This window comes from Gopherus flavomarginatus, chromosome 3, assembly GCF_025201925.1.
Source record: "Gopherus flavomarginatus isolate rGopFla2 chromosome 3, rGopFla2.mat.asm, whole genome shotgun sequence".
Classification (NCBI taxonomy): Eukaryota; Metazoa; Chordata; order Testudines; family Testudinidae; genus Gopherus; species Gopherus flavomarginatus.
In genome coordinates, this window is record NC_066619.1 from 98,286,269 (window position 1) to 98,358,357 (window position 72,089).

Sequence of the window (72,089 nt, forward strand, 5' to 3'; positions counted from 1 at the left end):
TCTGATCTTTTGTACTTACAACTGGGAAACAGAAGATTAGAAAGCAAGAGACAGAAATCCTCCCATAGCCGAGAGAGAGACAGGCAGAAGACCAAGAACAAAGGACTTACACACAAACTTCCCTCCACCCAGATCCGAAAAAGTCCCGTTTCCTGATTGGTCCTCTGGTCAGGTGTTTCAGATCACTTCTTTCCAGGTGAAAGAGACGTTAACCCTTAGCTATCTGTTTATGACAGAGTGTTCTGAAGCAACAAGCGCCACTGTTGTTCTCCACAGATACTGAAGGGAGTGGTGAGAGTAAAGGAATGCAGAGGTCTCATTTCCCCACCATTTTTAAAAACCAGGATTTCCACTGGTATGGTGAAATGAAATGTTTAAACAGGAGAAAGAAAAAAAAGCACCTCACTTCCACAGTGATGCCCAATGCCCAAACAAAATCCATTTGATACCAAGATGTAGTGGGGCAGATTCACTGTTGGGCAGCACAAAGGAAGCAGAGTCTGACGGCAACCTCCTGGCTGGGAACTCTCCTGCCATGCAGGAGTCCCCAGTGGCCTCAGAGCCAGCACCTGTGCCACTGTCCTTGCAGCCCTGAATGGAGGGGCGGCATGTTGAGGGTGTGGTTAGAGTGCAATGTGCTCCAGCAATCCCCAGTTGATAGACAGTCCTTTGGTGATCATTGACACTTGGTGTAAGTGAAAGTAGCCCCATGGCTGTTCTAATCTGTGCCCGGGGTCTGGAAGTGAATCAGAAAGCCATATTCAGATCCCTGACAGTACGCCCTTTGCCCCACAGCTGGACCCAGAAGATGCTGGATGCAGCAGAGACTCTGGCCCAACGTTTGGCCCTAGTGGTCAGAGCAGGCGTTGCCCATCCTGGTGCACTATATAGCATACATACACCTCTGGCTGCCCCTTTCCCAAGTGTTATCAGAGTGCATACGTGATACAGAAATCATTCTCCCTCCTGAGGTCCAGTCTCCATTCCATGCAGATGGCCAGATTATCCAGGAAATATGGGATCTCAAATACTGCCAGATTAGTTACCCTGATACTGCCATTCCCATTGGATAGTGAGGTGATGGGTGTGGTACAAAAGCCTAGATGGAGATAGACAGAGACACATAAGTAGTGGCACGGTACACTTCACCTGCACTTTCTTGCCACAGCTGCTCACTGCAGTCTTATCTTTTAAAGCTTCACTTCTTCTTCTGCTCCTAAATCTCCCTCCTTTCCTTTCTACTTTCTAATCAACAAAGTGTTTTTATAATGGGGAATTTCTGGTATAACATTTCTGGCAAAATCTAATTTGTATCAAAGTTTTCAAAACTTCTGTCATCTGTTAATGTTGTTATAAATGAATCAGTAGTCATACAAATAGTGGCAAAAAAATAAATAGGACCACCCCAGCAACAGTGAGCTGAACCCAAATGTTCTCACCTTTTTAAATAATTGTTTGCACTGCTCTAGCTGGGTGTGTGAAGGGAACAGCATAGACATGCCTTTTAGTCAGAGCACTGTAAGCCCCTTGAGCAGGGTGTGTTTTAGCTTAAAGCGGGAACCATTGATGACATCTCTAAATGTCATTATTCTAGTAAACTGAGAAGTATAGCTCCTCTAAAGGTGAAGTTCAGCATTCTTAGCAAGGTTTTAAGAGCATCAGAGCAAGACATTATATGAGCCATAACATCCCTAAATGCTGCAATGCCACTTTTCTGAAATATCAAACAACTTTGGAAGCAAACCTAAAGCAGAATCCAATACAATCTGCAGAAAAGCTGTAATATAAATAGATGCTAGACAAAAATAGAACCGAAATAACACATGAAAGAAAGCAGTTAGTTACCTCTCTAACTGAAAAACAAAGATGAAGAAAAAAACAACAAAGCAGTCACCACACAAGGAACCAGTGTCCTTGGTAGTACAGGACAATACTCAGCTGCAAAGACCACTGCTCCAATGCCACCAGTCTGACAGCCTCCTAGCTAACTATGCATTTGTAGTGCACCTGCCAAAATGGTGTCTGGGCACCTTCGCTGGTGGTGTTTCCAGCAAAGTAAACAGAGATACTTAGCCTCTGGCACTGACTTTGGAACCTGCCTTCCCCTTCAGTAACATCCATCAGCCTACTCTCCTGCAAGCTTCAACAGCAGCACCTACCATACATTAGTCTCACATGACTATCACTTTGAGCTCTACAGATAGAAAGCACTATATAAAAGTGCAAAGTATTATTGTTATTATTTTTATCTCAGCAAAGAATCCTGTGGCACCTTATAGACTAACAGATGTTTTGGAGCATGAGCTTTCGTGGGTGAATACCCACATCTGACGAAGTGGGTATTCACCCATGAAAACTCATGCTCCAAAACGTGTGTTAGTCTATAAGGTGCCACAGGATTCTTTGCTGCTTTTACAGATCCAGACTAACACAGCTACCCCTCTGATATTTTTATCTCAGTAGATAAGGAATGGCCTCCACGTACCTCAGAAATAGTTTAATAATCTACAGTGTGTTCCGACACCGCATAGATCTATGGTACCCAATGATGCTTCACAGGACTATCACTGCCTGAGCATCAACAAGCAAAATGAAAATAGCAACACTAGGAAAAACAAACAAATGACAAACAAGTTGCTAGTAACTAGAAATAAGAAAAAGGACACGGGAAAGACCTAGGTCCACCAGTGCCCACCCTTTTGCAATTACAAGAAATCCACCATGTTTTTGATATACCCTCATGATGCTGTCAGATGATGCATAACCAATATTCTAGATTAGCATTACTCAACCAGTGGGTTGCTTACCCGGGGAGGGGTGGGGAGTCAGGAAAAGCAATCAGGAAGGTCACGAGATATTAACAATCTAAAGTGAAAAATATGTGGTTCTCCCCTACTCTCCATGTATCTTTACCTTTACAGGTCAAGTTTGCCCTGTCAACCTCTCAAAACACACACACAAATTCTATAGTCTTATAATCAACACATTTTTTATTCTTACTTTTATAGCAAATGTTAGGGGGTCATGAAAATTTTTGAGTTTGAGTAAGGTGCTGCCAACCTGAAAAGGTTGAGAAACACTGCTCCAGATGAGAAAACAAGCCTGCTGCCAGTAAGGCATAGGAAAAATTCCTTCTTGTCTCCAGATCTGGTCATCAGTTCAACAATGTATATGACAATAAGATTCACTATAGCTAACTATTTGTTCCTGTTTATATATCCAGCAAAATATAATTAATTAATAGGCAAAAATCTGCTCTCTGTATTGCTTATACCGCATGTAAGTTTTATAAGTGCATGGGAAAATGTACCTTGCAGCCCCTGCTTGATCCTGGTCTTCTTCATCCACAACAAGCCTCTGTGACAAAGTCACACAACAACTGTTCTACACTACTGCTTCTAATGTGGGTAAAGGTGGGGGGTTAAATAAGGTCACTGATTCACCCGAGGTATCTGGCAGGATTGAAAAGTGTGTGTGCCAACGGCCTCAATGCTGAGGTCACACCCTCACCATTCTACTTGATGTACATGATATGCTTTACTCATCATCTGTGTAGTTGACACCAGCGAGCTTTGTGAGAAATTCTTTGGCACAGTCACTCAACCCATCAGTGAAGGCTCACTCAGGTCCACGATCAACTTATGAACCAGTAAACACTTTATTAACTAGAACCAGAGTGACGGGTCAATTCAGTAGCTCAACCGGAACAAAACTCTTTGTGCCTGACTCTGGACTCTTCTATCACCGGGATGCACTGAGGTCCTGGCCCCACACCCTTGATTTTAAAGTAGTAATGCATAACACCACATCTCTCTCTCATATTAAAACAAAACAGTTCCTTCCCTTACCCCATTTCCAATAAGTGACAGTATATCAACAATCAGCATCTCTGGCATCACACTTGATCCATGAAAGTCTTAATAGTTGTGGGTCAGAAGTTACTAGCACTTAATCAACTGGATTTCAGCCTTTACAGATGATGCAATATAAAGTATTTATAAGTGCACGATGGCTATAGCCAATACCCTCTTCAGGTGAATTTATGTCCGTGATATTTGATGTGGCTGACATGCCCTCTGGTGAGAGGGTTACAGTATGATAACAGGATGTTTTGTGATGCTTCATGACACTACTCAGGTGGCTATTCAGATACAGTTGGCAGCAGGGGCAGCTCAAGGCACCAGCGCTCCAAGTGCATGCCTGGGGCGGCAAGTCGCGGGGGGGGGAGGCTCTGCCGGTCACCGCTAGGGCATCAGGCAGGGTGCCTTCGGCGGCTTGCCTGTGGAGGGTCCACTGGTCCTGTGGCTTCGTGCCTGCTTGAGCTCCGCTGAAGCTGCGGGACCAACGGACCCTCCGTGCTTGGGGCAGCAAAACGTCTAGAGCCGCCCCTGGTTGGCAGGCTGTGTTTCTCTTACTGGTAATGTATGCCTCGCTCATAAGTGCCTTCTAATGTGTCTTTAACTTCCACTTGTAGATGTGTCAATATACTATGACCATGGCTGTAAACTCATGACTCTCTATGTTCCACACTGCCAGCTCTGTTCTGTAATTCACACTGGATCCCCATGACAGAAAACAGGCAGTAGCCTGGCCATTTGGTCATAGTCTCTTACACTTTTTTCCCCTGTCACAGTCTTAGTTTTGCGTGAACTCTTTGCAGTGTTCTGGATTGTAGCATCATATATCAGAAACTATTTCAGCATTTTGTCCATCAATACCTCTTGCTGGAAAGTGCTCCAAGACAGTCACATTTCTAATCTCTTCCTTGCCTGATATAATTATTTTGTGAAACACTGATTTAAATAATTCTCGGCCCTTACTTTAGATTGTGCTTACCCTGGGCTGGAATGGCTGAGCTGCATACCCCACATTACACATTTCTATGCTTGCAAAAGGAACGGTGGCACCTAATAGTTTTCCAGCTGTGGCATGCCTTTCAAACAAGGCCTTTCATTTTTAATCACAGTATTGGCTGATTTGTATGGTAAACAAAGGACTTCTGGATACTTGGAGAAATAATCTATTAGACATAGACACCGTTGAAATATTTACCATTATCCATGTCTCCATGTTTAGTTGGCTGCCAGTATGAAGCGGCGTGCCCCAAGGGTTGGTCCTGGGGCCGGTTTTGTTCATATCTTCATTAATGATCTGGAGGATGGCGTGGACTGCACCCTCAGCAGGCTTGCAGATGACACTGAACTGGGAGGAGTGGTAGATACGCTGGAGGGTAGGGACAGAATATAGAGGGACCTAGACAAATTAGAGGATTGGGCCAAAAGAAATCTGATGAGGTTCAACAAGGACAAGTGCAGAGTCCTGCACTTAGGATGGAAGAATCCTATGCACTACTACAGACTAGGGACCGGGTGGCTAAGCAGCAGTTCTGCAGAAAAGGACCTAGGGGTTACAGTGGACAAGAAGCTGGATATGAGTCAACAGTGTGCCCTTGTTGCCAAGAAGGCTAATGGCATTTTGGACTGAATAAGTAGGAGCATTGCCAGCAGATGGAAGGCAGTGATCATTCCCCTCTATTCGGCATTGGTGAGGCCCCGTCTGGAGCACTGTGTCCAATTTTGGCCCCCCCACTACAGAAAGGATGTGGACATATTGGAGAGAGTCCAGCGGAGGGCAACAAAAATGATTAGGGAGCTGGAGCACATGACTTATGAGGAGAGGCTGAGGGAACTCGGATTGTTTAGTCTGCAGAAGAGAAGAGTGAGGGAGGATTTGATCGCTGCTTTCAACTACCTGAAAGGGGGTTCCAAAGAGGATGGCTCTAGACTGTTCTCAGTGGTGGCAGATGAGAGAACAAAGCACAATGGTCTCAAGTTGCAGTGAGGGAGGTTTAGGTTGGATATTAGGAAAAACTATTTCACTAGGAGGGTGGTGAAGCACTGGAATGGGTTACCTAGGGAGGCAGTGGAATCTCCATCCTTAGAGGTTTTTAAGGTCTGGCTTGACAAAGCCCTGGCTGGGATGATTTAGTTGGGGATTGGTCCTACTTTGAGCAGGGGGGTGGACTAGATGACCTCCTGAGGTCTTTTCCAATCCTGGTATTCTACGATCCTGCGCAGAGCTGTCCCTTGGGTAGGGCGAGTTGGGGCGACCGCCCAGGCCCTGTGCTTTGGGCGGCCCGGCACTTTGATCAAATCGTGACTGTCCCAATATTTAGCCCTTTGTCCCGTGTCCCGACCGACATATGATCAGGACGCCATTTGTCCCAATATTCAGGTGAGAAGGCAGGCAGGAAAGTGAGGCGGGCAGACGGTGAAGAAGAGAGTGGCAGTCAGGCAGGGTGCAGGGGGACACACCAGACAGACAGTGAGGAGACTAGCGGGGAGGTGAGCGGTGGGCAGGTGGGTGAGGAGGCCAGTGGCAGGTGGGAGGGAGGTGAGCGGTGGGTAAGGAGGTAAGCAGCAGGCAGGTGCACCAGGTGAATGGCAAGGAAACTAGTGGGGAGGCTGATGTGTCCCAGACCCCTCACTCTCCTAGGGACAGCCCTGATCCTGTAACAAGGTAGCTTAGGTGCCAGTGAGGTCATAATGGATCTTTGTTCTTATTGTTGTGCAACCTTTGTTACTGACATATTTTGCATCTTTCTATCTATTGTTCTATGTTGAATCAATAAATGGTATGCGACTCATTTTTTTGTTCTCTGAATGCCCTAATAATATTTGTCATTTATTACTGCCTTCATCTTCCAAGCAGCACAAGAGCATTAGCTAGATCAATGACATTTTGTAACTTGCTAACTTTATTGGCCTAGCTGCATAATTATCAAAGCAAATCTTGTGTATGTTTTGTAACCACGCAAATACAAAAAGTTAACTTGTATAAAGGAATAATAATTAATAATTGTTCCTTGAAACCTGTACTCTGCAGAATTCCTTTGAACCTTCCATCCTCATTGAAGTGGTTGAGCAAATGCCATAGAACTTCTAGTACATTTTATCTAATTGGAGAAAAAGACTCCCCAACTTCTCAGCTTTTCCAAAGTAGGCTAGGACTTACTACTGCTTAGGTCATTGACCAGTTACTATTCCGATCTACAGAGCAGCTCTCAAACATAGAACGCAACTAATTAAATCCATGTGTTGTACAATAAAGGGAGCAAATTGCACTAAGTGAAATGAAAGATTGAAAAGTAGAAGCAATAGACGGGATCTATGGCATAGAACCCCAGATATCTATTTTTATTATTATTTATAAAAAGTCCAACTTGTTAGTTGATTTTGAAATCATATTTTAGACTTTTTATGTCTACTCTGGATTCTTGTTAGAGGGCAGAGTCTCCAGGGGTTCCTAGCAATCACAGCTGGGACAAGAAGAAGGAACCAGCGCAAACATCTGTTAATAGAGTATAATGGAATAAAATTCCCCTGAGCAATTATCCTTTCTACCTCTGTTGGATGTGTCTTTCCCTTTCCTTAAGGCCCTATTTCTCACCTTCTCCATGCCCCACATTCTTTTTCTCAAGGTGCTTTTCATCTTTCACACCCTATGACATTCTCCCTCACTTTTCTCTCTTCCCATAGACCCTCTCTACTTGGTCTAGACTCAACTGCTTTTTTCTTACAGTTCAGGCTGCCTGTTGGCATCTCTGTCTCTGGTCTTATATCCTGCACAATGAGGGATTCACACGCATGTACAGCATAGGAGAGGGGTGGGCAAACTACAGCCTGTGGGCTGGATCCGGCTTGTGAGACGTTTTAAGCCTGCCTGCCAGTCGCTTCATGGAGCTTGGCCCCGCTCTGGTGCGGGCGCTGGGTCAGGAGCTGCACCACATGGCTCAGCTCGTCCCTGGCACTCTGGCCGGTGTGCAGAGTTGGGGCCGCACCACGCAGCTTGGTCCCGCTCCGGCCAGGGTGCAGGGTTGGGGCCACACCACACGGCTCCCAGAAGCTGCGGCATGGCCTAATCCCCTGCCCCAGCCCTGATCCCCCTCCCGCCCTCTGAACCGCTCAGTTCCAGCCCACAGCACCCTCCTAGACCCCAAACTCCTCATCCTCATCCCCATCCCAGAGCCCTCACCCCCTCCCCCACTCCCACTCCTTCCCCTACCCCAAACCCCAATTTTGTGAGCATTCATGGACCCCATACAATTTGTATTCCCCAATGTGGCCCTCAGGCCAAAAAGTTTGCCCACGTCAAACAGATATATCTCTTGAAACTTTGCAACTCCTTTTTAAAAATTAAAGCAATTTATTAAGGACAAAAAACCACTGTGTAACCAAGTTAACAAGGCCTATGACTAGCTATCATCTTGTACTTTGTGAATAGTATGTTTTTAAAAACTGAATTCTCTGTGACATAATATAAATACAATGATGTGATCTTTTTCTATAGATCCAAAGCTAATTTTTAGTACATTGAAGGGAAAAGGAGGAAAAACAACACTTTTCAGAATTAAAATAGCCATGTGCTTTCTTTCTTATCTGCTGGTGTCAGGTCACCATCGTACACAAGCATATTGGAGAAGTGCCAAACCAGAAGTGGTTTGCCATGGTTTCATTTCAGCAACAGCTTGTGGGCTGAGTTTTCATGCTGATAAAGCAAAAGCGGGGTTGATTTACAAATTCAGAGCCTATTTTATTGGAACCCTTAAATCCATACTTTTGGGTTCCTGGTGGCTTAGAAACATCTTTGTCTCTCTCACCTCACCCTTGCCTGCACTCTGCCTTGAAGGTATCTTAGCCACCAAGGATCTAGCCCACAGCAGGAGGGATTCATGTGAAGTCCAGAAGTTGGGATCATTTCAAGTTTTTCTTTTTAAATTATGAAAAATTCACATTGTGTGGTACTTCAGAAAGAAACAAGTGTCTAGGAGGGGAGAGATTGTAGCCTGGCAAACTGGGGTAGCAGTAGGGTGAGCAAACATCCTGATATTATTGGGACCATCCCAATATTAGGGGTTCTGTCTTACATAGGGAACTATCCTTCCCCTCACCTCTCCCCAAGTGTCATGATTTTTCACACCTGGTATCTGGTCACCCTAGATAGGAGAGGGCAGTCCCATTTCATTTGCAGCCTAAGGATATCAGGCGTTGGGCTCCAGATCTATCCCCTCCCCTTTCTTTTTCGGTTGTTTTTGTTTTAAGACATGCAGCCAATGCAGTTTGCACAAGTGTTTTTCGCTGAGCGCTGACGGCTGACACCAGGGGGGCGTGTGTTTGGGGACGTGTTTGCAACCCAGCGGGTGGACCATTGCCAGGTCCCGCTCCTCCTCCTAATCGCAAAATATGCTGCTCCCAGCCCAGGGGCTCGGCAAGTAAGCAGGCTTTTTCTGCAGGCAGGAGCTCGGAAACCTGTAGCGTCTAAGGCTGCCGCGGCAGCAACGGGGAGGAGGAAGAGCCTTCTAGCGCCAGTAACCACTCCCCAAAGGGACAGTCATTAGGGGGTGGAGAGCCAGCGCTAGGTGCGGGGGAAGCTGCTGTTGGTACGCATGGAATGAGCAGCAGCCCCCCGAGTGCAGGAGGCAGCCAGGCAGAGCTAGCGGCGGCCCGGAGCAGCAGCATCCCGGTCCTGCCCGAACCACTTCCCTTCCCGCGGCAACTCTGAGCGCCTCCGGGCACCGCCATGGGCTCCCCACAGAAGCCGCCCCTCGCTCACCTCTTCAAAGGGACCTTCGTGCACGCCAGCCGCTCCTCGCCCATGGACGTGCTGCACGGCCACCTGCTGGGCGTGGGCGACGACGGGAGAGTGAGTGGGAGGCGCAGCGTGGGCGGGGGTGTGCAGGGCGTGGTGGTGGCGGCGTCCGGGGGCTGGAACACCGGGGCACGTGTGGAAAGGGGGGGCCTGGAATACTGGGGTGCGGGATAAGGGCGTTTGTGCGTTCTGTTGGGGTGTGGGGCGGGGGCAGAGGGGTTAGGTAATACCGAGGTGTGTAGCGAGGGGTATTGCACAGTGTAGGAGAGGAGGCATGTCATCCTGAGGCGCCTCGGTGGGGGTGTGCATAAGAGTGGGAGGAGGACACAGTGTTGGGGGTTTGCATGTGGTACCGTGTGGGGGTGAGATGGGTTTTCTGTAGCGTTGCATATGTGTGTTCTGGTGGGGCTACGTACATGCCTGCCGCATGCAAGGTTAACAGGTGTGTGGTTACTGTGGGCGCACGCATGCTGTGTTTTTGAGTGACTTTCTTTGCAACCTTACAGTGAGGTTTTTAGCGGAGGAGGGCATGAAGCAGGGTGGCCTGGCGGGCTGTCAAAAAAGCAGACAAATGAAGTGGAATAATTTTTGGCATATCTTTACTTTTCTTTAGGAAGATTTGAAATGCTGTAGTATATTCATTTCCAGCTATATAGACGTCTCCCAACGTATTCATTTGCTCTCACTTGTGGCTTGAAATTATAATTTGATTTCTTGAGTCACTGTTCTGCAAAGGGGAAGGGGAAAAGGTGCTTTAGACTCATTTTTGCTGCAAAACTTTAGGAAGAGATTGAAAATGTTTGGGAAAGCAATAGAAGCAAATATTTTATGATCGGTAGGAGTTAGCCGGAGGTAACTGGTAATTCAAAGAGTTAGCTTCATAGACAGGATAAACCACTTGGCATCTTTGGAGGAACCTGCCTATGATGTATAGATTACTTTGTTTTCACTGTTTTCAAAACAGCAGTTGATTTGGACCATAAATGTTTCCTCCAGTTTTTAATCTTGATTTTCCATTCTCAGTAAAAATAAAATTCAGATGATATCCTTTAAAATTATTTCCATAAGAATAGCACAATTCTTTGTGTAGTGATGGGTTTCAGAGTAGCAGCTGTGTTAGTTTGTATCCGCAAAAAGAATAGGAGTACTTGTGGCACCTTAAAGACATTTTCTCTTGTCAGAAGCAAAAACGTACAGAGTAATAACTGACTGATTATGTAGAACTTTGAAAATAGAATGTACTCTATAAAATAAGAATTATTAATATAACTCATGGATTACTGATTCAATGATGTGAGTCAATTAAAAAAATGGAAAAATTACTTTTATTAATTGTGCAAGAACAAATATAATGGGGCATCTGTGTTATTACCCTAACAATGCTAAATGTAGGCCTCAATCCTACAGTGTGCTCTGCACAGGTAGATCCTTGAGCTTTGTGGAATCCCATTGACTTCAATGGAGCTTCATGTGTAAAGAAATTATAGAAAGATCATTTTCCTCACCATGTCTTCTTTTTGTTATAAGGAGGAATACAGCAATTGATGTCTGGCTTGCATGAAATTTGACAGACATGACTAGCAGACTGAACTTTGGAGCCCTTAAAAACACTCTCTCCTCCTGCTCCCCCCACCCTATTCTCACCATGGCCTAAAGTTTGCACTTTGATCTGACTGGGTTTCCATCAAATGCAGATTTGATTGCAGGATTAGGACCCAACTTCCTCTTTCAGGGGCCATTGTGGGGAGCCTTCTTATGGCTCATTAAGGCTTGGTGTAAAACCCACTGAAGTCAATGGAAAGACTCTTATTAACTTCAAAGGGCTCTGGCTAAAAAGTTAAACTTCTATACATCTGAGTGGCTGCCAACTAAAGACAATATAGTTGAGTGAATGGTTAAAGAGTTTTCTCAATATATTTCAAAGTTAGTGAGTTCAGTACTTTAAACTTCTACTGTTATATTTTATTATTTCAGTGTCTGCTGAATCAGTGTATTTTCCCCACACATAGTGCCTGATTCTGTAGTTTTAATTCATGCAGAGCTCCTGTTAGAATCAGTGAGAATTTGATTGTGTAAAGACTGCAAGATTAGAAACTTGATTAGCCTTATCATTCAAATATATTTGGAAAATATTTCAGTACTTTTGTTGAATTAAAATAGAAGAGTCTAAAATGGAATAGTTCAGACTCACAGAGCACATCAAGAGCTGTGTGCAGGAATCTCACAGAGGTCACTGCAGGAAGGAGTGATCCCTGGGGAGAGATGAGAAGGAGAAGCTGGAAGTCATGTGACCCATGGGAAGTGTAAGAGCCTCCCATGCAGAAGGGGAGGCGTGGAAGGCAGTAGAAAGATGATGGGGAGAAGGTTACAAAGGGGTGGTGAGAGGGGGGCTTAGGTTGAGCAAGGTGGAAGCAGGAGGAGAGGCATGAGTGGAGCTGAGTAGGGTCTTAGAGGGGAGGAGAAGCCTGACCCAGATGCAGGAGGACGACAGTGGAGACTCTGAAGAAGTGAGTGATATGAACAGAACAGCAGAGGAGAGAGGTGATTTTAGCAGCAGCACTTTGGTTGAGCCAAGTGGAGCATGTCTCAGCCGGGCCAGAGAGGAGGCAGTCACAGGAGTCAAGGGGAGAGATGACTTAAGAAGGGAGTAGAATTTAGTTAGCGGGTGAGGAAGGGATGGAAGAACAGCGTATTCAGTGGCAGCTTGGGTGTGGGCATCATGCTGGGCAGGTCCAGGACAGAGAGGCAGAGAAGGAGGGGAGCAAGGCCATAGGAATTGATGGTAATGAATCTTATTTTTCTTTGCATCCAGTTGGCCTGGGTGGGGTGGGGAGGGGAATTCCCTGAGGCCTGTAAAGCTCTTCGAGATCTTCAGCTGGGTGGTGCTCTAGGAGGGCAGGGCATTTTGCTTTTGGGATAGATAGTATGTTCCTGCCCCTCCCACTCCTAACTGCAACAGACAATTCTAGTGGCTGCTAAGCAATCACAAACTTTAGCCTGAAGGGTTGTGGCACGGCCCATGCAATCAGTCCCAAAATTTCCAGGGATGTTCAAGGCACCAATGGACAGAATCCTAATGATTTTGGTGAAAATCAGAAAACCATAAAAGATTGATTTCCACTGGTGAGAGAGGAAAATCAGGCCCACAGAGTGCCCCTTTTGTGCTGAGCAAAGGTAATAGCTTTGGTGCTCCTGCTGCGGCCTACACACATGGCGGGCAGCTGCTTAAGATGTTGCTCTTCCTCGCTGGGTGTACAGCTCAGCCTCCATGAGCAGTGAAGTGTGCAACCCTCTAGAATGACAATTTGCATGCCCTTTGCATCAGTGGGGGACACACCTAGCTTTGGCAGTGACATTGCACACTCAGAGGGTGGTGGCTGGGTAGTTTGGGTCATAGCCAGGGTCCTAATCTTCCTACATTCAGTCAATGCCAAGAAGTCAATGTTAGGGGAGGAGACAGTACATCTTTTTTAGCCATGTCATTACTGAAAACACTTCTCCCCCTGGAGGTATTAGCCTATCTGTCTCTGCACTATTCAAGGGTAATGCTTCAGCTACTGCCATCGCAGGCACTATAGCTCATTCCATCCTTGCACACTTCTAAGAGCCATAACTAAGCCCCAGAGCTGAGAGATCAGGCACACAAAAAGCACTCAAGCTCTGGAAACTCCACCACTAAGGGTGCTCCAGCAACATTAACTCATTTGTATTACATACTCTTACTATTAGAACTTTTAAAATACACAAAGTAATACATTAAGGTTTATAGTTAAGACTACTGACTTTAGCATAGCTAGAGCAACCTTAATTTGTAATTTCTTAACCTTTGAATGTTTAGACTGACAACCTTCATATTTCAGTAAACATTCTTTTGCATTTAAGTTCCTATGATTTATTAAGAATAATAAAAAATGGAACATAATTGACTTGTGCAGTTCAGATATTTCTGCCTTCACCAGACAATCTTGTGGATGCCGTTTTCTGCTATTTGTCTTGCATAGCATACAAACTCTCCTGGTTTGACCATCTCAGCTTATCAGTTTGTTGAGCCAGCAAACATTTTTCTAACCAGTTGCTCATTTAACAAGCTAGGCAAAGATGGGTAGTATGTTGCTCTTTAAGTGGGCAGCTAACAGTTTAATGGAATGTATTACTGTGCATGCTCAGTTGTACATTTTCAAATGTGTATTGCAATTAAACAGGATGGGGTGGGGTTTTATGATGGTTTTATTAGCGTGAATTTATAATGACTATTTTGCAGTAGTTATACAAGTCATCTAAAACAACTGCCAAAAAATCCACTTCTTTCTTACCATACCATCATATATTCTGTTTATTCCATATTTTACAGAGGTTTTAGAGTTGTTTTTTTAATGGTCCTAAGTTTTTCATCTCCCTGCCCTCAAAGACTTTAGAGGATCATGATGATCCCTGCTGACCTTAGTCTGACCTGCACATTGCAGGCCACAGAACCTTGTCCATCTTCTCCTGTAATAGACTCCTAACCTCTGGCTGAGTTAATGAAGTCCTCAAATCCTGGTTTAAAGACTTCAAGTTACAGAGAATCTACCATTTATATGAGTTTAAACCTGCAAGTGACCCATGCTGCAGAGGAATGCAAAAAACTCCGAGTCTCTGCCAATCTGATCCATGGAAAATTCCTTTCTGATCCCAATTATGGTGAGCAGTGAGACCTTGATTTTTCTCACTATCATTAGTATAATTGTACAGACCGTGGAAAGCAAGAAAAAATTATCACTTAAAATTTGATATTAAAAATAGTTTTTATATTTTGCTCTAAAATAATTTTTTCCAATGTTGTAATTTTAAAATCTGATAATCTCATAATCTGATAAAGAGAGAAGCATGAGAAAGAATGGAGTCTCAAGATCAAATACTAGCCCTGATGTTTTGCGAGATAATAGAATTTATGTATTCACTGGACCAGGACTGAGTATTATCCATATTGAGCCTTGGGTCAGTGAAATTTTGTGGAAAAATTCACATTTGGAAGAAAGAAGGAAACAATTTTATAGGCTTTTAACAAAATAAAACAAAAACATAGTTGTCTGTTTTGTTTTTTAAAAGCCTCCTGGGAAAGATAGATTAACAAGCAAAGTGCCAGTGACATATTTAAAGGTACAAGTTCAATAGAGAATTCATGGTGATAAGGTATGGCATAAAGTTTTTAGTGGCATGAGTTTGGGATAGCTGCATTGCTCAGAAAGATGGGTTACTCACTAGTAACCATTGTTGTTCGAGTCAACTTAGTGTGTGCATACTTGTGGATGTGGCTTACACTCACAAAGTGTGGAAAGATAATTTTTTAAAAAAGTGCCTTCTGTAATCTCTTTTCCTCTATTTCCTTTCACATCATTATATTTTTATTAAAATTTCAACTATTCATATTTCCCATTAATAAACATTATAGAAATTCTAACCATTTTTCTACAGCTGAGAGAGAAAGAAGGCCCAAATCTGCTTCCACTGAGGTTAATGAGAGTTTAGGCATTAAATTCAAGAGAATCTGTATTACGCCCAGAAAGAGAAATATCCAGAACAACCCATACTTACATTTATAATATATAAAATCCAAGATGGGAAAAGTCCAGCCATATGAAGATGGGATAATGACATTTGGTTCAAAGTGCATCTGCCAAGATGAAGCTTATTTAGCCTGGTTGATGTAAAACAGATTCTGTAAATATCACCATAAATTGATAGTAAATTAAACCAAACCATTAGATGTGAACTTGCCTTGGTTGTATAACCATGTGATCTTTTTGCTGTTGACCTTTTTCCCATCCCACCTCTTCTGTATGTTATAATGGTTCGTCCCTTTCTGTCTAAAGTTAGGCTCCGATCTTGCAAAGACTTACACACGTGTTTAACTTTAAGCATGTAAATTATCCTAATTGATTTCTATGGGATTCAAGTCGTTGCAGGATTGGGACCTCAGATTTGCAACCTCATCAGGGAAGTGCCAAGCCTGGTTTCGGTTGCTATATAAATAAATAAATGACAATACTAATGACCATACTGAAATGCGTTGGAACGTTGACTGCAAACTTCAGACTAATTATGAGCTGAAATAAATCATGTTTAAATTCACCTCTCATTGGTGACATAGACTCATAGACTCTAGGACTGGAAGGGACCTTGAGAGGTCATCGAGTCCAGTCCCCTGCCCTCATGGCAGGACCAAATACTGTCTAGACCATCCCTAATAGACATTTATCTAACTTACTCTTAAATATCTCCAGAGATGGAGATTCCACAACTTCCCTAGGCAATCTATTCCAGTGTTTAACTACCCTGACGGTTAGGAACTTTTTCCTAATGTCCAACCTAAATCTCCCTTGCTGCAGTTTAAGCCCATTGTTTCTTGTTCTATCATTGGAGGCTAAGGTGAACAAGTTTTCTCCCTCCTCCTGATGACACCCTTTTAGATACCTGAAAACTGCTATCATGTCCCCTCTCAGTCTTCTCTTTTCCAAACTAAACAAACCCAATTGTTTCAGCCTTCCTTCATAGGTCATGTTCTCAAGACCTTTAATCATTCTTGTTGCTCTTCTCTGGACCCTCTCCAGTTTCTCCACATCTTTCTTGAAATGCGGTGCCCAGAACTGGACACAATACTCCAGTTGAGGCCTAACCAGCGCAGAGTAAAGCGGAAGAATGACTTCTCGTGTCTTGTTTACAACACACCTGTTAATGCATCCCAGAATCACGTTTGCTTTTTTTGCAACAGTATCACACTGTTGACTCATATTAAGCTTGTGGTCCACTATGACCCCTAGATCTCTTTCTGCCATACTCCTTCCTAGACAGTCTCTTCCCATTCTGTATGTGTGAAACTGATTGTTCCTTCCTAAGTGGAGCACTTTGCATTTATCTTTATTGAACTTCATCCTGTTTACCTCAGACCATTTCTCCAATTTGTCCAGATCGTTTTGAATTTTGACCCTGTCCTCCAAAGCAGTTGCAATCCCTCCCAGTTTGGTATCATCTGCAAACTTAATAAGCGTACTTGCTATGCCAACATCTAAATCGTTGATGAAGATATTGAACAGAGCCGGTCCCAAAACAGACCCCTGCGGAACCCCACTTGTTATACCTTTCCAGCAGGATCGGGAGCCATTAATAACTACTCTCTGAGTACAGTTATCCAGCCAGTTATGCACCCACCTTATAGTAGCCCCTTCTAAATTGTACTTTCCTAGTTTATCTATAAGAATATCATGCGAGACCGTATCAAATGCCTTACTAAAGTCTAGGTATATCACATCCACCGCTTCTCCCTTATCCACAAGGCTCGTTATCCTATCAAAGAATGCTATCAGATTAGTTTGACATGATTTGTTCTTTACAAATCCATGCTGGCTATTCCCTATCACCTTACCACCTTCCAAGTGTTTGCAGATGATTTCTTTAATTACTTGCTCCATTATCTTCCCTGGCACAGAAGTTAAACTAACTGGTCTGTAGTTTCCTGGGTTGTTTTTATTTCCCTTTGTATAGATGGGCACTATATTTGCCCTTTTCCAGTCTTCTGGAATCTCCCCCGTCTCCCATGATTTCCCAAAGATAATAGCTAGAGGCTCAGATACCTCCTCTATTAACTGCTTGAGTATTCTAGGATGCATTTCATCAGGCCCTGGTGACTTGCAGGCATCTAACTTTTCTAAGTGATTTTTTACTTGCTCTTTTTTTATTTTATCTTCTAAACCTACCCTCTTCCCGTAAGCATTCACTATATTAGACATTCCTTCAGACTTCTCAGTGAAGACCGAAACAAAGAAGTCATTAAGCATCTCTGCCATTTCCAAGTCTCCCGTTACTGTTTCCCCCTCCTCACTGAGCACTGGGCCTACCCTGTCCTTGGTCTTCCTCTTGCTTCTAATGTATTGATAAAAAGTCTGCTCATTTCCCTTGATTCCCATAGCTAGTTTGAGCTCATTTTGTGCCTTTGCCTTTCTAATCTTGCCTCTGCATTCCTGTGTTATTTGCCTATATTCGTCCTTTGTAATCTGACCTAGTTTCCATTTTTTATATGACGCCTTTTTATTTTGTAGGTCATGCAAGATCTCGTGGTTAAGCCAAGGTGGTCTTTTGCCACATTTTCTATCTTTCCTAACCATCGGAATAGCTTGCTTTTGGGCCCTTAATAGTGTCCCTTTGAAAAACTGCCAACTCTCCTCAGTTGTTTTTCCCCTCAGTCTTGATTCCCATGGGACCTTAACTATCAGCTCTCTGAGCTTACCAAAATCCGCCTTCCTGAAATCCATTGTCTCTATTTTGCTGTACTCCCTTCTACCCTTCCTTAGAATTGAAAACTCTATGATTTCATGATCACTTTCACCCAAGCTTCCTTCTACTTTCAAATTCTCAACGAGTTCCTCCCTATTTGTTAAAATCAAGTCTAGAACAGCTTTCCCCCTAGTAGCTTTTTCAACTTTCTGAAATAAAAAGTTGTCTGCAATGCAGTCCAGGAACTTATTGGATAGTCTGTGCCCCGCTGTGGTATTTTCCCAACATATATCTGGATAGTTGAAGTCCTCCATCGCCACCAAATCTTGGGCTTTGGATGATTTTGTTAGTTGTTTGAAAAAAGCCTCATCCACCTCTTCCACCTGATTAGGTGGCCTGTAGTAGACTCCCAGCACAACATCACCCATGTTTTTTACCCCTTTTAGCCTAACCCAGAGACTCTCAACACTTCCATCTCCTATGTCTATCTCCACCTCAGTCCAAGTGTGTACATTTTTAATATATAAGGCAACACCTCCTCCCTTTTTCCCCTCTCTATCCTTCCTGAGCAAACTATACCCATCCACACCAACATTCCAGTCATGTGTATTATCCCACCAAGTTTCAGTAATGCCAACAATGTCATAGTTGTATTTATTTATTAGCACTTCCAGTTCTTCCTGCTTATTACCCATACTTCTTGCATTTGCATATAGGCATCTAAGATACTGGTTTGATCTTGCCTCCCAGCTTTGCCCTGACCCTCCTTTCTCTCTGCCCATGCTCCCTCCTGTGTCCGACCCATCTCCCAGGTCTTGTTCCCCACTTACCTGTGGGGTTTGTTCACCTGTCCCCGTCGAACCTAGTTTAAAGCCCTCCTTACTAGGTTAGCCAGTCTGTGCGCAAATAAGGCCTTTCCCCTCCTCGAAAGGGGAACGCCGTCTCTGCCTAGCAGTCCTTCCTCGAATAGCCTCCCGTGGTCGAGGAAGCCAAAGCCCTCCTGGCGACACCATCCTCGCAGACAGGCATTCACCTCCACGATGCATCTGTCTCTGCCTGGGCCCCTACCTTCGACAGGAAGAATCGAAGAGAATACCACCTGTGCTCCAAACTCCTTAACCTGTACTCCCAGAGACCTGTAGTCACTCTTGATCTGCTCAGTGTCACACCTCACAGTATCATTTGTGCCCACATGGATGAGTAGCATGGGGTAGTAGTCAGAAGGCCGGATAATCCTCGACAATGCCTCTGTAACATCTCGGATACGGGCCCCTGGCAGGCAGCATACCTCCCGGGATGAACGGTCAGGGCGACAGATAGGTGTCTCCGTCCCCCTCAGCAGAGATTCTCCAACCACCACTACCCTACGTTTCTTATAATCAGTGGTGGCAGCAGACCTCCCAGCCTTAGGGATACAAGGCTTCCCCTCCTTAACTGTTGGGGGTGATTTCTTCTCTCCTGTATCAAGAAGAGCATAACGGTTCTCTATTACCACGGCAGGAGGGTTCACAACAGGGGTGGAGCACTGCCTGCTGCCAGAAGTAATCAGCTGCCAGTGTCCACCCTGAGCCATCTCCTCCTCCACTGGTGTGTCAGTAGTCCTGTGAACTGGGACAGCTACATCAGCTGTCTCCACATGGATACTGTCCAGGAATTGCTCATGGATACGGATGTTCCTCAGCCTAGCCACCTCTTCCTGTAGCTCTCCCACCTGCTGCCTGAGAGATTCCACCAGTAGGCACCTTTCACATTGGATGCCACCCCCAGCCTGGATATCAGTAAGTGGAAATTGCAAGTTACATAGCTTATTTAGAAAGGTTTATTCTCTAAGGAGGAAAAAAGTACATAAATGACTTACCACCTGTATTTATCAGTGGAGAGTCAGTTACTACTGTACTTCAGTATAATCAAATGGAAGATTAAGCATGTTTCTATTCTGATTTGTATTTACATATGAAGTAGTAAGTAGTGAAAAAGGTAGGAGTGTGCGATTTCAACTTATTGCTCCCATAAAATAAGAGTCTCACTTATAAACAAACCTGTAAAGCAATTTTCTCTCTTAGTTTCCCACACTGCAAAAGTTGGGTCCCAAATGCTTTAGGCTACCAAGAATTATGGGTGAGTAATTGATGTGGAGAACTTCAGTTCTATTTTGAATGATACAGAATTGTATTTAGTCACTCCACGTTTTTAATAACTTGAGAAAGACAAAAGGTACTCACAAGTACTGGCAGTCTCTTCTCGGTATCGATCAGAAGTACCATTGGTATCTAGGTTAATCTGAAAATTCCATTTCTTTCTATTACAGTGCCTTAGATTGAAACTGGGCACCAGTTCCCGTTTAGTATTCTGTCATTGGTACAACCAATCCATATGGGAGAACTAGTTCCAGATTGCGTAACTGTACTTGGGTGGGAAAAGGGATTTTATCCGATTCCTTTGAAAATAACATAGTTTGAATTAATTTCCATGGTGCATTCACCGATTTGAACTGTAGGAAGTAATTAAAAAATTCTTTTGCATCATAAAGTCCCTGGTTGATCTCCAGTTCTTTCTCAGACACAGAGGCCCTGATTTTTCAGTGTAATTGTTTGCACCAGTGCAAGAAGAGTGCAGTACATTACCATTTTAATATGGTAGCATTTTGCATCCACTTTCCCTTGATGGCAATGACTGCACATGCAATGACTGCAGAGTAATGAAAAATAGGACCCAGCAACCATTATTAATTAGATGTCAGTTGTTATACACAGGCACATAAAACTCAAAAGCAAAGATATTTGATGGCTGTTTAGGTCACACCTTGTGGGGAACCCATGTTTGTGTGAACAGCATGAGTCCACGTTTATGAATGTTCATTGACCTAGGTAGATTTTCAGGGGGAAAATCTAGAACCCACCTTTACACTGCTTTAATTTCATTCATAGTTCTAGACTAACCTTTCACACAGCCCTATGTTATTGCCTAATTTTCCTGGCTTTAGGGACTGTATATTTCTGCTAGGATGAATTCTACATGACTGATTACAGTAAGGCTTTCTGTTGTTCCAGAACTGAATCATTTCAAAACATCTTGAGTAATGGTTTGCTATGAATAAAATACCCACTCCTGTTCCATGGCAACAAGTCTGTTTCCAGCATTTGCCATCTGGTAGTTCATGTTTGTCTTTCTCTTACTTTGTTCAGCAGCTAGCATTAGTCATTCCCCATCCATTTTTACTTCAGCATCTCTGTGACATTTTCGTTATTGCTCATCATAAATTTCAGTAGATCTGGACTATAAAACATCTGCAGGTGTTCAACTGATTGAACTGACTGAACACACCAAACATGCTTTCAAAAAGAGAGAGAGATGTTGCCTTATCTGAAGTGTCAATGGATTATTACACTTTTGTGATTGTTGTTAAATATTTATTTTATTGTAGTGTCCTAAGGTTCCAGAGGAACTTAGTGAAAAATCTGCAATCACACGCTGTTCAAAAATATGCAGGATTCTGAAAAAAATAAATCAGCTTTTTCAGTTAAAATCTTAGTTATTGTTTAAAAATTATTAGATTTTTCTTCAGGGAGACCCTTATTTATATCTTTTCATTAAATAAAACTAACTTATAATAACCATGTGTCCAGGTACCTAGCTGGTCCATATTAAACCATGGGTGGGTTTTTTGCTGTTTTGTTGTCCTTGTCCTCGCTTTCCCTGCGCCGTCTTATTGTGTGTTAATCGGTTGTTAAATCTTGTCTAAGGACTGATCAATGTACAGTTTTTGTACCACTATAACTATATAAGTTTAGAAATTAGAATAGTTAATATTGTATAGCCCCCTAGTGTTAAGCAATTATGCCAGTATAAAGTTGCTTTAGCATTATATCTTATTCCCTTATATTTATGTTAAGGGTCAAAAGAATTGCCTATGTTACTGGATACTGTAAATGTGAGTTCCAGTAAGGCCACCATAGAGCTGCCTGTTCTTTTGTATGGCATTTGAAAAGCAATGGGCTGGGATTATAGTTGTATTTTAATTTGAAAGCCATTCTAATGCTTCTGGGGTAGCTAGGTGAATCCCCTTTGTACCACTGCTGTAAGTGTGAATTAGGCAGTTGTTTGTGATGTGTTGCATGGTTTGTTTTTCACCACAGTTACAATTTGGTGGTTCTTGGATTTTGTATTTGTGGAGGAAATATCCACACCTTCCATGCATTGTCTGAATGCAGTTGAGTGCAGGCCCCTTCCTACAGGGAAGGCAGAATCAACGAGAATGGTGAGGAGCTGCTGCACCATACTGGTGTGCAGTACTCCACTGGTGACAAAACAAGGGCTTGTATTGACATTCGAAGTGTGCATGCTGTTGACAACAGGGGGTGCTATTACCCCTGAAATGGATCTGTACTGGCTCCCGGAGGAGCAGATTACTGTCATACCATTGAAAAAGGTCCAATTATCTTTAATACACAGCATTTTATTGAGAAGGAATTATACAAGCAGTAAAAGGTTATATTAAGCACACAACTCCTATGTTGGACATTAAGAGCTAGACATTAAGAGCTACACATTCCTCTTAATGAAGTCTCTCTTTCACAAACACACGGAAACAGGCCCTGTGCTAGCCTCACGCAGTTCCTGCTTGGCAAACAGAGAAGATGGTTACCAATTTCATAGATGGTTTCTTCCTTCCTGGTCTGTTCTTCTCAGCCCTCTGGTCTGTCTCAGATTCCCTTGAGGCAAGGCCTTGGTTGCCTTGAGACCCCTGTGGTTCTCAATCCTACCTGAGCCCATGGAACAGAGTTTTGGCTACTCTGTCTGGCAGCATTGCTTCTTCAACCGTCAATTAAGGAATCCCAACCACCGTAATTTACTTTGCTTGATTCTTATACTCTTTTTCCTCAAAGGAGTCACATGTCTTAAAAGCATACCCAGTGGGCGTATTGTTACTAATTTTACCTAATTAGTGTTTTAGAAAGGGCTGGCGAGGGTGGTACCAAACGAAGATCACCCCACGTTTACACATGTATCAACCATTCACTCTGATTCTTTGCGTGGTGTCCTTGCAGTAAGGTCACTACAACCAGGTCAACCTGTGCTCCATGCTGGAACTTTATGCGTGTGATATTTACTTTTGGATGGGCCCATATTTGCTGTTCAATATTGATCGTACACGCAGACTTTGCTAGTTCTTTATCAAATAAGCTTCTGCCTAAAGGGAACCTGCTCTCAGGATCCTCTGCAACCATTCACCCATGTTTAAGTCATGCCAAGTTATGCTCACACCATTCATTCAGTATGGCCACACCAGTTTAGCACCGTCCCACACAGGCATCACATCCCCAGGATGTGTCAGCAAGCTTCTGACTGATGTTAACCCTTCTTTTTGGTGGTGTCAGGCTATTGGCAGTAGCTCGGCATCCAGTCAAGGGTAACTCCAAGGTACCATGGATTGTAGTCATGCAATAAAGGCAGACCACAAAAGTCCACTTTCAGTGGCACCTTGGCCTCGTGGTTGTTCAAGTGGAAGGCAGAGATGAGCGTTTTCAAAGGGTTGCAGTTGCCAAGCTTTGAAATATGTCTCAAGCATCTGGAAGTGAATTTTTCGTAACTGTCTCTGCGGCCTTCAGAGAGGATGCTTGTGTTGCTAGCACAAAATCATCTGCATAGATGACTTTACAGGATGATGTGACTGCAGTGTTGTTGATATAGAGGTTGAACAGTGCAGGCATTAAAACAGATCCATAGAGCTATAAGCTGAGAAACCCACTACTACTAGTAGAATTGTTGTACACCAGCTGTTATGAAGTGTGAAGGTGGATGCTGAAACTATGCCAATCACATAGTGACTTGTTATGGAGTGTAGATAGTGCCTGGATTCACTTCTCATAAGAAGTTGCAGGTACAGGGTGGGTTGGTTTGCTTAGTGGACCATGAATAGGCATTTCAAAGGCATTTCAAAGTCAGACAAATCAGGTAGAACAGATGTTTTAATTCAAGCCCGTTTCTGCTGTAAAGAAATATGCACTTAAAACCAGATGTTGTAAAATGATTACTGTTTTGTCATCATGTGATGTTAATGTTGTGTATATATTTAAATACAATATTAAAACATTTAACTATTTTGTTTTTCTCCTTTAGATTGTGTTTTTGGAGCAGGCAGATCAGCAGGAGCAACTAGCAAAGAAGTGGGGCTTCAAAGCATCTGATATAAGAGAGCTTAGTAATCAGTAGGTATTGTATTTAAGTTCATTTAGTCATTTTGGTTTCAATTTGTTCCGTGGATGGCTGAAGTATTACATATGTATTTGCACTCCATTCCATCCTTTGTGGTTTTGCCTATGCAAAGCATTTTGGATTGGGCCCTAAATGTGGGCAGTGAATATGCTTTTGTCATTCCTTGAGCTGGGAGTTTAGCAATGAGTGAATTGTGGTAGCTGATTCATAACTCTCAGATTGTAAAGCCATATTTAGGCTTGACAGATAACAACCTATTCTTTTTGCATACCTGTAAACAATATTCTCTATTTTTTTCAGTAGTGTACATTTACATTCTGTTGTCCATTTTGTTGGCAGCAGGCTGTGCCAATGGATCCTGGTGGAAAACTCCACAGCAGAGTTAATAAGTAGGGGTAGCACTTCACTTTAAAATTCTGGCTCAGCTGTCAGTTAGCATGATGTCTGTTTGCGTTAGCTTCCTGTCTGATAAGACTGAGGTATAGATTTCAAAATATGACACGTTTGTACATTTCACACTATTGAACAGTTGAGCAAATAACACACACAAACAAAATTCTGCCAATATTCATCCAAATTCAAAAATGAATTTTGATTCAACCATACTTGCAATTCTTGCGTTTGTGCTTTGAGAACATTCAAATTGTCAGTATTTATTATCAAAATAGTAATGAAAAGCAAATTTGAAACAAAAATGCTTGAATATTTGGCAAATGTGAATTTTGAGTTGTATACTTAATTGTAATATTCAAAATACATGCTGTGTAGGTTAGTTACATATGTCACCCAATCAGGGCAGAAACTGTAGCATGTGACTTACGGAACAAATTAACACAGAGCAAATTTCAAAAGTTTGAATATAAAATGTTCCTAATTAACAATTAACACAAAATTCATATAGGAAAATTCATGAAGAAATTTGTGAATATTTTTGAACAAATAAGTCAGACTTTCATGGTTTGTTTATGATATTTCATAATCAGAAAAAAGTGAAATTCAGCAAATACATTATGATGGATGATTCACTCAACTCCATTGCCAAATGCATTTTTTTTTTAGAAGAGGTTTCATCACATTTGGAAGAAATACTTATAGCCATATAAATTCGTTTCCAAGAAAATAACTTCAGCGTATGAGAATAAGAGTTTTGTGATACTACCAGAGAGGGAAATTATCATTTTCTACTATTTTAAAAATATTTAACATCATGTTTACTTTTAATTCCTGATGGAGCCCATGTTCCAGAGCGTCTGGTGCTGGAAGTCCACTCAGGGGTAGTTGTGGTGACACAAGGCAGCATCCTAGAGTGCCTGATGCTGCACACAGTAAAAGGATGTACTTCTTTAGTAGAAGTCTGTACTTTGGATGCTGAAGATCTGGGGTTCAAACCCAGCAGACCACTCATGCTGGGGTCCATCACACAAGCATGTTGTACAAAACAAAATAATAAGTTATTCTTTAAGAGCAATTATTTAAAAATCCAAACTACTATGATTTTTTTGTTTTGTTTTTAAAACAGTGAATTCTTCATGCCAGGAATGGTTGATACACATATCCATGCACCTCAGTATGCATTTGCTGGAACAAGAGTAGATCTACCTCTTTTGGAATGGTTAAACACATATACGTTCCCAACAGAAGCCAAATACAAAGATAATGATTTTGCTGAAGAAGTATACACCAGAGTTGTAGTAAGTACAGCAAATGTCTTCTGCGTACTATTGTAGTTCATTAATATGCACTTTACCTTATATCAGCTTTCAGAAGCTGACAGTACAACTCAACAAAAAATAAGAGACTATATTAAAATTTATATTATGAAAAATAGGAACTAAATAAATTGGAAATATTGTCATTGTTCAAGATTGTAAACCAAGATGTCTAATTCTGATGTCTAGGAGTGTGATTAGGTCTGTGTGAACCCAGCGAAGTTCAAGGTATTCTTAGCTTCTCTTTTTTAGGGTTTTAGTGGTTTGCAAAGCTGGTTCAAATTTAGCAATTTAGTACAAGTATAACAACTATGATGTAGTTCCACTGAAATTGTAATATGAATGAAAAAGTAACTTATTGCACAAGTCTGTTACTTGAAAATACCAGCTTTATGGACTTTGTCAATATGTGTTTCTCAGTGAAACAGCATTTAATCTACAATGCATTGCCTTTATTACAGAATGTATTTTACATTAAATGTGAGCTTTGCTAAAAATTAAGATACTTATGTGATGGGGACCAATATAAGAATCTTTATAGCCCCTTATATAATATGCGTCACCAAGATAGTTCCTACTTCAATGGTTGTGAAAAGTCTATAAAAAATATGAAATAGTTGGGAAATTCTCAGTTAAGACTGTTTAAGTATAAATTCAAAATTATCCATAATGAATATATGTCTTTTTGCCTAGTTTCTTGCATCAGAACCCATTTCATCACATGATAGTCAGCAATTAACATATATCACCTGTCCTAGGCTCCAGGCACCTTTGCCAAAATTTAAAAATGCAATCAATACAAGTAAAGCCAGAGACTGCTGCACAACCTCAAGCCAAAGAAGACTATCAACATCTACTTCAGGGAGATTATACCTAGATACAGTTTCTCTATGATCTTACCCAAACATGAAAGATTAGATAGTGTATTGGTTTCTTGAGTAGAGGCCTCACAGCAGCTTCCTTCAGAGAGGCCTACTCCCCAAGCAGATGTTGATAGTCTCCTTGCAGTGCACCATTGAGGGAGGACATGAGTCCAAAGTACACGTTGTGGGATGAAGGGAACTATTACAGTTTTGAACTAATAAGTACAGTAACTCCTCTCTTAACATTGTAGTTATGTTCCTGAAAAATGTGACTTTAAGTGAAACAATGTTAAACAAAAATCCAATTTCCCTGTAAATGGGAAGAGTAGGGGGTTAGATTCCAGGGATTTTTTTTTCCACCAGACAAAAGACTATACACACACACACATATACACAGTATAAGTTTTAACCAAACAAGTTAATACTGTACACAGCAATGATGATTGTGAATCTTGACTGAGGTGATGGAGTCAGAGGATGGAATATTTCCCAGGGAATGCCTTATTGCTGAATGATGAACTAGCACTCGGCTGAGCCCTCAAGGGTTAACATGTTGTTAATGTAGCCTCACACTCTACAAGGCAGCACGAATGGAGGGAGGGGAGACAGCATGGCAAACAAGAGACAGAGACACACACCCTGTGCGTGAGAGAGAGAGAGAGATGCGCATTACCCCTTTAAGTACGCTAACCCAACTCTAAGTACGTTGCCTTTTTAAGTAGATCAGCAAATTGAGACAACAGCTGCTGCTTCCGTCCTGAGCCCAATCATGTCACACACCCCTGCTCTGTGGAGATGGGGTAAGCGAGGGGCAGGAGCAAGGGGGAGGGGGACATCCTGACATTAGCCCCCCTCGTCCCCTTCTCCCCCGGCACAGCAAATAGGAGGCTCACGGGAACAGCTCCAAGGCAGATGGCAGGAGCAGCACATGGCAGTGAGGGGAGGGACAGTTGAACTGCTGGCAATGCCTGCTGGGCAGTTGTCACACAGGGAACTTAGGGGAGCGAGGAGCTGATGAGGGGGCTGCTGTTTCGCCCTGGTTCCAAGCCCCCACCAACCAGCTGCAACGGGCTGCTTTCTGCGAGCGGTGAACAAAGCAGGTGGCTGCCAAACAATGTTATAAGGGATCATTGCGCAACTTTAATCGAGCATGTTCCCTAATTGATCAGAAACGTAACAACGAAACAACTTTAACTGAGATGACTAAGTGAGGAGTTAATGTATATCAGCCCATATCAGCCATAGTTTCCCTATTAAATACATTAAAAATCTGCTATAAAATTAGTATTTTTTCACTCCTCACTTCTCTTTCAGTCCCAGTCAGTGCAAAATTCTGTAGAGCCATCTTGCAGATTAAAACCACTGATTGCATGTTCTGTCATTTTGGCAATGTGACACTTTTCATACAGCTCAAAACTGAATTCTTTTTATAGAGAAGAACGCTAAAGAATGGCACGACTACAGCATGCTACTTTGCAACAATTCACAGAGCTGCTTCTTTGCTACTTGCTGAAATTATAGGTAAGAACATAAGAGTGAGTTTTAAGAGATTTCAGCTGAAATAATAGTTTGTTCAAATCAATGGAGCTGTGCTGGTTTACACCAGTTGAGAATCTGCCCCTCTATTTATTTTCTCCCTGAAATCCAACTGTCCTCGCTCAGTTATTCAATCTTTCTCCCAGTGTTTCACTCCCATTTACCCTCTGCTCCATCAATTCCCACCACTGCCACCCCATGTCCCAATAAGCAATTGCAGCTCCCAAATCAACTAGTAGGTTACATCACTCATCTTTTTATGTGGCTCTGCTGCTCCTGCTCTGTTGCTGCTTGGGTACTAGAAGATCCTATGCCTAAGTGGCAGGAGAAATAGTCAATATCTGCGCTCCCTACCCTATCCAGACATTGGGGTAGGGTCAGTGCCAAGATCTTCACTCACCCCTCACGTCTGGAGAGAGGGAGCTGCACCAAGATCTTCTCTCCAATCCACAGGGAAAACAATGTTGTCAACTCCCACTATATTATTGCAAAGCTTGGGATAACTTGGAATCTTTATTAAATCCTCAGTTTCTGGAATCAAGTGAATTTTGTGAGAATCTCAGCTTTCATTTTAAAAAAGTAAGTTTCTGGCCCTTCTGCTTGTGGAGAAAACTTGAAGTGAATGAACCCTGAAGGCTAAGAAATCTGAAGACAAAAAAGAACCCAATATTTGTTTATTTAAGTCTCATTGGTTTAAAGCTAGTCAATATTTTTAACTCAATCTTGTGGGGGGCTTAGGCTGTACTCATTATTTTTGAATGGTTGGGGATTTTCCCCTCCCCTGCAAGTAGGCCTGGGGAAGGGGAGCTGAGGCAGGATCTTGATTCTTTCCCTTGGTTTAGCAGGGAGAGGGGTTTTGTTGGGATCTTTCCTCCCTCCTCCACCAAGTGAGAATGGTCAGTTTTGTCTCTTGGTGTACTGGCCTGGGGAGTCCAGTGGAGATGCATGTCTCTTGGCTAAGGAGCTCCCATGCACAGGAGATACTGGTCAATGCATATGTCTGCCACCAGGATGCCTAGTGTTGGAGAAACCTCGGCTGGGGCAAAGGAGAAGTATTTGCCTGACTGCAGTTATTGGAATAAAAGTTTACAGATTCCAGTGGTCTGTGAATAAATATTTTACTTCCTTGTTTTTGTAATGTTTTCATATTTTTTCTATGAGGTGGCTTGTTGTGCAGAAACGCATTTTCAGTGTACCCTCAAGCTAACTTCTGAAGTTACATCCATGCTTTTGCACACGCAAACAAAATCTAAGCTGGTTTGCACTTGCAAATGTTACATGAATGTGCAAATCAAATGTAGAATTGATTCTCTGTGCTTTTAAGGCCCAGGACTGAAATGTCTTTGGGCGGATACTTTTGTATAGCACTTGCCCATACAATTGCCGCGTTCCAGATGTTCAGCTGATGTGCAAATCCTCTGATGTAGTTAGTCTTCTGTTTTCATAAGGACCAAATTCGGCCTCAGTTCCAAATAAAAACAAATCAGAATGACGACTTATTTGAAATGAACACTTTAGACAGTATGATGGATTTGTTCTGATATAGTTTGCATGCAATAAATGTGGAATATACTCTTGGCTCTTTCCTCAACACCTAGGAACATTAAGCATGTGAACTTTTGTGACCATGACCAACATATTCCTAGTGGAATGACTGAAAGAGGCCATTACTATTAATTTTGCATATATCTCCTTTCCTAATTATATACACCTGTACCCCAATATAACGCAACCCAATATAACATGAATTTGGATACAACGCAGTAAAACAGTGCTTCAGGTGGGTGGGGCTGCACACTCTGGTGGATCAAAGCAAGTTCGCTATAATGCGGTTTCACCTATAACACGGTAAGATTTTTTGGCTCCCAAGGACAGCGTTATATCAGGGTAGAGGTGTAGTAGAGATACCATGCAATTGGAGCAAAATAATGTGAGCCAACAAAATTTTAGTAACCAAGTGTGAAACCATATATGTTAAACTTTGCTGCATCAGGCCCTAACTGGCAAATCATCTGTACAAATGCCCTGTTTATATGTGCATTTATGGTAATTGCTCATGCAAATATCAGCACACAATTATATGCCCATTTTTGCATATGAATGTCCAACTTCCCTTTCTCATTGCTATTTTGCCTTGCTTAAAGGACTAATATAATTTTCCAGGAGCAATATAAAAGATAAGCCAGTGGAGTAACACAATCAACTCTTGTGGCCCACAATCTTATCTGATTATTCATTATTGTGTGGATCTTACGTTTGAGTGCCCCTGGGCCATATGCCTATATATTATAAAGGGGCCATAGACGTCAACCCAGTTATAAATTTTTTCATTTTCATTTTTAATTGCAAATTCCTCACCGTATGTAACAAGCCCTGTGCCCGGTCATGGCTGACCTTTTCAGAGATGATTAAATACTTCCATGTTTGAGGATGCAGATTCTGCGTTTACTTTTATGTCACAGACAAACTATACATTAAATCAAATATAGGATTTGCATGGTATTACTCTGTGAAAACATAAGAGTTCAAAATGACAAAGATGTAGAAGGTCTGCTTGATCTCATTATTACTTGATAAGCACCAACACTGTTTTCAGTGCTGTACAAGACACACCGAGACATGTCTTCTGCTCCCAAGGTTTACAATCTAAGGCCCTTATTCAGCAGAGAGCAGGCCATCCCTATTCTGAAAAATGTGTTGTTTGTCAAAAAAATCAAAAGAATGAAAAACTGTCAAAAGCCACCACTGCTGGACAGAATTCTGACAGCAGAAACCAGGAGACGTGCATATTCTGCAGAATATCTGTGGAAGACTTGTTTGCTAAGGATGCAGTTTATCACTGAATGTGCTTTTCTTCCTACTTAAGTAAAATAAATCTTAAAGCAAAATCATCTAATTACACAGCAACAATAGTCCCCTTATGGCACTGAATTTATTAGCTAATGGGAGAGATGTACCTAAGATCACTGTCTAACTACAAGGGTCTTCTTCTGTCTATGCTGCTACAAAGATATACAGCCCTACTTCCTCAGACAACAGTAACTCAGGCCTGGTCTACACTACGCGTTTAAACCGATTTTAGCAGCGTTAAACCGATTTAACGCTGTACCTGTCCACACTACGAGGCCCTTTATATCGATATAAAGGGCTCTTTAAATCGGTTTCTGTACTCCTCCCCGATGAGAGGAGTAGCGCTAAAATCGGTATTACCATATCAGATTAGCGTTAGTGTGGCCACAAATCTACGGTATTGGCCTCCGGGCGGTATTCCACAGTGCACCACTGTGACTGCTCTGGACAGCAACATCAGCTCGGATGCAGTGGCCAGGTAAACAGGAAAAGCCCTGCGAAATTTTGATTTTCATTTCCTGTTTGCCCAGCGTGGAGCTCTGATCAGCACGGGTGGCAATGCAGTCCCAAATCCAAAAAGAGCTCCAGCAAAAAGAGCTCCAGTACGGGAGATACTGAATCTGATTGCTGTATGGGGAGACAAATCTGTTCTATCAAAGCTCCGTTACAACCCTGGATTTAGCAGGCTAATGCTCAAACCACTGAGCTATCCCTCCTCTGTTGTGAAGGCCAAAACTATAACTGTATTCAAAAAAATTTAGGTAAGTAATTGAGGATATGGTACATCAGCAGCTATTAGCCATGATGGTCAGAGATGCAACTCCATGCTCTCAGCGTTCCTAAGCCTTTGACTGCCATATACTGGGACTGGATGACAGGGTATGTGGATCACTTTATAATTGCTCCGTTCTGTTTATTCCCTCTAAAGTGTCTGATATTTGACCCTGTTGAAAGACAGGATACTGGGTAGATGGACCATTAGTTTGACCCAGTATGGCCATGCTTATGTTTTTATGTCAGTATCAAAATGCCCATTTTTGATTAGTGAGCACTTTGATGGAAGCTGTGTATTGTCATCTCTAATACTAATACTGAACTGTGCATAAATGTCATTGAACTAAAAAGCTAATTTTTTTTAGAATATTTCAAAGGCTAGTCCTGAATGCACAGGCAATTACAATTTAAAACCTTCTACCAGGCAGACTAGATGCTACATTGTATGTACAAAAGCTTACAAATGGAAGCATTGCATTAGTAATTCACATACATCTATATCTACCCACTATACAGTACAAAGTATGGGCGTGCAATCTACTGCTATGGGTACAAAACCTTCAGTATGAGACTGATCTGGTCAGAAAATATCAATTGAAAATATAAAAAACTATTATAATCACTGTGAGGTACTTTGACAATTAAGAATATACGATGTGAAAACATTTCATGCTAGTACAGCGGTTCTCAACCTGCAGGCTGCATGTGGCCCATTTAGCACACAGCTGTGACCCAGCTCAGCTATGTGCTACAGGCTGGCCCGCATGGTGAGGTCTGGGTTCCCAGCTGCCCGGTGCAGTGGGGTTTGGGCTGCCCTGCTGCCCAGCATGGTGTGGTTGGGGTCCAGTCGGGGCTGCCGGCCTGACCTGCGTAGTGGGGGTCCAAGGCCAAGGCTGCTGGCTGGTGGGGTTGGGAGTCCAGGGCTCCCGGCGGTCCCACAAGGTTGGGCGGGTGCCTGGCCCCGCCAGCTCTGGGGCAGCCGCCTGGCCCTGCAAGCCCTGGGGTAGCTGCATAGCAGGGGTCTGGGAGAGCCGGCTGGCCCCACGTGGTGGGGTCCAGGATCCATATGTGGACCACAATGATAAATAAGTTGAGAACCACTGTGCTAGTATATTGCATATTGCAGATGCTAAACAACTTCATTATTTCTGACAAAAAACCCAATGCTTGCCCATGCAAAAAAACCACAAAAAGATCTTTTAATGTATTGTTATTTGGTAGCTTTGACCTATAATTTTAGCACCTTAATCTGCTGTTTAAATTAAACAGAAAACCTGTAGTCGTAGTCATGCTGCAGTGTTTCTGGAACTGTGCAAAAAATGACACACTCTCATTCTGGGTACCTTTGTTTCATCTCACCTACAGGCCTACAGCACCACTGGACAGTTCCACATTATACCTCTTCTAAATGTACATAAACTAAGCTTTGAAATGATATGTAATATGGATGGGGGGTACATTAACCTCCAATAATACGGCCTTCTGGAGAATTGCCACATGCCTATGAAGACAGGAACAGTGTATTCACTAATGACTAGATTCTGCCCAGCTCTTTTGGAGGTGTGCGGCAGTGGTTGTGCAGCACTGGTGTGGTCCATGGAAGATCCAAGCAGAATTGTAATCCCTCTCCAATACCTAATGGATGCATAGTGCCCCAAAAGCAGTGCTTAATTTTCGCCAGGGCTGAGCCCTGGCACCGTTAGGCTTGGCAGTTCCTAGCCCTGGCACCTCTGGGCTTGCTGTACCAGTTATTAATGTAAAAAAATTGGTTGAGCCCCAGCACCTAATTGCGTGAGCCCCAGCATCTCTTTCATTACAAATTAAGCACTGCACTGCATAAAAAGGGAGAGGAAGGTGGGCTCTGACTTCCAACTCACCCATGCAGTCAGATGGTGTACAGGAAGGAGCAGGCTGCATGCCACAAAAGGATGTGGTGGCATGCATGCTCCCTCTGTGGTTGGGGAATTCTGGGAGGCAGTCTGCCTGCCAGTGCTCTTCCTTCAGCAGTTTTGCACTCTGGACTATGTGTAACTGGCATGATCTAGCCCTTATTTGTAATGTTTTCAGTAGCGAGTACTAGGGGGATGTTCAGAGTGTCCATTTCAATCTCTGTTGCTCATTACTCTCTCAAAATATTTTCCTTTTGGGCTAAAAAGTCTCAGTCTAAAGATGAAGAAAAGAACATTGCCCTGTTCACTCTTAAATGAAATTATCTGGGCCAGAATTTGTTCCTTTGGTTTTAAGTGCAGGTCTTGCTAGCAGTTTGTTTGGAAAACAACTGATTTTGAGTTTTATTCTGTTATACATTTCACAGATAAATTTGGTCAGCGAGCATTTGTTGGAAAAGTTTGCATGGATATCAATGAAATTGTTCCAGAATACAAGGAAACCACTGATGAATCTGTCAAGGAGACAGAAAGGTAAAATGATTATACTGATAGTATTATATTTTCCACTTTTATTAAAAATACAATTTCTAAAGGACAGGAAGGCTAGTTATGGGTTAAGCCTAAAACTTCAAGGTGTAGGAAGTAACTTTTATTCATCCTTTTAAAAAAAAAAAAGTCTGATTCTCCTTTCATGTCCCACTAATGCAACAAAATCTGCATCAGTGGAATTTCTCCTAATTTACAACAGTGTAAATGAGAGAAGAATCTGGTCCATACAATGTACATGTATGAATTTGTGAGTACCCATGCTTCTTTTAATGACTCTGCTGAAAAGGCTGAGGTTTAACCTAAAGGACCTGATACAACAATAAATTAGATTGGGCACCAGATTGGTGTATGGATGCATGCTGATCTGGGAGCCATTTTGTGAATATACAGGTCACTACCCTTGCAAGTACTTGAGCACATGTGTAATTTTACTCATATGAGTAGTCACACAAATGCTTAAGTGTTTGCAGGATCAGGACTATATTGGGAATACAGGATAATGTAACATATGGCAATCTAAATATTATATGGAGTGAGTTTGGAATTCCCACATTACTTACGTAGGTTATTTCAAATGAATGCTAGTAAAATCTTTTTACCACTACAAATTGTCATGGATTTTTTAATGGCATATATTTAAAGAAGAGGTTTTTAAAAAAAATAGTTTTAAAGATTGTTATTAGTGTTGTACTAATGTTTTTTTCCCTTGGCTGTTCACCCAGGTTTCCTTAGTACCAACTCCAGCAGTATAGGCATTAGAGCAATGGTTCTTAACTTATTTATCATTATGAGCTGCTTATGCAGCCCACACTGTGTTACCTGGGCCACAAGGGCTGACTCGTAGGTCAGCAGCAGCCTGGCCCCTGACCCCCGCTGTGTAGGGCTGGGGGGCTGCCCACCCCAGATCCCAGACCCCCACCACATAGAGCCGGTTTGCTGCCCCAGAGACTGACCACACGGCTGCCCTGGCCCCCTAGGACCTTTAGTTCTGTTACTTGTTTAAAACATCAAAATGATCTAAAACAGCTTTCCTGTCATGTGTTTGAGATTCAGCATCATGGCTATAATAAGAATGGATGCTCTATAATTTTGGAAAAGAGGAATTCCAATTCTCATGGATAAGATAGCTGTGTCCAGCCTGAAAGGTTTGCTTGTGTGTGACCTGGACTTCAGCAATGAAGTGGGAGAACTTCTTCCTTTCTGTTTTAAAAAAAAAAAAAAAAAAAAAAAAATTTTTTGGCCGCATGTTCAACTTAATTTTTTAAAATATGGTCACTCTTTGAAAACTGCTCAGAGGTTTAGACTATTAGAGGTAAATTCATGAGCATAGTTAGGTTAGAAAGTCAAAAGAATGAAATAAATGTGGTTTATCATATAGTCCCATAATTTATCACATAGATTCCAACAAATTACAGTGAACAGTTTATATCATATATATGGAGGCGATATATAATACCTTGCATTTATCTTGTGCCAAAAGTGTGGAGAGAAAGTGGTAAGTGGGCAGGACTGGGAGGAAAGTAGGTGGGAAAGTCTGAAGTCTAGATAAAAAACCCTGTATTTAAAGCTGAAACTACTGTAGATGAAACTGATTGGTTTCAGTTTTCAGTGTAAACCCCTGAACTGTCCAAGATTTGCAAGAAACTCTGTCGCCAGTTGTGATGGAGTAGGGGCTGTCTGCATGGGGGATGGGAGAGCAGGGGAGGACTTTAGGGGATGGACAATACCTGAGCCTGTAACCTGAGCTAGGCAAGGGGGGTGGGAGGTCAACACTTTTGCCCAGGAAGCTAGACAAAGGAAGGGGCCGGCTGGAGGGAGTTAGTTTTCAGTTTCGGTTTTGGGCTGGGTGGTGGTAATTCAGGGAATCCTAAGCTGGGATCCAAGCACCCTGAAATCCCAGAAGGACTCGATTGAGGGGTCCTGACTGTGCCTACAAGCTCTGCTGTAACCTGCGTTCCTGTTGTCCAATAAACCTTCTGTTTTATTGGCTGGCTGAGAGTCACTGTGGGTCCCAGGAAGAGGGGTGCAGGGTTGGACTCCCCCACACTCTGTGACACCAGTGAACCTCTAGACACCAAGGACCTTTCCTGCCCCCACCCTGCCACCCACTGTTGGGCCCCTAGGATCCTCTCACCTACAGGAACATTAGAATCTTGTCTCCCTGCATCACAGGCCCTCAGAATACTCCCACATTCCAAAATTTGGGGACATGGTATGATTTGGGGGCCAGCTTTAGCTCATCTCTAATGTCCTGACCTCATTTTAAAAAAATAGATATTTGTAGAGCCACTTGTGCTCTACTCTTTTGTTTTGAATGGAACAAACAAGTCCACATTGTGTTTTCAAATGTGTGAATATTGCATAGTCCTAAACCTACATAAATGCTCCATGGAAAATAAAAGGATACCCCTCTGGGCACTTTAAGTGAATGAAGGATAGAGAATCTATCAGTTTAAATCTCAATACATGTATCTACTGTAAATGAAGCATGAAATATTGCAATGTTCTAAAAATAGGATTTTAAATAATAGAATACATTCTATGCTCTGATTTAAATTCATGTGCAGCCAAAATTAAGATGTCTTTCTTTTTTTAATAGGGCTGCTATAGCATATAATCATGCTTTCTGTTGATTTAGTGTAACATGTATTTGATTTCCACTGAGAACACAGAGTAATTACCACATGTCTGGGGTTAATTACAACAAGTGATAAAACTTTTTTGCATATTTAGGGCCAGATTCTCAGCTGGTAAAAATTGGCATAGTTCCACTAACTTCAGTAGATCTATGCTGATTTACACTAGCTCAGAAACTGGCCCTTACAGTTTTCAAACTTTCTACATAAAACCGATTCACATGTAAAACACTTAATAAAACACTAAGGTAAATATTTTTCCTAGATTTCTTAATTTATAATACTGGTTACTTTTTTCCCCCTTCAGGTTTGTTAAAGAACTACTGGAAAAGAAAGTAAGTAGAGTAGCTTTTTTAATCAGCAGCGTAACTCACATTCTGTACTATCATGTACTTTTTTTCCCCCTATTTACTGTATGAAATAGCTAAAATTCATTTCTCCTTTGTTTATATTCACTTTTGCATTCCCTCTTTTTCTATGAAAATAAAATGAAGATTTGGAAGAAAACAATCCAGTCTGAATTAATAAAATTGTTAACCCTAGTGACAAATCAGTAAAGATAGATTTAATGACCTATTAAATCCTGAATCTGTACAAACTTGTTTGGGAGCTGTGGGTTTGAGTTGGCAAATGTCAGTGTGACACAATACATTCAGTATTGTTTGGTCAGAGCACTGCAGAATACTATACTTTGAAAAATGACTTATTTTCTTTAAAACTGCTCAGCTTCCTACAAAGAACAATACTATGGTCATAGGAAGAAATAAGCTAATAAATCATTTCACTGTTTATAAACCATGCTATGAGGAGAAATTTTTGTTTAACTCAGAAAAAATAGTTGCCTTTTAAGATAATGGCAGTATGGTGCCACAACTTTATACTGCAGTTAATAATCCTTTTCCACATGCGTTTTTTGGATCAGCACATTTGGTCACGTGTGTGAAGAAGATTCTAAAGAAAATCTGCAGATATATTTTATGGCACTGTTACTATAGTCAAGGAATGTTACGACTTTTCCTTGTTAAATTTCTTTTTTCAGTGGTTTCATTTATATGACACTTGTTGCCAAAATTTCAAGCTTGATGCCTAAAGTTAGGCACCTAAATCCATATTTACTTACCTAAATAAGTGACCTGATTTTCAAACTGCAGCTGGGAGCTGAGTTGAAAAGACTGCAGGCCAAAACATTTGGCACTCTTCTCTAGTGGTGTCACATGCACAATGACAGGCTGGCATGCTGCATGTGAGGGCCATCAGGGAGACCAGTAGTTGCCTAGCACTTGCCCGTCGGACCCCTGTGAATGTTATGCTATTTTCTATTCTGTTGTCAATCTTCAACCCAAAATGCCATGCTTAAATGTAACGGCTAATTCTACTTTGTTGAGTATAGTTATCTTAGAGGCCTAGAGTTTAATGCCAGAAGGGATCAGCAGATCATATTATAATCTGACCTCCTGTATACTATAAGTCACAAATGCCTTCCTTACTTAATATGTCTGGTCATCTCACTAATCTTCCTGTCTATGGAAGCCAGGAGCCAGATTGTAGCCAATGCACCTGCATAGAGTGGAGAAACTGGAACAAGAGGAAGGCACAGGAAGTCCAGTGCATCCTGGAACTACCTGCAGCCTGCATCAATCCCTACTTCAAGCTGCGTCTTAAGTCCTGTCTACACAGTGATAAAAAACCTGTGGCACCAAGTCCAAGAGCCTGGGTCAGCTGACTTGCACTCGTGAGACTTAAGCTGCATGTCTAGAAATAGCGGTGTAGACATTCAGGTTCAGGCTGGAGCCCGGGCTCTGAGACCTTATGACCTGAGCCCAAACATCTGCACTACTATTTTATAGTCCCACAGCCCAAGCTTCATGAGCTTGAGTGGCTGTGCGCCGGGTATTTTATTGCATTGTAGACATACACTTAGTGGCACAATCTGGATCATAGAAATCAGAGATGGGAAAAACTTATTAATTACCCCTTACTGGCCAATGCATGGCTGTCTTTTGACAATGAACGTGAATATATTCTTCCAGTCCAGTTAAAATTTCAGTGATTTCAGGGAAGGTTGCTTATGGAAAAATCTTTATAGTCTACTAAAATGACTTATTGAAAAAAAACTTTGATTCTCTATTCCTGTGACTGGTTGTAATAAAAATCTGAAAATTGCTGTATAAAGATTCATTCATATGAGCAATGGATACAGTAGAAAAAGAAAACAAGACCACTCCTTTATCATCATCATAAGCTGGAGGATCAGTACATTCTTGGCCCTGATGCACAGATTCTTATTTGCAATCTCAAGTATGCATTTTGAATATTTTCAGTATCAAAAGGTACAACCCATAGTGACGCCTCGTTTTGGACCTTCCTGCACTGAGAAGTTGCTAAGTAGACTTGGTGACTTTGCGAAGGCTCATGATATCCATGTGCAGGTAGGATTTGTGAGCTCCCTAAATACCGTTTTTCACTGGGAGAAAACACACAGGGCAGGAAATATTCATGAGAAATCAGTTTCAAAAGCTTCACTGTTTATCTGATATTACCTGTCATAGTTCAGGGCAACTACACCTGTATTCCCCCTCATGGCCCAGCAAGGACACTCACACTAGACTCCCAGATCCTCATCTCACTTGTCTCAGGTGGATAGATGTGTCTCTGACTGGGGTTTTACCAGGCTGTGCAGCTCCCTGCCTACTCTGTGATTTTCCCAGCAAGTCAGATTGCCTAACCAGGCCTGCTTTGATTTCTCCTCCAAGTCGATATGCAGTGTAATTGCCACAGTTACAGGTTACCAATCATCCTTTCTAAGCAAGCACATTATTCTTAAGGTAAAAGCATTGCAAGGAAAACATATTAAAACAATAAATGAACCTGATAAGCTTACTGAAGATCACCCCCCTTCTCCAGCACAGGGTCTGGCCAGTGGTCAGTCCTTCAAATCCCACCAAGGAGTTTTCATCTGTTAGCTCAGAATGAGCACAGCTATAAATGTGTGAGTCATTCCTTTGTACAGTTTGGGCCTTTCAGCTTGGGACCCTGGGAACAGATAATCGGCAGACAGTCTCTCTCTCTTCAGGGCATAGCTTCACAGGGCTGGGATTTTGCATAACCAGAGGCAGGGGTGGGGATTTGCATTAACTTCCCCCTTGATATTTCCCAGGAAATCCACTTCACATGCATTTTCCCAAAAGCTCATTCTTGTCTGCCACATTGTTCAGTGTAGTCCATTGATCCATGGAGAACTATAACAAACAGCTCCTCATTTCTCCTGCACAAAGCAGATCTCAGCACAGAAAAGAATGAGCCTTTATATTCAAAGCATCTTAATTTAACATTGTTAAAAGAGAAGTACATCTTACTGTGTCATTAAGTAACTGCAATTTAGAATTAAAGTGCTTTTTAAGGCTTACAGCTGTGTTAAAGCTGGGAGACACTTTTTGGTTACATAGTCTTAATTACATACTACACTAAAACTACTTTTGGGTTATTTAACATTACAAGAAGGGATATTTGTAAATATTGGAAACGTATGTTCCAGAGATAGTACAGAGTGGACGAGATTCTCAGCCACACCAGACGAGTACACAGTAGATCAGAGGAAGTGGGGGCAATGGTGTCATTTGTGCTGCCCTGAATCTGGGTCTAGTCTGTGTTGGTCTAGCACCTCTCCCCTTATCCCACTGGTCCAAAGTGCTGCTTTAACATTTGTCAACCACCAGTGACCTCGAGGGCTATCGTAGCATCTGGGATTGCTGTGCTGGGCAGTGGTGCAAGTAGAAATAATTTCTTGCCAGTACTGCACTCATGGGAGGGACACAAGTGGGGGCACGTGACCTCTCCACATGACCCTCCATGTGAGTCCTCCCAGCCCAGGGCCCCCACAGTCTCCTGATGCCCCCCTTACCTGCCTAAAATTTTACAACTACAGTTGTAAAATGATGCTTTGGGCCGCTGGTGCCACCTGTACTTCCAGGTGTCACTCAGGATCCAGCAGCACCTCAAATTGAAAACTTTTTAATTGAAAGGATAGGAAGGACAATCACTTCCTTCCTTTCCCTTAACACACTGTCAGTGCCTCCCTTATGTCCAAATTAAGCTTCTGCCAGCTTGCCTTTATCTAAGTATTGCTTTTCGCCGGGCAGTGGGAAAGCAAAACTAACTAGTGGAAATGCAGCTGCTTTACCTTTCCAGAGGGAAGCTGAGAGTCGAGTCCAGCTGCTGGGATTGTGAATTTAGCCAGCTGAAATGAGCTGGCATGGCAAACCTAGGGATGGCTCTGGTTAAAGGAATTAAGCACAAAATGATTGCAAAGTTCTAGGATCAGATTTGTAGCAGTGATGGAATAAACTGCTGGCTTAAGTCAAGTCTCTGGTTGCTTCCAAATCATTGGAAGGACCTCAGTCCCTTGGTTAGAATGCCCCCCATTAGTATATTTCATAGTCCAGAGGCTGGAGCAGGAAAGAGGCCGGAACAGGAAAGAGGCAAAAATGGAGATGTTTCCAGGTTCTTTTAGCTTCTGCCAAGTAAAGGGAAATCTGTTCTCACTGTGAAAGATGGTGTTTGGATTCACATGGGCAAATTACATGTCCATCACCCCCATCCATATTGTAGTTAGAACATTCACAGGAAAAGTCCATTAAGTGTAGACAGTTGTTTTCCAGGGTCCATTGTGAGCTAACTGTTCCTTAATTGGCCATTCAACTTGACTTGTCCCTTCATGTACTGGCTAAATACCTTGTGGGCGTTACCCCCAGGAGCAAACGTAGTAAACAGCATAGAAATAACATAATCATAAGTATTTCACGTACATGACTATTCCCAAAAGAGATTCTGGGAAATAAATAAATCACCCCACATACCTGAGACCCTATGTGCCAGCACCATTCCCTGCTGAGTTTTGGTATCTGTTATGTAACAGCAGAGATGGAGCCAGTGACGTGATTCTGTTTAGCCTAAAAGGAAGAGGTTTATTTTTAGCTATTCAGGTGTGACTGCGCCTTTGAGTCTAGTCATTGAGGGTATACTGGCACACATTCAGGTTAATGCTTAAACACACTGAGGTCAGCTGTAAAATGCAACTGATTTTCCATCTGTTGGATCTTTGTTCAAATCTCACTCTATTTCCACTATAAAAAAGGATATTATGCGTCATAAACAAAGAATAAAGCATACATTTTTTTCAACCTCAAATTACTTTTATTTTTGACAAAGGAAAACAACAAAAAGAAAATCTTCATGGGAGAACAAAGTCTGTGTATGTCTCCTGGTTTATGGGTACCGAGCAACTCTGGGAACAAAACAGGCAACAAGCTCTGCAGATGTGAAAAATTCCTAAAAATTGAAAAATACAATACACACAAAACATAAAACCATCACCTCTACCACACACAAGAATCCAGAAAAGGGAAGGAGCAGAGAGGGAAGGAATATATGAATGGAGAAAAGAAGAGGAAATGTGAAGAGGAAAGATTTATAGGAGAATCTTTCTTGATCTTTGAGTTCTCTCTTTCAGCCAGATATAGTGCATTGTTTCTAGACAATGACTTGTATGCAATAATAATTCCCCCAGTGTTTCAGCCCTATATTTGGTCTAACATAGCTCCAAGTATTACAAGGGGAAATTTATTTATTTCACTACTGGTTAGCTGAGTTTTCTTATTGCATAATTAGATTGAACTCCCTTGTATATTATTCTAGACAGAGACCTACATCTTTTCCCTATTTTATTGTTTGGTATTAGATTCATCTTGTAATGCCAGGTTCATGATCAGACATTTTTCCAGATCATGAAGGTCACATCTGGAAACAATAGCAGCAGAGGTGTCACATGCGGAATAGAAAACAATAAATCCCAAGGGCATGTAGCCAGATATGGAGGGACAGAGGCTGCTCAGCCTGCAAAACCACAAGACCTGCTGCCCAAAAGTGCATCTTTCATTTATTCACTCAACCAGGCCACTTAGGTCCTTTAGTTCTGTGCCCATACAGATTTCAGTCAGCTTCTTCATAGCACCATTTGTGGGTGGAGGACACTAAATCACCAACTCCTGTGCCTTTGACTTGGAACTGGCCAAGGTAAAACAGCAATATATATGCTAACAAACTTAAACAAAGTATTGGTTTAAGTTTGTTAGCATATGTAGTGTGCTGATAAGAATGAATGCCCTAGCTGTGTTCTGCTCCTTTCCGTGCTGCTGTAGGGAAAATGCCTAGCCATTGTTCTATGATTGTTTCCACGCTGTCTGGAGAAGCTCATGACCATGAGTGCCAACTTCAGTGCAGACCGTCAAAAATAGAACAGAAATCCCAAATGGTTGCATGTTCTATACTTGGATTTCATCCACCCAGTAACTAGAGTAAACTCCTCAGGCACTATACAGCCTTAACGTGGGGTCGCAGGTCGTACCCTTGGGCATTCCAATCTCTCTTGCCACCCAGGCCATCTTGTCTCTGTGACAGATGGTCACTTTTTACACCAAAGACAACAAAATATTCAGGTTACTCCCAGTCCCAGAAGACCAGTCGCTTAGCCCAGGTCAATTTTGCACCTTAGATCTCACACCAAACAACAATGCTTGTAGCTCATCTTCTAATGAACTAACTAAAGATTTATTAACTAAGGAAAGAAATGAGAGTTATTTACAAGGTTAAAATAGGAAACAAACACACACAAATAAGTACCAGTCTTAGATTTAGAAAAGGTAATATGAGCTTCTATAATGAGCAGCTCTATATGTTCTTTAAGGCAGACCCATGCCAAACAGCATGGGGATCTCTTGCTTATGTTTAGGAATCTTTGCTCCTCGGACTCCAGATAGCATAAAGATCCAGTTTCTCCTTATCAAGGATTTTCATCCCCTCTTCCGCAGAGTCCAAACTGAAAGAACAAGTGTTGGCCCCGATTCCTTTTCACATGAGTGGGGAGAGCAAATAAAGTATTTGGCATTGTGATGTCTTACAGTGTCTCATTTGGTTTCAAAGGCCCTCTTGTCTGCATGACCAGCACTTTACACTAACTAATGCTTCTTTCCTGTTCGGTGAGTTACACAATTACAGATGTTTACAATGCAAAGCATGTACTACAGAGGTTATGAGTGAGATCAATACATGCAGCATCCTGCACTATTCATAAGTCCTAGACCCCAAACACATTCTTACAACTGTAATGTTTATCTTAACAATGCTAACACCAGACTGGTAAGCCAGGCTGGTTTCCAGCTATCTATTTGTCATTGTTTACTGAGGGTTGGGGCTTTGGCATGAACTGACACCTAGTCTGCCAGCATCACAGTTGCAAGTCTAGTTAACTGTTAGGCCACCCAGAGTATTTGTATGGTCAGTTTTTATTGTTTAAATCTAAATAAAAAAGCAAATACTGATTACTGTTTTTTTCCCCTTACAGAGTCATATAAGTGAGAATGATGGAGAAATCAAACTTGTGGAGCAAATGTTTCCCGACTATAAAAATTATACTGATTTATATGATAAAACCAAGCTACTTACAAGCAAGGTAGCATTAAGGAACACACTGTTATATAAGTTATGAGATTTATCAGTATGGACAATATACTGGTAATTTTTTTCACTGCCCTCAGGCTTGAACAAGTTGCATTGCTGTACATCCAAGGAGATGCAATGAAATCTGAGAGAAGATAATGTATATTTAATTTACTATAAGGATAGTTACTGATAACAGACAATGAAAGCTTTAAATATTCAGGTGTACCAGAGTTCTGCTCAGCACTCTTTAGGAGAGTACAAAGGTAAAGACAATTTGTGCTCCCAGTCTGGTTTGTAATGGCCCCCTAGAGAAGTTGGGTGGGGAAAGGACAAGACCAAATAATTTAGAACTGACTATGCAGCATCTGGGGATTTCCCCAGAGAAATCTCCAGCTACCCTGCTATTGTAGTTTTCCTACCCTTTTCTGCTGCCTGAGGATTTGGCCTATTGACTTGTGTATGATCCACTTCATTTCAAAATTTTATGAATTGCACATTTTAATTTTTTTTAGCAGTCCCACCCACACTTTTTTTCCCACTGAGTAGTAGACATGCAATTTCAAGATATTTCAAATGAAGTTTACAAATTCCTCATATGTTGCATGAAAACTTGTTTATATACGTGTGTTTGAACTAGTGGCAACATAAATCTCCAGTTTTTCCACACATATCTTAGGTGTGTGATGTTTTCCAAACCATATTTTAAGGGTGCAGTGTTAACTTCTGCTTTATCAGTGAATACAGTTTGTGTTTTGTGTTACTGAGTTTGAATTTCAGGAGTTCTGAGCCAGATGGCCCTTGTGCAAGTTAGGGCTTCAAGGGAACAGCTGTAATTTATTTGTCAGCAGAAGACTGGGCCTAGCAGAGTTCCACTCTGCTATAGCCACTCTCACTCCTACACCAGGTGTTGAGGGGGCATCTGGCATATTTATGTGGCACAAGGTAGACTCTGCAGAATAGAGAATCCAGCCCATGACTCCAATGAGACTACCCAGTTGGAATTATTCAAGTGTTTAAAGTCAAGAATATGCTTAAAGTTTTCTGTTGAGTTGAAGCCCATGTAAATGTTGAGTACTCATCATGCAAAATATCACGGTCCAAAACTTTTACTGTATTTCTAGATGCTGACACCTTCACAGGCTAGGTGGCATGCCTCAGTCATAAAGCAGTGTGTGATAGACAAGTACTTCATCAACACACTTCTACTGCGATCCACAATGCTGCAAACCCTTTATCAAAATTAGAAAAGCAATTCTAATTTTTTAGGCACTCTAACATACTGTGCTCTAAAACAGTGAAATGGACAGTGTAGCCCTTTGACTCCTCCAGGAAATCTGATCATTCTAAAGTTAATGGCAAATACTTTAAAAAAAATAACAGATTTATTTGGGGAAAGGGAAAGATACTTTTTATATTTTGAAATGTCAAACTGTTGGTTGGAGAGTTTATGTCCCTGTTAAATAACAAAGCATACAGATATAGGATCTTATATATATTGTATATTAAGAAATTGTGTTTTGTTAAATCCGCATTGTAGGAGGCTAAAAAAGAAAAAAAAAACTAATTTCCACACCAAACTTTAATTTAAAAACATTCCAGAGCTGATATACTTGTGCAAAACATAAGACAGGACTGCAGGAAACAAGTTGCTAGAAAATAGCCCAGAATCTCTGTAGTATTTAGTGCTATCCTCTTGTCCTCGGTATACCCCAGAATATTCCCTATCTCAGGACCTGTGAGGGGTGCAGCATAATGGTGATTAAATCAGACCTACAATGCTCATGCTCCTGGGGAATTCTTGCCCAGTGCCTTGTGGCTCCTGTGTGACAGCTATAGAGCCAGTGCAAGAATCAGCTCCACTATTTTTCCTCTAAAGCAAGGAGAGAAAGCCAAGGGAAGTGATTAATCATTTAAAGCCTGATTCAAAGCTCACTGATGTTAATGGGAGTTTTCACTGACTTCAATAGATCTTGGATCAGGTCCTTAATACACACTTCACCTCTGACAATGGGAAATGGCATTGTGGATAATAAAAACAAAATAATATTAAAGTCACAGGCAAAAAAAGTAATTTCTGTGTTATGTTGTTTCTCTCTAGACTGTGATGGCCCATGGCTGTCATCTCTCTGATGAAGAGCTGAAACTTTTTAGTCTTCGAGGAGCTGCAATTGCCCATTGCCCCAATTCAAACTTTTCGTAAGTAAAGAAGTAGCTAATGGGATACAATAGGCAGGGCTGTGGTTCAGTGCTGTCAATTCTACCTGCAGTGACTAAATGTCATGATTTATAGGACCATGGGGAACCAGGGATAGTAGATAATTTTTGGTCAAGGTATAGTCAAGGCCCAGATTCCCAATAAAATAATAAAACACCAATAATCATGATAAGATTTTGGGGTCCATTCAAAAGCATCTGGCAGTCCAGATTTGGCTCGCTGTCCACCTACTGACTGCACTAGAGTGAGGAATACTTGCTCATGTTCCATTGCTGCAGGATGTGGAACAGGAACTGCTTTGTGCTGACAGAGCTCTTTGGTCATACATTGACTTGTAAGAACTGGGATATCTCCCCTTTTAGTACATTGCCCTTGTTGAAGCACATGACAGATTTAGTAGGAAACCCCCACTCTCACCTCTGGTTTACAGGAAATTCCCATCTATTGTTCCCTCACTCTCTCCACATATTCCTTGTAGGACTGAGTAGCACCCAGCTGAAATGGCCAAGCAGTTTGGGGAAGGTACAAGGGAAGGATGTTGCATATTGAGGGGTTGTCTAGATTAGTGAGGTTTGTGTTATGTAGAGTTGATCAAAATTTTCCCAATGGAACATTTTTCATTTGAAAAATGCTGTTTTGTCAAAATTGAAGCTTGCTTACATTTGATTTTGCCTACATTTTATTTTAAACAACAAAACAAAGCATTCTGACCATGTTCTCATTGGAATGGAATGTTATGTCTCATTTCAAAACCACCTTTTGTTTCAAAATTTATTGTTTATTATAATATAAAAATATCAACATTTGAACTAAACATTTGATTCCAAAACAAAAATACTTTACAGGAAATTGCTCAGTTTTCTGATTGTTCTCTTATTTGGACAGAAAACAAACAGATTTCGGTATCATGGAATTGCCCATGAAACAGAAATTCCAGTTCTTGCACAGCTAGTTCCATGGTTGTTTACATTAGGGTTTGCACAGGAGTGACTTACCCTGGGAACGCTGTTAGTGCATGTTGCCAAGATAAGTCACACAGGGGCAAGCCCTATTTTGCTCTAGTGCAGTGGGTTTACATGAGAGCGTTGCATAATTTCCCTAGAACTAGACAAGCCCTGCAAGCCTCAATTAATTGGCTCCATAAGGAATCCCAGATTTGTTTCAACTGCTCTCCTGAAACAGATTTTATCATATAATGGGATTTTGTTTTTATTTTTCATATTTATAAATCAACCGTCTTGACTTTCTACATTAACATATCACATTATATATGAAAGAAGGCCAAGTTATTAAAAATGGAAGCCTAAAGCTAAGCTCTTAGTCTTTATTTAGGCACCTAAATAAGTAACATGATTTTCAAAAGCACTCAGCCGCTCCTATAGACTTCAGTTTACTTACATGGGTATAAGCAAGAACAAACTCAGGCCCTAAACCAGTCCTATTTTATTGGTATTATTTTCATGCCAAAGGCTGGAAGACATGTAAATTAAAGAAGCAGGGAATTTAGCCCCCCTCCTTGCCTTAACTCATAGTCTCCTCAGTTGTTTCTCTCACCACTTACTCTCCTCTAGCTCCTGCCCTCTTGTGTAATGTAACCATCATCCCTTCATAGGGTCTCTGGAAAGTTGTCACGAGTCTCAGCCCCAAAACAGTCCCTAGTGACAGGCCAAGTATTCAAGCAATTGTTTCAGTGTGCCTGACGCCCTGTAATCCCTCATCAACCACCTTCCAACTGCCATGGAACCTTCCCTAACTGCTCAGTTGAATCATTTATGGCATTAAGTTACACATGGCCAGTTCGTAATTTACATTTCTTCATCTCTGCTTTTGATTTTTGGCCTTCTTTGCCATCTTCCTTTCTGAATATATTAAGGCCCTGACTTTCAGTAAGTGAGGCACTCAGTGAATACAAGACTACAAAAGTGGCATACTGAGTTTTTATTTTATCCTTTTAATGATAAAGGTTTTATGATTCAGGTTTATGAACACAAATTTTTTTTCTATTGCATAGGCATCATCCACTATATCGGGGTGAGCAAACTTTTTGGCCCAAGAGCCACATTGGAGTTGCAAAACTGGATGGAGGGCTGGGTAGGGAAGGCTGTGCCTCCCCAAGCAGCCTGGCCTGCACCCCCTATCTGCCCCCTCCTATTTCCTGTCCCCTGACTGCCCCCCTCAGAACCCCAACCCATCCACCCTGCCCCGCTCCTTGTCCCCTGATCGCCCCCTCTCAGGACCCCCGCCCCTAAACACCCGCTCCTGGGACCCCATCCCTAATCAACCCCCCTGCTTTCATTCTCATGACTGTCCTGACCCCATCCACACCCCCACCCCTTGACAGGCCCTCTGGGACCCCTCACCTATCCAGCTGCCACTGTTCCCCATCCCGACTGCCCACCCTCAAACCTCTGCCCCATTCAACCGCCCTCTGCTCCCTGTCTCCTGAGGGCCCCCACCCTTTATACAACCCTCTGGCCCCGGCCCACTTACCACGCCGAGCAGAGCAGCATGTCTGGCTGCTGCGCCAGCCTGCCACTCTGCTCAGCAGGAGTGCGCAGCTCTACCGCTCAGAGCGCTGCCCCCGCAGCAGCGTGGCTCTGCAGGGGAGGGGCCAAGGGCTAGCCTCCCCGGCAGGGAGCTCAGGGGCTGGGCAGGACTAGGTCCCGTGGGCCGGATATGGCCCGTGGGCTGTAGTTTTCCCACCTCTGCGCTACATACATTTTGGGAAGTGTTTTGTATACTGAAGAGCCATTACCATGGACCTGTTTTAGGGCCCTCTTCTTCTGTCGTCACTAAGGCAACCCATCCCCGTCCCCCACACTGCTTGATTGCAGAAGGAATGAGCCTTTAGTCTTTTTCTGTGTTTGTCATGGAGGATCTGTTTCTTTCTAATCCAGGTTGTGCAGTGGCATTTTAAACGTACAAAATGTTCTGAAGCACAATGTGAAGCTTGGTCTTGGCACAGGTTAGTAATTTTACTGTGGAATCACTTATTGGAGAGCCTATTTAGTGCACAAATGGCTAGCCACAGATTCACGTTAAAGCACTAACATTCTCTCAACCAGTGGGCCAGATTTTCCATTACTTTGCATCTAGAATGGGTCAAAAAAATTTAGAGAAAATGTTTTTAAAGTGAATGAAGTTCCACTAGTCAAAAAAGAACTGAAGTGGGGTCTGGAATTATTTTCTAGATTGTAGGAAAATAATCTATATTATTCTGTGATATGTAGTACCCTTATAGAGATGCTCATGCACATATAAAAACTTTCTTTAGGAATTAGGCAATAAATTCATTGAAGACTGGGCATAATGATGAATGTTTCCCTATTTATCTCGTCTGCCATTAGAGAATATTAAATTTAAAAAGTCATACAATTTCCACCCAGATCATTATCCCCAAAAGCTAATTTTTAAGATTTTTATCTATTGTAGATGTTGCTGGTGGGTATTCAGCTTCTATGCTTGATGCTATCAGGAGAGCGATGTCTGCATCTAATACCCTTCTACTCAATAAAGTGAACAATGCAGCCTTAACTCTTAAAGAGGCTTTCAGACTAGCAACTCTTGGAGGGAGTCAAGGTAAAGAAACATTTTTTTCCTCTAGAATGTGTGTGTGATGCTTTGATTACAGCTTTGCAGTGTACTGTCCTCCGTCCTTAAAATAGGGCCAGATTTTAGGATCCCCGCTCCATTGTAAAACTTTTGGCAACAATATGGAGTTATTTGACAATGGCCTTGCTTTCAGTTTGGTTGGTTTTTGCAGCTAACTTTTACAATCACATCTGTTGTGCAGAGAAAGATAAGATTTTCTGCAGTGGTATGAACCATATGATGTCAGAAGGGCATTCATGTTGACATAGCCAGTTTGAGAAGTTGAATCTTGTTAATTTCTAGGTACTTCTTCCATTTTTAAAAAAATCCTCAGACATTTCTTTCACTTGCGAATGATGGATTTCTAAATATTGCAGTAACTTAAAATGCTTTGTATTCTCAGCAGCCAACACTTCAAAACACTGTGCAATTGCTGTAAAACCACGTGTCTTATATTTGTCATCACATTCATGTATTTTCTTTCTTCTTTTGAGTCCTGCCACCAGGGCCATCCTTACCCATACGCAAAGTACACAGCTGCATAGGGTATCAGGAAATTTGGGGCACCACATGTCTTGGTGCCCTGCACAGCTGAGTGCTCTCCAGCCTGTGCCCCACCTCTTCTCCACGCCCACCCCTGCTCCGCCTCAGCCCCGTCCCCACTCTACCCTGTCCCCAAAGCCCCCAACCCTGCTCTGCCCCAGCCCAGTCTCTTCCCGCCCCTGCTCCACCCCAGCCCCACCCCCACTCCTCTGAGAACTGCTGCAGGGCCGGGATTGCATTCACCAGCAGCAGAAAGTGCAGTGGCCTGGCCCCAGCTGCGCCACCAGTGAGTGCTGGGGAGTGGTTCCCCTCTGTCCCCCAAGCCAGCCCTGCCCCCCCATGAGGGGGCTGCATGGGGACCCAGAATAGGCAGGTATGGCCCTGCCTGCCAGAATTTTTCACAAAACAGTCCTTCTTGCCAAACCACTTTTCAGCCAGACCTGCGCGCCAAGAAAGTATAAACAACATATGCAACATGTTTTTTGAGAGACTCCGTAGTGTCTTTAACCTATAGCAATATAGCCAGCACATCCAGTGTTCCAGTTAATGTTATGTTTTGAATGAATACTTACACTTCATATTTTCTGTAATAAGGTTTTTAATATAGTTTATTCTGTTCAGTGAAAAGCAAACCCAAGCATGGGTACAGATTTAATACTGTTTAACTAGCAGAGGCATTGTCCTTAGTCACATCTTGCACGAGTCTACATTTGCAATGAGGTTCTCAAGTTCCAGCATTATGGTGTCTTTAAAGAGACACCAGTATTAAATCTGCTAGGGCTTGTGTCATATATTGATTTTTTAAATTATTTTAATTTTATTGAATCTCCTTTTTCTAAATTAGTTATTTACACATTCCCCTATCTCCCTTAGACCTCTGCAGTTTAGGAAACTGTGGATTATATAGATTTCTTTTTGTTGACATGTGCTACTCTCTTTTATTAGCTATGACTGCTGAGACTACTGATCTTTTAGCACCCTCTTGTGTTTAACATAGAAACTGCATGAAGCACACGAGAAAAATCTCACTATACCCTTTCAGGTGAACTAGGGATATGTCTACGACTGCAAAGAAAAGCCCACGGCTGGCCCATGCCATCTGACTTGGGCTGCAGGGCTGTTTCATTGCAGTGTAGACTTCTGGGCTCCACTTGCAGCTGGAGCTCTGGAACCCTCCCATTTTGCAGTATCCTAGAAGCCTGGGCATCTACAGTGCAGTTAAACAGCCTGGCAGCCAAAGACCTGTGATACACTCACACTTAACAGCGCTGCAGCTGAGGTGTGAAAAAACACCCCCCTGAGCGCTGCAAGATACAGCGCTGTAAAGCGTTAGTGTAATCAGGGCAGCAGCGCTGGGAGTGCGGCTCCCAGCGCTGCACGCTACACCCGTAAGGGATGTGGTTTACGTGCAGCGCTGGGAGAGCTCTCTCCCAGCGCTGCCGCTCTGACTACACTCACACTTCAAAGTGCTGCCGCGGCAGCGCTCCCGGGGCAGCACTTTGAAATTCCAAATGTAGCCATGAGCCTGAGTTGGCTGGCCTGGGCCAGCTGCAGTTGCTAGTAGCGGTCTAGACATAGCTTTATGGAACATGATTTTGAATGAAATTAAACACCAAAAGGTAACATTTTATCATTTCTGATTTTTTTTAAAACACATCTCTAGAATGATGTGAAATGTGTGTAACTCTCAAAACAAGAGAGCAGATTCTGTGTTGATATTACGCCCTATGCAATTCCAGTGCCTTCTAAGACAATTTTGGGGTATTTGGAAAGTTTATTTCACATTACAAATTATTCATATAAACTTAAATTATCCTAGATCATTTCAAAGGAAACTAAAATAACAAAAGCCCTGATTTTTAGAAGTGCTGAGCAAATCCCATTAACTTCAGTGTGGACTGTGGATGTTTAGCACCTCTGAAAAATCAGACCCAAAAGGCTGTCATTTTATATTACTGTACGAGGCTCAAAATAATAAAGAAGAAAGAAAAGAGGGTGGGAGGAGAAGGATCCTGCTAACAAATAAAAGAAGCCTTACAGCCCTCTGTTTGGCCTTCATTTCATGCTCTGCTGCCCAAGCAGAAGAAACAGTTCTGCAGACAACATACAGCTTTAAAGACTCTGGAGTTCTTTTCAGCAAGAGTTCATGTCCAGTACCTTCTTGTGAGATTTACCCAATTGAATGAATTGGCAGAATACTAGATCAGTTGAAGATGGACCAGAAAAGTATAAACTGGTTGCAGATTCAGTAACGTCCTAACAGAATTTTTGCTGTGTTTTAGTTGATAACAAATGACTTTATAAAGAGCACTTTCATCCAGAGATCCCAAAGCAGTCTGCACATAAGTCCGCCTTAATTACAATCTATGTAGACACCCGTCATTGAAATTAAAGGGCCTAATCCAGTGCCCATTAAATAGGGTGACCAGACAGCAAGTGTGAAAAATCGGGACAGAGGGTGGGGGTAATAGGAGCCTATATCAGATAAAGCCCCAAATATCGAGACTGTCCCTGTAAAATCAGGACATCTGGTCACCCCACCATTAAAATCAATTTGAGTCTTTCCATTGACTTAATTAGACATTGAATCAGGCTGTAAGTGAACAATGTTTTATCTGATTGGCCATATAGGACAATAAGTCTGCAGGCAAAAAGTAAAAACGACATAACTGGAATTTGCCCAGGAGTTGTCTTGGAGCCTAAGCCATCTCCTCTACCCTGCAAATGGCTCTGCACAGGCAAATGCTTGAAATCAGTGGGGCTGTATGCAGGCACTGCCCATGCAGATCTAGGTGCAGGGAGGCCACACTGTGTTCAGGGTTGCCATAGCTAAACTATTCACACCACATGTTCAGATCCTGGCAGGGGTCAGTTTAGCTCTGCACTCTCATGCTAAAGAATTAGAGCTTCACTCCTTCTGTGAGGTACTCAGCACTTTCAGCTGCCATTAAGGGCACTCAGCGCCATGCATGAGTTGACTATGTGAGGATCTGTTAGAACAGAACTTGAAAAAAAAAAAATCAGGATAGAGTGAACCTTCTGAAGCATGATGTTGTGCAAGCCTCTAGGAGCCAGGACAGTTTTTGGGCGGGTTGCAAAGCTAGTCTGAGTACACAAACCAATTTTTATTTATAGTTTAAGCCCATTATATTGTAAATGTCATTCAATTTTTTAAAAAAACATTTGCTCCTATGGTGCTTGAGTGGGTTCATATTGTGTAAAATGATGTTGTAAAACAATTCCTCTGTGTGGACATTAGACATTCCATGACATTTTTAATAAAAAGTTAGGGGTGTGCTCTGTTGTCCTGGGTCAACATTTTCTCTAACCATAATGTTCTGGGTGCTTATTGGTTGTTGCACCTTCCAGAATAATAATACATATCTGCATTATGATCATAATAAATACTTTCTAGTCTATATAATCCTCTGTCAGGGAAGCTCAGCTTCAGAGGACTTTATAGACATTAATGAACTAACACCCCCATTGTGAGGTATACAAGTATTATGTCCATGTTATCCCCATAAGTGGCTGCATTTCGGTATAAGTATGTAGTTTTAAAGTGCTTTTGGATTTTTCAGGATGAAAAGACTTTTGGAAATGTAAGAGATTGCTCATCCTAGGTGTTTGAAATTAGAATAATCAATCACTTTATGACACAGTGGAACCTAGACATAGGATGATGTTAAAAAGGTAAAACAAAAAGACATTTAATGAAAATTTAAAAAGGTGCTATAAATTTCAGTCTCACTTCCCTTATCATTTTTCTTTAATACCAACAATTTTTTTTAATGAAAAAAAGTCTCAAGAATGCAGAGGTTACGTTATTTCGCTATTTTAAAAGTGTGCTTTTTGTCATAGCAATCTAAACATCTGCAGATTTCTGTCTGGACATAGATCTCCAACAAGTTGCCAGACACTTGTACAAAGTGGAGTGTGCAGCAAACCAGAGGCTCGTTTATTAACTAATTTTGTTTCACAGTCCTAGGACTAGATGATGTGATTGGAAACTTTGAAGTTGGCAAAGAATTTGATGCACTGCTGATCAACCCCAAGGCTTCAGACAGTCCTTTTGACTTGTTTGCTGGAGATACTTTTGAGGTAATCAAAGCACTAAGTTATTGAAATGCTTCAGAAAGTTACTGAAAAGAGCAAGCTGCAGATCCAGGAGGAAGACGGGGTCCTGTAGCATTCAGGGGCTAACGCAGCAGGAGTCCTTCCAGGAGTACCTAACTGACAGCCAGGGTACTACACCCTACAGTATATCAGCCACACTACTCAGTGACAACATGGGTGAGGGTTAGCCCCATTAGTCCCTAATGACCAGTTGCTCCTGAATATTGACATTATCCCATTACCTCTGGTAAAAACAATAGGCAGATTAATCCGTAGGACTGTTCCACTGTAATCTAGTATCATGAATTTGAACCTGTTGATGCCAGTGACATAAAACTTGTTTTTTAATCTAGCATAATCTTTTAGCTGGGTTTGTTTAGTAAAGAAAAAAGAACAAAGATTTTACTGGGCAAATTAAACAAGGTTATTAGCTGATCAGTGCGAAGACAAAAGAGTGGGTAGAGGGAAATGTTATGAATTGAACAATATGCCTGTTGAAGTGTTATTTAACTTATAGTGCCACATTTTTCTGATATTGGCTCTAATAAGAGATATAGCCTCTTTAGATAAAACATACATAGTTATTAGCAAATAGATACATCAAATTTTGATTTTACAGTTAAAAAGCATGTGTTATGTGAATTTGTTTTTGCAGTCTTCTTTTAGTTTCATACAGATGTGTTTTGGGAGGAGAGGAACTGCTTTCTGAAATTTGTGCTTTTTTCATATTTTCAGGATATTATCCAGAAGTTCCTGTATCTAGGTACGTCCCAGCCTTCACTATACAGAAAAATTCTCTTTATCTCATACTTATCTAGATAATCTTCTGACATAATATGGAGATCGATTGCCTTTCCTTGTTGTTTTTTTAAAATCACAGATGTTTAAATAAGAATTGAGAAGTACAGCATTTTTGCTATGTTATGTGGTTACACAACATATGTTTTACATAAAATCCTGTGATCTGCTAGGCTAAGATTAACCCAACCAATTAGCAGGTTTTTAACCATGAGTATGTGTGTCTACACTGGAAGCTGAGTGGTGTTTAACAGTGCATTAATGCTAACACAAATCACATTTTTAAACACAAATCACTTGCCCAGTCTCTACAAAGCGTAATGCCCTTTCATGTAGTATGCCTTTGTTCTCAGCAAGAAAGATGGGAAGTCACTTCTCATGAAAACATACACACTCTTTACTTGCGATTGGCTGGACTAGGGGATGGCCTATACTCAATTTTGGCATCAATTTAATGGAATTATTTGAATAACCAAATTTTTTAATTAGTGCAAAAACTGAGTGTAAACCAGACTTTAGATCTACAGGACTAGCACTGCCAGTTTCATCCTTTTAAAATTTAGAGGAGGGGAGGGAAATCTTCCTAATAGAAGGCCAATGCCACATGAACCCTTTCTCAGTCAAAGAGGGGCGGTGTGCTGCAGTCTTTGGACGTGATCAGTTCCACACCTGATGCCGAGTATTGTGTCACTTACACTAGATGCATAAGATGTAAGATTTATGCAAAAATCTTTTGGCTTTATTGTTTCAGGTGATGATCGGAATATTAATGAAGTATATGTGGCAGGCAAGCAAGTGGTTCCTTTTTCAAGTTCAGTATAACTTCATTTCCGTTCTGCAAAACATTCTATGGATCATTCTGCATCTAAGTTTGAAGGGATTGGTTAAATGCAGTGCCTCATTGTCAAGAGTGACACCTCAGTTTCTTTGTTTAATGCTATGACTTTGAAAAATGATTATGAGCCTTGTTAGATTACAATTTACCTTACAAAGATGATCACATTTATATAAGAAAAAAGGCTTTTACGTCCATCTTTACAAGTCACATTCATGAGCAGTGGGGGCGTGGGCAGAAGAGAAAGCAGGGGCAGCTAGATTAAAGCCAGTGCAGTATACCTACTCTACCAGAGGTTTCAAATGAAAACCGTGCAGCTGTCTGGAGCTCACGGATTGCCAGAGCCAAATGGAATTCAAACCTTACATGTTTTTAGTTCTGTTCTAAGCCTAGAACCTCTGGGCCTGGTTCTCTTCACACACAGCAATTTATACCAGTTAACTGAATTGACTTCAGTGGGATTACTCCTGACTTAAACTGGTGACAGATCAGACTCAGGCCCAATGATTTTTGCAAATCAGAAATTTTCTTTTGGTAAAGAAAATACATATTTTTTAAGACCAGAAAGGGAAAGTTCTCCCACCCCAACAGTCATAACTTCCAAATTATCAAGAAGTTGTGTATAAAAAGCTTTTCCTTTTTTATGAGAGTGGCTAAAAACAGACAATCCATTAATATTCTCTGTGTGTTCACAATATTTGTAATTCCTGTAGAATATAGTTTTGAACGGAGATGGATTTTTAATAGCAAAACCAGAGCAGTCTAAATGTATAGGATTTACTTGTTCCTGCAAGTGCTTGTCAGGAACCATTATTTGTGTTTGAGCACAGAGGCAGGTGCAATCCCAGTCTGGTTCGCTTCCAGTTTAATACTGCCCTTTAATCTTTGAAAAGGTCTGAGAGATTAAACTCTTCCCTTGAAGAGCACATTTCCCTATGTTTTAGCTCTGCCATTTTGGCTCTGGGGTTAGGCAGCTGGTTTACCTCCTGTTGGCCTAATGCCTCTTTTTCATGATTGCTCTGGAACACAATGGAAGTGCCCTTGAATGTAAATACCCTCAGAGACCTTTCCTCTAGGCCAGTTCTACAATAGGAAATTAGGTCAGTATAACTATATGTTGTTCAGGGGTGTGAAAAATTCACACCCCTGAGTGACAACCTAACCCCAGGCATAGACTGCGCTAGGTCGACTGGAGAATTCTCCTGTGGATGTAGCTACTACTTCTCAGGGAGGTGAAGTACCTATGCAGATGGGTAGGCAACCTGTGGCCCGTGAGCCACATGTAGCCTGTCAGGGTAATCCACTGGCGGGCCACCAGACCGTTTGTTTACATTTGCATGGCCGCCTGCAGCTCCCACTGGCCGCGGCTCGCCATTCGTGGCCAATGGGAGCTGTGGTAAGCAGCAGCCTGCAGGCCACAGGTTGCCCACCACAGCTCCAAAGGATCCCTAAAAATCTGCAAGCCAAAACACAGCAGAACAATTATAGCCAAATATAGCAGCCAAAACACAGCAGAACAATTTGGGGAAGAGTCACTGAGGATCTCATTGTAGAATTTTACTCCTACCCAAGGTTTTCTATGAAATTCTGCCAACCCCCCGCACTCCTTTATTTAGGCAATTTTGTGCAAAGACAAGTCAAAGCACAAAACCCCCACAAAAATATATCACAAACAAAATATGAGCCACAAGGCATAAAGGGAAGATACGAAACAGAACTAAGGACAAGGCCAGATCCTCAGCTAGTGTAACTTGCCATAGTACAATGAGCTTCAGCTGAGCGTCTGGCCCAAAGAGTACAAATGGGTGAGAGAACCTCTAATGCACATATAACCAACTGCTTCCAGTTGTCTACCCAGACTCTGGATGAAATCTTTGATGTTATTTGTGTCTTTCATTTATGTTCAATGGCAGCATGCAATTCAGAAAAAAAGATGGGTTGTGGGAGGTTAGCTTGCTGGACCAGTATGCTTAATGTGCACTATGTTAAGACCAGCACTTTTTATTTATTATAAATGGAACCTATTTGAAATTGTATGTCTTTATCTTACTGTGTCACTTATTAAACTTCTGCTTTTAGTTATTAATGAAATTGCTACTAAATATTGCCTATGCTTTATGCAGCATTATTTGAATTATTCATGTGTAGCAAGTGGTGATCTGCACTTTAAAATGTTGCCTTGGCCTAATGTTTATAGTTATTCAGTGATTTTTGCCAACAGAAGGCATTGTAGACTGAGGAGAGAGATTCTGTATTTGTTCATTTGTACTGAATGTTTTCGTTGCTGGAGTGTAATTTCTGCTAGTAAAAAAAGAATTAAAAGAACCCTGTCAAGTAGTTTATGCTCAAGTGTAGGTTGACTGGGGGCTGGGGACTGGAGGGGGGTGTCTTTTAATAGATTTATAAAACCTGATATGAATAGAAATATTTTCATTGAATTAAAGAAAAGTTCTGTGGAAACAGGCTTTTAAATTTAGCCTGTAGTATGGACAGCAAAGCACAACAAAAAAGCAACATAAATGGACAAAAGTAAATTGAAGTTCTTTTAAAGAATATTTCAATTCTAAAAATCAGAGATATTACCAGCATAATCAGACATGGACTTCAAAACATGTATAGTTTTAAGTGTTCCCATAAGTAATCCATAAAGCATGACAAGATGTCTAGCTTTTGAATTTTATAATGCATTTATATAAAAATCAATGGTACAGCCTTATCTGGAATACTATATGTAGTACTGTCACCTCAATCTCAAAAAAGTATATTGCAGAATTAGAGGGGAGGACCAGCAGGAATGATCAAGGGCTTAGAAAAACATTCATATGATGAGAGATGGAAAAGCGTGGGATTATTTTCCATAGAAAGGTGGTAAGAGGGAACATGAAACCAGAATATAAAATAATGAATAATATTGAGAAGATATGTAAGAAACTTCTCACTGTCTCATAACACAAAAACAAGGGGACATTGAGTGAAATTAAAATGTGGGACTTTCAAAACTGATAGAAGGACATTCTTTTTCATACATTGTGAAACTCATTGCCACAGAAGTCAGTGACGCCAAGAACTTGACAAGATTCAAAAGGGATTTGGACATTTATATAAACATAAAGACTATCCAGAGAATTATAATTAGCAGTGGGTGAATAACCGATTTTTTGTTGCCTGGCAGTTCTGAAAAATAAAAAGAATATGGTTTCAGTGAACCCAAACCCAGAAACTTCAAAAAATTTGATAAGTCAAAAAATTCATTTAGTAATGTTTTGTTTCAGATATTTTTAAAGGGCTAGATTTACAAAATGCTGATGGTGACAGAGTTAGAAGATGGCAGTGATGGTGCCGTCCTTATAACTTTTAGTCCAGTGGTTAGAGTACTCACTTGGGATGGGGAAGACCCAGGTTCAATTCCTGTGTGCCTGATGTGGAAAAAAGAGATTTGAATTTGGGTATCCCACAGTGCAGGAAAGTGTCCTGACCACTGGGCTATGAGGCAGCCTACAGTAGCTCTCACTTTCTCTGGCTGAAGTTGTTTCACTTGTTATAAATAGTCATTGGAGCAATGACTTGAACTTTGGTCTCCCACATCTTAGGCAAGTGCCCTAACATGGCTTGTCCTAGTCTACACTGACCGTGAAGTCATGGTCACCATCGTCTCATCTAACTCCAGGTTCCCAGTCATGTTGAAACACAATAACATTTTCTAATGTGGATGAGCCTTCAAAGGCTTGTCTGCCAAGACTGCCATCAGGGAATGGTGGTGGCTTTTGTGAGGTAGAGGCCTATCCCAGAGAATCTGCACTGAGACTGTCCCTCTTTATCTTTATATTCCTGTTCCATGTCCAGTAAGGTTCCAAGCTAGTTGGTTAGGTTCATTCCAGGGTGACAGTGACCTACGTCAACATAGGTCACTGTTAGTGTAGGTCACTGACATTAGGACATTCACTTGGGGACCAGGATGCACCTGTGCAAAGCAATCTTTTAACCTTTACTAGGCTTCAGCAGCCATGGACAACACAAGAAGCAGTGCAGGGCAGTATGAGCAATGTGCTGATTCAGCACATCCCCTCACAGGGTCCTGCTGGGGAAGTTCTTGTGCAACTTAAGCTGTTCCCTCGGCAGGAACCTAGAGGGAGAGTTGTGGCAGCAGTATTGGCTGTTCTCCTTAGGGAACACACCCCTTTCTACCCAGCACCTCCTTGGGCCAGTTTTGCTGAAACTGGCCAATGGTCCTGTCTGCCTGGTTTCTGTTGTACATAGGTTCCAGTTCTCTCTTTCCAGCTGTTTCTGAGGAAAACACAGAACAGAAATAATGTTATTCAGTCCCTCCTTTCTATTCTAATTAAGTGTATCTTGGAGGGGGGAGTATATTTGGAATAATGGTATTTGCTTTTTGCACTGTTCTGCTTGTTTTGGATTGTGCTGAATGAGCATCCATGTACTGCTGAAACAAAATAAAGAGGCCTTGTGTTTACATTAATCACCATCTGATTCAGAGTTTAACTGATAAACCTGGCCAGCTCACTATGTAAAACATATACGGTGAGGATCATAGTACAGTGCAGAGTATTAGTGAGATGAACAGAAGTTACCTTTTGCCTGGTGGATCTCTGACATACAGATTAGAAGTAATCTGTAAAGCCTGTTTAGTATGTATAGCTTTGTTTTATGGGAACTACCAATCTTTTTTAGAATCGAAATGCTAGTTGTGCTTTATATGACTTTATTACCATGTTTACAGGCCTGATAAATCAACATAACTGCTTCACTGACACTTATTATTTTGTGCTTAAATAGACCATCTTGAAATGCCTCATTCACGCATTTGGCAGCAAGTATACAAATGCAGAAAAGACTCACTTCTTTTTTTAACATATTTTTCTCTGCTTTATAATTTTGCAAAGCTTAGGCATAAAAGCGTTCCATATCTCAGTAGCTATGAAGCACAGTAGACATGATTTCCTTAAACCAAAAATCCCGTAGAACTATTAATTACACACTGAGGAATTATGTGTCAAGATTTTGAGAATTATGCACAAGTGATCACTAAAATATGCAAACTTATGCAGATCAATTTTTTTCCAATGAGCAGCTTGTCAGCAGAAGTCATACAAACTGGTCAGAAAAATATTGAAACTAAACTGCTTTGTTACAGTTCTTAGTAAAAAGGCCCATTTAAACTTTGCGATATAGGAATTCTGCTGCTGTAAATGCTTAACACTTCATTTTGGAAAATAGCTGTGGCAACTGTTTTGCTAAATGTTTGTTAGAGGTGCTATGTAAAGATTTTTACAGAGGATTGTCTACACACAGAAGTTGTACTGTTTGTATAGTTAAAGTGGTGGACACACAGTTAGGCCACACCTACACTACAAAATTATATCAACCTATCTTACATCAGCATAAAGCCACTGCAGTTATTAAATTGCTTGTGTGGGCACACGCTTGAGTCTTTGTGTTGGTGGTGCATGTCCTCACTAGGAGCACTTTTATCAATTGTATTGTCAGTGTAGGACACCATGGGATGGCTCCTGCAAGCCAGAAACAGTCAACGTAAGCAATGCTGTGTCTGAACTGACACCCTGTTGACCTAATTACATCAACAGTGACTCTACACCGCTCAGGGACCTGGTGTTACTAAATTGGCATAGAGAGGCACTTACGTCATCAGGAGCCAAATTTAAGTGAATACACTTCCGCAGGTAGGTTGATGCAAGGCACCTTCTGTCGACCTAACCCTGCTGTGTAGACCAGTCCTTAGACTGGTGTAAGGTGCTTATACTTATATAAAAACTATGAGTAGACCAGACCTGAGAGCCTTTGTGTAAGCAGCCCAATAAATCTGGGGATACAACTAGATTTTTCACTACAGTGAGTCAATACAGGTGTCATGTAAAAGCCCACTTTAAGAACACAAATGAGCACAAAATTAGGAACAACTATGTTTTTTAAATTATCTGTCGACTTTTAACCAAAATAAAGATAACCATGATGTAATACTTTCAGTATGTTCTTTATGGGCCTCATCCCAAGGCTGTAAAAGGAAAGACTTTCACTGACTTCAGTTAGTTTTGGATTATGTCCAATGTCTGCATCGTTTATAAATTAGCTTATTGGTTTACAGTTTGTGAATAAAGGACACAATTACAATGCAAGAATCATGATGCTCGTGCTCTTCCTTCCCCCGTGAAAGCCTTCTGTTTGAAAGAGCAATGTGTGTATAATGAATTCACAACTGCATCTTGTAGCTAATTGCAAGCACAGACCTCTTTTAGATAGCTTCCCAAGTTAGATCACCAGAAGTGGCACAGGAGCAAGATTCAGCAGCAGCAGCGGCTCCTTCATTCAGCATCCCCTCTCAGGGGACCACCTAGCCCTCCTGTTACACAGCCGCTACCACTCTAGCTGGAAAGGTGAATTTGGACTCTAGTCACTTTCTACCTTGTCTCCAGTGGCAAGTGCCATAAGACACCTCTCACCAAAGCCACTCACTAGTGAAAAGTACACCACTGTCTACCCCCAAAGTGCAATTGCACAGGTTATGGAAGTATGTGTAAGACTCCCTGCACATTCTGTTTTCAAAATCCTCAGCCTGGCCCTGCCCCCAGCAGTTGAACATGTATTCAAGAATTTAACAGTGTACAGACCCAAGCGTCATTTAAAATGAAATTAAAATGCAGAGTCCCCCAGACCGGTGGCCAGGACCCAGGCAGTGTGAGTACCACTGAAAATCAGCACGCGTGCCATAGGTTGCCTACCCCTGATCTATAGCATCCTTTGAAATTAACAGTCACCATTGTTATACTTCATGACTGATGAAACTGCAAACAGATGTGAGAAACAAGAATCAAGCTGAAATGCTGAATAAACCAGATATTGCTGAATGTTGCTGCATATCAGAGCTATGTGTCTAAAGGCACTGGTATCATTTCCAGCATCATAATGATAAAATTCACACCCTCAACAAAAATATTCGAGAAAAAAGAGGAACCGATGCTGCAAAGAAGAGACCATTTCCAATTGAGACGCCAATAAGAGGTCATTAATTAAGGATAGATTCAGAGAATTTAAAACGAGAAGGGGCCATTATGATCATGCAGTCTGATTTCCACAACAGAGGCTATAGCAGATGGGGAACTGAGCCACCAAAAACATCTGAGCCAGAGCTTTAAAAGTATGTAGGCACATAATTGCCTTTGAAATCAATCTGACTAGCTCAAGGTCAGACAGGAAACTTGTGATGGAGCAGGCAATTGAACCCAGGTCTCCTAAGCTACTGCACTAACCACTAGAAAATCCTTCCTTCAGCTCCCTCTTTAACCTTATTATTGATTAACATAACCACTCTACCAAGAAGGCAGGATTCACTCAAGGCCTCCATAATATCTCACCCAACGTGCAGTAACAAGTGACTTATATTTAACTCCTTTGCTGTTTTCTCAGTAGCTCCTTGCTCCCAAAAGGGTATTTTAATGAATCAAAATCAACTCTTGCCATGCTTGTCCCTTATATTTAATGCTGGCTTTTTTCTGCAGTTGAGTCTGGGACGCATTAGGCTGGAGTCTTTATTTAAGACTCAGCCATGAGATCTACATGTACAGACTCAGACAGACGCGAGGCTTATGTTGCGCCTTCCCTCCTCCCCTCAAAAAAAAAAAAAAAAAAAAAAAAAAAAAAAAAAAAAAAAAAAGGGGAGGTAGAATGATCCAATGGTCACGTTCCCACACTGGGAGTCGAGATCTAGGTTTTCTTCCCAGCTCTGTCACTGACTTTCTTCATGAACACAGGCAAGTCATTTAACCCACACTTCAGTTTCCCCCTCTGTAAATGTTACTGGATCTGCATCAAGGACCCCATGGCCCATCTTCTGGCCTACTCCCATTGCAATCCTTAGTTCTGGTCAATGTGGGGCCACCATGGAAGCTCCACCACTCCAAAAATGCACAGGCTTCCCAGAGGCTGTTTCATCCAGAGTTCTCACACCCAGCCTCAGTCCTGGATTAAGCAGTATAAAGGGCCTGGAACTGGTACCATGGGAGAATTTCATTTAGAATGAACATTTCCTTCTCATTTGTAAGTGTGTGTGTGTGTGTGTGTGTGTGTAATGGGGGAGAGTTTGCCAGGCTCCAATGAGCAGACAATTTTTAAGTGAGAAAACACAGAGCAGCAAGAAATAACCAAATCCTAAGGACAAATACTTGCTCAGCCCAGGACACTTCAGCCCCAGCACATCAGCAATAATAGCAGTTGTAAGTTAGGTGAAGCACATCATGTGAGCACAGCCCTCCACATAAACACACACACACACTCCATTCCTTTCAGCAACAGAGCCAATAGATTTAAGCATGTTTATGGTTAGGCATCTGCTGCTTTATGTTACTGGCAGGAAAAAAAAGCCAAAAGTTATTGTCCCGTAGTGCTGCTTTGAGGTGCCCTGCTGTATTTGCCACCATCTAGCCTTACATAAAATTTCCCAGACATTATTATGGTCCCATTATAACTATTCCCATTACCAAAATAAACAACTTAATGGGAGAAATAAATAAATAACCCCAGTAAGTCTTGTTTATTTAACCAACAAATTGATGGCCTGGCTGGTGCTATCAGGGTCAGTCAGAATATATATCTGCATCTCTAGCAGCAATGGCGTCCCCTGAATATAACGGGAAAGAGACAAGAGGGAGCAGGAAAAGGCCCTGAAATAAAATTTCAGAAGGATTGTATACGACTTGAAAAAAAATAAAAACAAAAACAAAAAACACCAAAAACAAGCATTAACCTTCCACAACAAGGTACATGAAATATATCAAACATTACCTCTCACACTTGGGATAGAGATGTTTCATACACTGGCTACTGTAACAGACTTTTTAGATGTTACATGTAACAGCTGCAAGCCCCTTATGTTTCTATCTCATGGTTATTAAAAGGACTGGACCAGTCAACCCAGAAGCCATAAATATAATACCTGTGCTACCATCCCCACCCCTAAGCTCAGCATAGCTTCATTCAGCTGTAGTTCAGAACTGAAGCCCATTGCCTGTATTTGGATGGGCATTTTGTACACCTGATTATTACAGTTTGATTCTTTCCCTCACTTTTTCATCTCTAGAAAGAATCTGAAGCTGTCTGGGAGGACTGGTCTTGATAATTTGGATGCACGAATACATTATCTTTGTAATGAAGTCATTTATGATGGACCTCGTGAAGGAATCTGGAGAACAACGGGGTTATTGGCTGTGTGTGACATTTGGTTGCGATTTCTGCATGTGACACTAATTAATGGCCTGCTCCCATGATTTTAACTATTTCACTCCACCTGATGGCACAGCAGCTAATCTCTATGTAGTCTGGGGCTTCTCGGCTGGCAGCCACAAAACCCTGGCAAATTCTTTTCTATGCTGTCTGAATATGAAAAAAAAATTATATAAATAATAATAATAAAAAAAAACCCACCAACTCTCACTGCCTCCCAGAAGAAATTACCATTTTTCTCCACGTAGTCTTGAACTCACCTACTCAGTATTTAGGACATTATATTTAGGGAAGATATGGCAGTGTTTAGGACCAATCGGCATGTTTCCTCTTTCTCTCACAAGTAAAGAGCCCCTTTCTGAAACACTGAACACAGCTGTCATGGTTTATATGGAATCCACAGTTAGGGGATTAATTTAGCTCTCTTTGACTTTAGATATGAAACAGTTATCAGAAGATAGTAAGGAGTATGGCTAGAGCAGGGTACTGGAAGTCATTAGATTTGTGTTCGTTCATTTAATTTCTCTGTGCTTAAGGTTTATGCTACCTTACTTCATAATGGCAATATGTGGAATTAATGTTTGTAGAGCACTTTGAAATCCTAAGATGAATGGTGCATAAGATACATAAGCAGAAGTTTAGAAGAAATATATATCCACTACCAAAAATTTACCACTATTTTAGATCTTTTTTTTTAGTCTCCTTCAACTATTCATTTAAAAAACTGCTAGGTTATGGGAGAGGGCATGTCCTACAACTATACCAGTAGCTCAAAATCCAGTGTAGACAAAGCCTAAGAATTTTAGCTAATACAATGTACAAGAATTGGATACTTCCCCTTCCAATAGTTTTTCAGCCCTCTAGTGGCACAAGCCGTGTTCTGGAAGCCACTAAAAGCCCACTATAGGAGCAGTGTAAATAGGTAGCTAGACATTGCAAGTCTCCTGTAATTCAGGGGTCGGCACTCTCTGGCACCTGGCCCGCCAGGGTACTTACCCTGGCTGGCCGGGCCAGTTTGTTTACCTGCTGCATCAGCAGTTTTGGCCGATTGCGGATCCCACTGGCTGTGGTTCACTGTCCCAGGCCAATGGGGGCGGCAGGAAGCTGCGGCCAGCACATCCCTCGGCCCGTGGCTCTTTCTGACACCCCCATTGGCCTGAGACAGCAAACCACGGTCAGTGGGAGCCGTGATCGGCCGAACCTGCTGACGCGGCAGGTAAACAAACTGGCCCATCCCGTCAGGGTGCTTACCCTGGCGAGCTGCATGCCAGAGGTTGCTGACCCCTGCTATAATTAATAAACACAATTATTTAGTCTCCACTGTGCTCACATGGTTCTTTATTTTATGTCCATTATGTAAAAAGCAAAAAGATACAGCAAGCAACAATGTCTAGGCCCCAGTCCTGGAAAGACTTAGATACATGTTTAACTTTGTATGTGTGATGTCACTAGGAGTTCTTATTTGTGTAAAGTTTGTTTAGCAGCTGTTGCGGGGTCTGGGCCATACTTTGTAACCTAAACTTCCAACTCTGCTAGCAACTTATTTCATAGTACTACTCTAAGGTGTATTTGCGTTTGACTTGTATTTTGTGATTTTCTCTCAGTACGTTGATTGCATTTGTGGTTTCTGAAGTTGGTTGTTTGAACTGTTAGCTCAGGGAGGGCTACTGCTGGGGGAAAACGAAACTGAGGTCTGACATTTCTGGAGTGGAAAGAGGAACAAAGTAATTGTAATCAGAGAAGGGATTTGCAATCCTAATCCAAAAAGGTGCCATGAGGGGGTGTGGTAGGGAGCAGCAAACACTCCTTTGCTGTTCACTTTTAAAATTGTTTCAGGGAGTTGTGTTTGAGTAGCCTTATGAATAAAAACTCTAAATCAAGGCTCCTGAGATCCAGGAAGTTCTTTATTAACAGCACCATCGTATTATGCACACAGCTATAAACCACTCGTTCCTTGGCTCCCACTAGTAAGAGAAGTTAATGCATAAGATTTTTAACAGGGAATCTAAGAACGAGCTTTGGCTCCAGCTGCTAACAGTATGGAAATGATCACAGTCTCTAAAATTTCTTTTTAAAAACTGTCTGGCTTAATTACTGTTGAAAACAATTTGTTAAGTATCTGACGGAGGAAGAGGCAAGTTTGAGAACAAGGGGGAGATGTCATTTACCCATAAATACAGAATTTCAAATAAGCTGAAGGCATGAGAACAGTCTCTGGTATTAGCACGATAGTCATCCCTACATCTTTACTACACATCTCTAACTCCTAAATCAAAATAAAAGGGCATCTGATTTTAATGCTGGGAGCGGTGACTTCAGTTGCCATACTTGCTGGCAAGCAATAATGCAAGCCACATACACTTTCCTCACAGCTGATTGTCTAAGAGACAAGACTGGCAAGATAAAAAAAAAGTTAACTTTGCGGAAAGTGAGAAAGAGCCAGGCAAACGTACTTTTGAGCAATCACAGCACATTATTCAATTCCTGAGACAGCTCACCAGTAAAGCTGTGACAGGGGCACTTAAGACAACATATAATCCACACCGGAACTGTTCAGACCATTCTCTCCTCCTTGGTTCACTGAGGTGGCAGGGAGGGGACAGATGAACTGGAGTTGAAATGGAGCAGTGCTGGTGAAGTCACCAAAAGCAGCTCTCCAGGAGAGAGGAGGAAATGCAGAAAACATGCAGTGCTACTTACAGACACACTGTACACATAGGCAGTGAAGGACAGCATGTGTCAGGTACAAAGTTATCTCCTCTCCCTCATGGCTTCATGTGCCAAGTGCTTCAGTTCATACCCTCTCTGTATGAAAAGCCAGACATTCCCTCTGCTTCCTTCCTGCCCCCAGGGGGATGAAAGCAAACCCATAACTTGGGCTGAATGGAGCATTAACCTTCTTTTTTCCTGAAGTTTTACCATGTGATGTCTGCTGATAAAAATGGAGGTTTATGGGGAGTACTGGGCAGGGCCAGGAGACAACAACTCTCCAGACTCACAGGATTACTCCACTTCTCTGTTAGCCTTATCTTACCGACAGACACTCATACACTAGAGTCTCACCCTTCTTGTGTGGATGAGGTTGACAAATGCATGCAAGGAATCAGTGGGAGCAGAGTTTATGAGTTATCTTTGCTGCTATAGGAAATCAGAGGAAGCTGAACAGTAGTATGGAGTGACTCGGTCTCCAGACAAATGCATCAGCTTTCTTCAAATGCCCTGAGATCCACAGAATCTCCCTGTGGATCTTGAGGCACCTGCAGATTAAGGGAAAGATCCATCTGACCACTTGGTGGGTGGGGACAGTTGTATCTCATCAGCGGACAGGATGATTTAGAGGAAGTTCTACAAATTGAAATGTCTGGAGTTTCCTGGTTCTCCCATGGCATTTTCCATAAAAGGTCACAATTTGACCACAAATAATTGTTTAGAAAGCCGTATTTTAAGAAAGAGACCAAGCTTAGAAATATTTAATGAAGGTTCATGCTGCTGAAGATGCATAGCTTATGGACATGATAATTAAAATCTGGCAGACATCTGAGAGATTGGGTAAAGTGACCACGTGTCCCAGTTTTACAGTGGGACAGTCTTAGGGACATCATATGAAAAACTGTGTTCCAGCGACTTCATTCAGAACACCTGAAATGCCCCAGGTTTTCATCTGTTTTCTTCTATAACGACAAACTATTTGTTTAATACTCATTGATAAATTAATGCACATAGGAATCATCCAGTGGAATGAGTGTTCCATGTGATGAACAATGTTTTAAGAAAAAAAGTTGAATTAGCATAGACACTGTCAAAGTGTTTTTTGTTTTTGCTTAAAATGAGTGTTCGTGACACTTGTTCAGTGTTGCGTGAGAAACTCATTCAGAGCACTAAGTTACTGGAGAAAATCCTCCAGGCTAAGAAATAAGCCTATGTCACCGTTGAGTCAGAAGCTGGCAGTATGGGCACGAGCACACATTTTAAAAGAGTACTTTTGCCTTTTGTCTGACTATTTCATGACACTGCAAAAGTGTTACCACAAAAGTGTCCCAAGGTTTTATTTTGAAAATATGGCCACCTTAAGACTGAGACATGCCATGCATGTCATTTGCAACCAAAAGACCTCAATGCAATCTACATCTCTAACTACTGGTGGAGAAGATATCATTTTTAATCAGTGTATGATGAGTATTGTATAATCATACACTGTCATAGAATCAGTCATAGAAGAATCTTCAGCTGATGTTAATTCTCTTCATAGAAAAGGAGTGAAGGTCAAAACCTGCAAACTTGAGAGTAGCATCTGTGAGATCTCAGAGACCTCTCTTTAACTATGGTCATAAAAACATCAGTAAGTAAATAGACTGTTTCACCTTTGGAAGGCAATTGCCAGTTTCAAATTCTGCCAGGAATTGAGCCCTGGGTAGTTCAAGATGGAACTACAGTTCTTCTCTTGATAGGAAGGGGAGGTAAAAAGAGACAAAAGCAGGTGGCTCTAATTACTGAATTCCTTTCCAACACTAGCCATTCTCTGGTCTCTGTACATTAGTCAGCAGCAATCAGCTCACCACTAAAATTCTCCTCTTTGCATGATTCATTTTGACCTGGAAGCCTGTCAACATGCCACACTCTTCAGCTGTTTAACTCTCATTGGGAGTGATTGGGTGATTTCGAGGCTTGGTGATAAACTATAGAGACTTTTCCACCTAGGCTATCAGTTTGAATCTAGCCTTGGCTGTCAGTAACCAGAAGTTGTTGCCACCTGGTGATTGTTCAGTGGCCTTGTTCCTATTGACTGATGTTTTTTAAATGTTGCTGGGTGTATTATGCTGTTATAAGATTAAGCAAATGTCAGAGTGCCTAGCACGCTTGCAGAGGTTCCTTTTTTGCTACTGATGCCTATGCTGTATATCATCTGTGCATAAATAGGGGACTTCAATCACCACTGATCTGTTTGGCATTTTCACATTTCATCATTAACCAATATATCATTTAAACAAAGAATTGGTTTGAAAAGCCAGTGGAAAGTGACATCAGCTCTTTACCCCAGGAAGACAACTAGTGTTACAGTCTTACCCTCTTCACACTGAGAATGAAGATTTCAAACATGCTAGTGCAACATGAACCAGTTTTTACAGCTCCATTCCCCCTCACCAGCGGGGAGGAAGCGTTCTGATTGCACTCTTTAGTGTCTTTGTCCTTGAAATCAGCTGCAAGGAAATACTGGGAATATTTTGGGGTTGTTGTAGTTTTGATTTGGATTTAGCAAAAGAGTGTTTTCATACCTTTATTTAGCAATTCAGTTCGGGAAAAAAGCTCATTGATCCAGATCAGCAAAAAAGTGGAATGAGCTCATTCCCATATTAGACATGGAATAACAGCCAGCTCTGCCACACAAGCAGAGCAGACAGGAGCCATCAGCAGCGGTTAGATGCCTCAGAATCTCTTGTGCTAGTTGTGCAAGAGGCAGAAAATTTCCAGTTTGCCTGCCACAGTAAAATCTTTGAGCAGACCCTGCCAGGACTCAGGAGCAGGGGTGAACCTAATTCAGATTTGGCCAGACTTCAGAAAGCTTCAGTTAACTTCCTGACCCAAATACAAACCTGATTAGCAGAATGCTCATCCTCTGTCTTGACAGGCGGTGTCTGCTTACACCTGAAGGTACTAGATAGCTATGCGCTCATCCATTTCTTCACACCTGGGACTTCAAGATAGTCTATGCAGAAGCACTGAAAGAGTATGTAGTGCTTTATGAATACAAATGAGTCGGAATTTAAGTCATGATTGCTTGCCCTTCATGGGAAAAGAAATGTGGCAGAGTCTTTCCACATGCCTGCACAAATAATTACACTGTTAGAGCTATAAATCCATTTCTTTCCTATTTTTTGTTTCTAGGCCTATAATACATCGCATTTATCTGTAGTTCTCAAAGTACTTTACAAAGGTTGATAATAATTCCTATGAGCATTTCACACATGGGAAAACTAAGGGCATGTTTTCAGGGGGACACTCAGGAATGTTAAGCCAAATTAACTAACAGTGTGAATGTAGCAGTCTCATTCAAAAATAAAGTGAAGTTTGCTTTAGCTTAATTTACTCTGGGTAAAAGAAACTCATAACAGCCTTTGAGCAGGTCTCAACTACAGAATTACTTCAGCTTAACTACATGGCTCAGGGGTGTGAAAAATCCATGCCCTGAATGATATTGTTATTCTGACCTAAGTGCCTGTGTAGATCATCTTTATTTAAATAGTGCTATGGTCATGGAAGAGTTTCTCCTGCTGACATTGCTACCACAGAGGTGGATTAACAATGGGTAGCGTAGAGCAGTGAT

General features: G+C 41.7%; 1 protein-coding gene across 2 annotated transcripts; it reads left to right on the forward strand.

The window, feature by feature from the left end:
* Positions 1-9,180: 9,180 nt before the first annotated feature.
* GDA (guanine deaminase) lies at positions 9,181-57,571 on the forward strand. 2 transcript variants are annotated; one of them, XM_050944202.1, is made up of 14 exons: positions 9,185-9,702; positions 24,019-24,107; positions 25,634-25,805; positions 28,120-28,207; positions 34,161-34,266; positions 37,228-37,255; positions 39,242-39,349; positions 44,320-44,427; positions 46,516-46,613; positions 49,530-49,597; positions 50,065-50,211; positions 54,749-54,867; positions 55,618-55,645; positions 56,432-57,571. In XM_050944202.1, exons 1-14 carry the CDS (start codon positions 9,580-9,582, stop codon positions 56,500-56,502), a joined length of 1,353 nt encoding a protein of 450 aa, XP_050800159.1. In that variant the 5' UTR covers positions 9,185-9,579; the 3' UTR covers positions 56,503-57,571. The 2 variants fall into 2 exon arrangements, with proteins under 2 accessions (XP_050800160.1, XP_050800159.1); XM_050944203.1 differs by lacking the exon at positions 39,242-39,349 and having other exon boundaries at positions 9,181-9,702.
* The last annotated feature ends 14,518 nt before the right edge of the window (positions 57,572-72,089 follow it).

Bases quoted from the DNA above. Each gene is read 5' to 3' on its own strand.
- GDA (XM_050944202.1), top strand. From the start codon at position 9,580: ATGGGCTCCCCACAGAAGCCGCCCCTCGCTCACCTCTTCAAAGGGACC. The intron at 28,208-34,160 runs GTAAGAACATAA...TACATTTCACAG, and splicing joins GCTACTTGCTGAAATTATAG to ATAAATTTGGTCAGCGAGCA. The intron at 49,598-50,064 runs GTTAGTAATTTT...TATCTATTGTAG, and splicing joins GAAGCTTGGTCTTGGCACAG to ATGTTGCTGGTGGGTATTCA.